Raw genomic sequence first — 72,089 nt, 5'->3', positions numbered from 1 at the left:
GCAATACAATCCCACCTTAAGAAACAGGAAACATCTCGAATAAACAACCTAACCTTGCACCTAAAGCAATTAGAGAAAGAAGAACAAAAACATCCCAAAGTTAGCAGAAGGAAAGAAATCATAAAAATCAGATCAGAAATAAATGAAAAAGAAATGAAGGAAACGATAGCAAAGATCAATAAAACTAAAAGCTGGTTCTTTGAGAAGATAAACAAAATTGATAAACCATTAGCCAGACTCATCAAGAAAAAAAGGGAGAAGACTCAAATCAATAGAATTAGAAATGAAAAAGGAGAAGTAACAACTGACACTACAGAAATAAAAAAGATCATGAGAGATTACTATAAGCAACTCTATGCCAATAAAATGGACAACCTGGAAGAAATGGACAAATTCTTAGAAATGCACAACCTGCCGAGACTGAATCAGGAAGAAATAGAAAATATGAACAGACCAATCACAAGCACTGAAATTGAAACTGTGATAAAAAATCTTCCAACAAACAAAAGCCCAGGACCAGATGGCTTCACAGGCGAATTCTATCAAGCATTTAGAGAAGAGCTAACACCTATCCTTCTGAAACTCTTCCAAAATATAGCAGAGGGAGGAACACTCCCAAACTCATTCTACGAGGCCACCATCACCTTGATACCAAAACCAGGCAAGGATGTCACAAAGAAAGAAAAACAGGCCAATATCACTGATGAACATAGATGCAAAAATCCTCAACAAAATCCTAGCAAACAGAATCCAACAGCACATTAAAAGGATCATATACCATGATCAAGTGGGGTTTATTCCAGGAATGCAAGGATTCTTCAATATACGCAAATCAATCAACGTGATACACCATATTAACAAACTGAAGGAGAAAAACCATATGATCATCTCAATAGATGCAGAGAAAGCTTTCGACAAAATTCAACACCCATTTATGATAAAAACCCTGCAGAAAGTAGGCATAGAGGGAACTTTCCTCAACATAATAAAGGCCATATATGACAAACCCACAGCCAGCATCGTCCTCAATGGTGAAAAACTGAAACCATTTCCACTAAGATCAGGAACTAGACAAGGTTGCCCACTTTCACCACTCTTATTCAACCTAGTTTTGGAAGTTTTAGCCACAGCAATCAGAGAAGAAAAGGAAATAAAAGGAATCCAAATTGGAAAAGAAGAAGTAAAGCTGTCACTGTTTGCAGATGACATGATACTATACATAGAGAATCCTAAAGATGCTACCAGAAAACTACTAGAGTTAATCAATGAATTTGGTAAAGTTGCAGGATACAAAATTAATGCACAGAAATCTCTGGCATTCCTATATACTGATGATGAAAAATCTGAAAGAGAAATCAAGGAAACACTCCCATTTACCATTGCAACAAAAAGAATAAAATATCTAGGAATAAACCTACCTAAGGAGACAAAAGACCTGTATGCAGAAAATTATAAGACACTGATGAAAGAAATTAAAGATGATACAAATAGATGGAGAGATGTACCATGTTCTTGGATTGGAAGAATCAACATTGTGAAAATGACTCTACTACCCAAAGCAATCTACAGATTCAATGCAATCCCTATCAAACTACCACTGGCATTTTTCACAGAACTAGAACAAAAAATTTCACAATTTGTATGGAAACACAAAAGACCCCGAATAGCCAAAGCAATCTTGAGAACGAAAAATGGAGCTGGAGGAATCAGGCTCCCTGACTTCAGACTATACTACAAAGCTACAGTAATCAAGACAGTATGGTACTGGCACAAAAACAGAAAGATAGATCAATGGAACAGGATAGAAAGCCCAGAGTTAAACCCACGGACATATGGTCACCTTATCTTTGATAAAGGAGGCAGGAATGTACAGTGGAGAAAGGACAGTCTCTTCAATAAGTGGTGCTGGGAAAACTGGATAGGGACATGTAAAAGTATGAGATTAGATCATTCCCTAACACCATACACAAAAATAAGCTCAAAATGGATTAAAGACCTAAATGTAAGGTCAGACACTATCAAACTCTTAGAGGAAAACATAGGCAGAACACTCTATGACATAAATCACAGCAAGATCCTTTTTGACCCACTTCCTAGAGAAATGGAAATAAAGACAAAAATAAACACATGGGACCTAATGAAACTTAAAAGCTTTTGAACAGCAAAGGAAACCATAAACAAGACCAAAAGACAACCCTCAGAATGGGAGAAAATATTTGCAAATGAAGCAACTGACAAAGGATTAATCTCCAAAATTTATAAGCAGCTCATGCAGCTCAATAACAAAAAAAACAAACAACCCAATCCAAAAATGGGCAGAAGACCTAAATAGACATTTCTCCACAGAAGATATACAGACTTCCAACAAACACATGAAAGGATGCTCAACATCTTTACTCATTAGAGAAATGCAAATCAAAACTACAATGAGATATCATCTCACACCAGTCAGAATGGCCATCATCAAAAAATCTAGAAACAATAAATGCTGGAGAGGGTGTGGAAAAAAGGGAACACTCTTGCACTGCTGGTGGGAATGTGAATTGGTACAGCCGCTATGGAGAACGGTATGGAGGTTCCTTAAAAAACTACAAATAGAACTACCATATGACCCAGCAATCCCACTACTGGGCATATACCCTGAGAAAACCATAATTCAAAAAGAGACATGTACCAAAATGTTCATAGCAGCCCTATTTACAATAGCCCGGAGATGGAAACAACCTAAGTGTCCATCATCGGATGAATGGATAAAGAAGATGTGGCACATATATACAATGGAATATTACTCAGCCATAAAAAGAAATGAAATTGAGCTATTTGTAATGAGGTGGATAGACCTAGAGTCTGTCATACAGAGTGAAGTAAGTCAGAAAGAGAAAGACAAATACTGTATGCTAACACATATATATGGAATTTAATTAAAAAAAATGTCATGAAGAACATAGGGGTAAGACAGGAATAAAGACACAGACCTACTAGAGAATGGACTTGAGGATATGGGGAGGGGGAAGGGTAAGCTGTGACAAAGTGAAAGAGCGGCATGGACATATATACACTACCAAACGTGAGGTAAATAGCTAGTGTAAAGCAGCCGCATAGCACAGGGAGATCAGCTTGGTACTTTGTGACCGCCTGGAGGGGTGGGATAGGGAGGGTGGGAGGGAGACGCAAAAGGGAGGGGATATGGAAACATATGTATATGTATAACTGATTAAATTTGTTATAAAGCAAAAAAAAAAAAAAATATTTACATCATAGATGCAAAGACAGAAGTTACTTGTGTAATAAAATAAATGGTGAGACAAAAGGTTTCTGGTCAAGTAGATTTGTTTAAATAGGAACACTAATCTGAGTTCTACCCCTGTGCCAAAACCCAGTGACAGGTTGCATACAGCTTCTAAAGGGATAGTTCAGTGCATTGGGTCAAATTCATGCCCTAAAATGTGGTATTATTAGTAGTACTAGAAGACACAGTGTGACTGTCTTCTTTGGGACATAGATGAAGACCCCAAGATAGACAATATCAAGGACAAGTTATGTAGAATAAGATATTATCTCAGTCCTTGGGACATGTCATCCAGGATAGAACAAGAAGTAGATTTATTATCAAGTACATGAAGCCAGAGACAGTAAGCAGTGAGTGGTAGTTGGTTCAAATAGACAGGTTTTAGAAGTAGAGGCACGGATGTAGAAAACAAACTTAGGGTTACCAGGGGATTGTGGAGGGGAGGTTAAAATGGGAGATTGGGACTGAAATATACACACTACTCTACATAAAATAGATAACTAATAAGAACCTGCTCTTCTTATTAGCACAGGGAACTCCACTCAATACTCTGTAATGGGCTATTTGGAAACGACTCTAAAAAAAAATACAAGTGGGGCTTCCGTGGTGGCGCAGTGGTTGAGAGTCCGCCTGCCGATGCAGGGGACACGGGTTTGTGCCCCAGTCCGGGAAGATCTCACATGCCGTGGAGCGGCTGGGCCCGTGAGCCATGGCCACCGAGCCTGCGCATCCGGAGCCTGTGCTCCACAACAGGAGAGGCCACAACAGTGAGAGGCCTGCGTGCCGCAAAAAAAAAAAAAAAAAAAAAAGTGGGTATATGTATATGTATAACTGTTTCACTTTTCTGTACACCTGAAACTAACACAACACTGTAAATCAACTACACTCCAATAAAATTGTTTTCAAAAATAGGTTTTAAGAACCATAGTCAGGGAGCAGTGTGGATTGGAAAGATCTGACAAGAAATACTTCTGCATCCTCAGACAGTGCTCCCCAAGCTGGCTATTGCAAGGGTGAGCATTTAAGAGATCTTTGACATAAGGAGGACATGAGATTAACAATCTATCCCAATGTGCATGAATTATTCTCCTCGGGGCTATCAGAAATCAGATGGCATCCTAGAGCAAGGGTCAGCAGATATTTTCTGTAAAGGGTCAGAGAGTAAATATTTTGGATTTTGGGTACCATACGTATCCGTTGCAATTGCCTATCTGCTGCTGTAGCACAGAAACAGCCATGCACAATACCTTAAGGAATGGGTGTGGCTGTGTTCAAGCAAAACCAGGAGTCAAGCGAGATCTGATCAGTGGGCCAGAGTTTGCGGACCCCGGTTCTGGGTCAGTGTTCACAGCTGAATGAGTCATGAGGCCTTAAGTTCCAGTTCTCATTGTACTACTTTCTACCTGGGTGAACTTGGGTTCATCCTTTTATTTATATGGGCCACTATGTTAGTCAAGTTTCTCCAGAAAAACAGAACCAACAGCAGGTGTATACAATGTGCCCATATATATTGATAGATATAGATCTAGATATCAATATTGATACCTAGATCCATATCCATATCTATATAAAGATAGAGAAAGAGAGAGAGAGATTTTAAACAATTGGTTCACACAATAATAGAGGCTTGGTAAATTCATAATCTGCAGGTTAGGCTGTCTAGAGACTCTAGGAAGAGTTGCAGTTCAATTTCTGTAAGTCTTCTGGCAGAATTCCTTTTTGCCACAGGGAAGTCAGTCTTTGTTTTATTAGAACTTTAACTGATTGGATGAGGCCCACCCATATTATGGAGGATAATCTGCTTTACTCAAAGTCCACCACCAATTTAAATATGAATTTCATCCAAAAACACCATCACAGGGACTACCCTGGTGGCACAGTGGTTAAGGATCTGCCTGCAAATGCAGGGGACATGGGTTTGAGCCCTGGTCTGGGAAGATCCCACATGCCGTGGACCAACTAAGCCCATGCACCACAGCTACTGAGCACGTGCACCTAGAGCCCATGCTCTGCAACAAGAGAAGGCACTGCAATGAGAAGACCGTGCACCACAACGAAGAGTAGCCCTCGCTTGCTGCAAATAGAGAAAGCCCACGGGCAGCAACGAAGACCCAACGCAGCCAAAAATAAAAAGAAAGAAAGAAGGAAAGAAAGAAAGAATTTAAAAAACACAAAAACGCCATCACAGAAATATCCAGAATAATATTTGACCAAATAACTGGGCATGGTGGCCCAGACAAATTGACATGGAAAATTTACCACCTAAGCCATAGTTTTGTCATCTTTTACTGAGAAATTTGACTTATCTGAACTATTATCATACCTAGAAGATACCTTCTACAGGTAACATGATTTGGCGCCCAAAGCCATAAGCTAGAGTATTTCATTCCAGGTCCCTCCTCAAATATCCATGATAGGTAGAAATTGGACATCAGTAGTTCTTGAAATCTCCCCAGTGAATATAATATGCAACCAGGGCTGAGAATCTGGAGATGTAGAGAGAATTTAAATTGAACTTTAGTTAAACAGGAAAACAAGCTCTGATTCTACTGGCTGGAGCTAGACAAGGGATATGCATTTAGTGGGATGAGAAGATAAAGAACACTAGGGAGTAAATCAAATGCTTTACACCTGTGCTTAGCTAATTGTTACTCAGATAATTCAGACAATCTTACAGCATCTGAACCCTGAAATTCCTTAGTTCTGTTTACAAAAAAGTAACTCTTCAAGTAACTGAACTCTGAGAATCATGTAAATCATAAAGAAAAAGAAGAAATCTTATTTTCTGAATTTGTTGATTTCATATATACTGTTTCACTTTCATGATATTAACTAGTTATCTTTCTTTCCATTTTATGTTTGAGGAAAGTAAGGCTTTAAAAATCTCAGTCATTTTCTCAAGGTCACTTGTTAAGGGTGTGGTAGGCAGCATAATGGCTCCTAAAAATGCCCTCACCCTAATCCCTGGAACCTATTAATATGTTACCTTACATGGTGAAGAGGACTTTGCAGATATGACTGAAGTTATAGACCTTGAGATAGAAAGATTATCCTGGATTACCTCATGGAACAAATCTAATTGCACGAGTCCTTAAAAGCAGAAAACCATTCCCAACTGTAGAAAGAGAAAGATAGAGATGACTTAATAGAAGCAGAATCACAGCGATGCAACATTTTGAGTTTTGTAGGTGGAGAAAGGGGACTCTGAGTCAAAGACTATAAGTGACTGCTGGCAGCAGATAAAGTCCAGGGAACAGAAACACCCCTAAGAGCCTCCAGAAAACAATGTAGCTCTGCCAACACTTTTTTTTCTTTTTTAACCATCTATATTGGAGTATAATTGCTTTACAATGGTGTGTTAGTTTCTGCTTCATAACAAAGTCAATCAGCTATACATATACATATATCTCCACATCCTCTCCCTCTTGCCTCTCCCTACCACCCTCCCTTCCCTATCCCACCCCTCTAGGTGGACACAAAGCATAGAGCTGATCTCCCTGTGCTTTGTGGCTGCTTCCCACTAGCTATCTATTTTACATTTGGTAGTGTATATATGTCCATGCCACTCTCTCACTTCATCCCAGATAACCCTTCCCCCTCCCTGTGTCCTCAAGTCCACTCTCTATGGCTGCATCTTTATTCCTGCCCTGCCCCTAGGTTCTTCATAACCATTTTTTCTTTTTTTTTATATTCCATATATATGTGTTAGCATATGGTATTTGTTTTTCCCTTTCTGACTTACTTCACTCTATATGACAGACTCTAGGTCAATCCACCTCACTACAAAAAACTCAATTTCATTTCTTTTTATGGCTGAGTAATATTCCATTGTATATATGGGCCACTTTTTTTTTTTTTTTTTTTTGTGGTACGTGGGCTTCTCACTGTTGCGGCCTCTCCCGTTGCGGAGCACAGGCTCTGGACGCGCCGGCTCAGCAGCCGTGGATTATGGGCTCAGCCACTCCGCAGCATGTGGTATCTTCCTGGAGCGGGGCATGACCCGTGTCCCCCGCATCAGCAGGCGGACTCCCAACCACTGAGCCACCAGGGAATCCCTGTGCCACATCTTTATCCATTCGTCTGTCGATCCTGCCAACACTTTTACTTGACTCAATTGAGACCAATGTCAGACTTGTAAGGTAATAAATTTACCTTGTTTTGAGTCACTAAGTTTTTGGTAATTTGTATGAAAGCAATAAAAAACAAATACAGAGGTTCTACAAGAGCCAGGCTATATATTTATACTTCAGTATTTCTGAAATGAATTTAACATTGTGACTGAGAGCAACAGCAGCAGCTTCCATGGGATCCCATCACACACCTGAGGAAAAGCAGCCTAATACAAAGCAGTGACAGCAGCAGGTCACTGCCCCACACTTGGAGTAGAGGGGCACTTGCTCTACTGTAGCAGCAGCATAGCCTGAATGGGAACCCATCCTCCTGTGGCACTAGTCCCATCAACATTAGTGTAATCTGCTAGCATCTGCTGAGCCAACAGGCCCCACATATACAAACCCTCCAACTCAGCAGCATTAAGTGAGCCAGGCTCAGGGTTTCCTGAAACTCATATCCAATGGCACTGGAAAGACAAGATATCACCTACACTTATGAAAACATAAAAAAACAAAAACAGAACACTGGGAACTTCAGAAAGAAAAGGGGAACAATGGAATGGGTGAAAACAAATCGGGTAAATAGAAGAGACTATCATTAGTCTCATGAGTTTCTTAAATACTATATGATGGTCAAAGCAAAAATTAGGACACCATCTGATGTGGTTCTCCATGTAGAGAAAGGAAATACTACAGAAAATCATACTTTAAAACTGGGGAATATTAAGAGACCTAAATGGAAGTAAAATTTTGAAACTTCACTTGAAGTCATAAAACACTGATTCCAGTAGACTATGATAAGTTACATATGTATACTGTAATGCCAAAAGCAACCACTAAGAAAACTATACACACAGTATACACACATGATTATAAATAAATAAATTAAAATGGGCTTATTAAAAAATGTTTAAGTAACCCACAAGAAGGCAAAATAAGAGAAACACAAGATTGAGAAACTAAGGTAAAAGACAAAACAAAAAATAAAATGGTAGACCTAATCTTTAACATAGCAATAATTACATTCACTGTAAATGATCTAAGTAACCAAGTCAAAGGCAGAGATTGGAAGAGTAGATTAAAAAATCACAAGCATGATCCAAGTATATACTGTCTATAAGAAGCTTACTTTAAACATCCTGATATACGTAGTTCAGAGTAAAAGGATGAAAATGATATATCATGTGAACATTAATCAGAAAAAGCAGGAATGGATAAATTAATATCAGATAAAGGAGATTTCAGAGCAAAGGAAATTATTAGGGGCAAACAGGGTCATTACATAAAGATAACAGGAATAATCCACCTAGATGACCTAGTGATACGAAATGTGTGTGCACCAAACAACAGAACTTCAAAATACATGAAGCAAACACTGAAAAAGGTAGTAAAAGGAGAAAATTTTAAATCCACAATTATTATTGGAGACGTCAACACAGCAATTTATAGAACTACCAGACAGAAAAATCAGCAAGGAGATGGAAGAGCTGAAAACATCATCAATCAACAGGACATAACTGACATTTAAAGAACACACTCAATAAGAGCAGAATACATATTCAAGTGTCCGTGGAACATTCACTCATACACCATATACTGGGTGATAAAAAAACATTAGCAGATTTAACAGAATTAAAATCATAGAGAGTATGTTCTCTAGCCATAATGGAATCAGACTAGAAATCAATAACAGAAAGACAACAGGAGAATCTTCAATCACATGAAAACTAAACATCACAATTCCAAAGAACTCATGGGTAAAAAAGACAGCGTCAAGGAAAAAATTTGTAATGCATAGAATAAAAGAAAATGGAGATATAACAGATCAAAGTTTGTGGAATGAAGTGAAAGTAATGCTAAAAGGGAAGTTTATAGAACTAAATTGGGAAATAAAATATTTCAAAGCAATAATCTCATTTTCTATATTACAATAGTAAAAAAGGAAGAGGAAAAAACACTAAACAAGCAGAAAGAAGGAAATAATAAAGATGAAACAGAAATCCATGAAACTGAAAACAGGAAAATGGGGGGGGGAAATCAATGAAACAAAAGGCTGGTTCTTGGAAATAAACAATTTAATCAATAAAGATCTAGCAAGACTGATAAAGGTAAAAACTGAGATGGCACAAATCACAGATATCAGATATGCAACCAGGGATACCATGACATATCCTGCAGGTTAATAAGGGACAAGTTATTATGAACAAGTCTACACTCTAAATTCAAAAATGTAGATGAAATGGGCCAATTCTTCTACACCCAAAACTACCCAAACTCAGCCAAGATGAAATAGATAATCTCAATTTTCCTGTAACCATTAGAAACACTGATTTTTCATATAAAAACTCCCAAAAGAAATATGCAGGCTTAGATGTTTCACTTTTACCCAAGACTTAAAGAATGAAAACCAATTTTACATGATTTGATAAGAAATAGAAGTAGAGGGAACCATTCCTAATTAATTTTATGAAGCCAGTATTACCTTGATACCAAAACCAGACAGGAATAGTATAAAAAGAAGAAGACTATAGACCAATATGTTTTATGAAATTGCCTGTAAAAATCTTCAGCCAGATATTATCAAATTAAATCCAGAAATATATAACAAGAATAATATATCATGACCAAGTGGTATTTATTCCAGTTATGCAAAGTTGGTTAAATATTTGAAAATCAAACAATGTAATCCACCATATCCAATAGATTAAGGGGGAAAAGTCATGTGATCCTATCCATTAATGCAGAGAAAGCATTTGACAAAATCCAATCCCATTCATGATTTGGCACATATATACAATGACATATTACTCAGCCATAAAAAGAAACAAAATTGAGCTATTTGTAATGAGGTGGATAGACCTAGAGTCTGTCATACAGAGTGAAGTAAGTCAGAAAGAGAAAGACAAATACCGTATGCTAACACATATATATGGAATCTAAGAAAAAATAGGTCATGAAGAACCTAGGGGTAAAACAGGAATAAAGACACAGACCTACTTGAGAATGGACTTGAGAATATGGGGAGGGGAAAGGGTAAGCTGTGACAAAGCGCGAGAGAGGCATGGACATATATACACTACCAAAGGTAAGGTAGATAGCTAGTGGGAAGCAGCCTCATAGCACAGGGAGATCAGCTCGGTGCTTTGTGACTGCCTGGAGGGGTGGGATAGGGAGGGTGGGAGGGAGGGAGACGCAAGAGGGAAGAGATATGGGAACATATGTATATGTATAACTGATTCACTTTGTTATAAAACAGAAACTAACACACCATTGTGAAGCAATTATACTCCAATAAGGTTGTAAAAAATAATAATAAAATTAAAAAATTATAAAAAAGAAGAAAAAAAACCCCAAGCAAACTAGGAATTGAAAAGGAACATACTGAAACTCATCAAGAGGATCTACAACCTATACCGACATTATATTTAACTGTGAAAGACTGAATGCTTTCTCTGTAAGATCAGAAACAAGGCACCGATATCTGCCCTCACCACTTTTATTAAATATATTAATGGAGGTTCTAGTAAGAAAATAAAGCAAAAATAAATAAATACATAAATTTAAAAGGTAAATTTTTAAAACATTTATTTAAAAGATAAAAGGACTATTCCTACTACGTTGAATAGGAAGGAATATATCCTACTGAATGTTGAATAGTAATATATACTATTATATTAAATAAGGAAAAGTAAAACGGTATCTGAAGAGGAGATGATAATCTAAATGGAGAAAATACCAAGGAATCCACAAAAAGCTTGAGAAATAATATTAGTTTGTAAATGTTGTTTTTTTTTTTTGCGGTACGTGGGCCTCTCACTTTTGTGGCCTCTCCCGTTGCTGAGCACAGGCTCCGGACACGCAGGCTCAGCGGCCATGGCTCACGGGCCTAGCCGCCCCGCGGCATGTGGGATCCTCCCGGATCGGGGCACGAACCTGCGTCCCCTGCATCGGCAGACAGACCCTCAACCACTGCGCCACCAGGGAAGCCCTTGTAAATGTTTTAGAGTACAAATCAACACAGTTTTATCAAATTATATATTAATAACAAATGTGTAGAAGCTTAAATAAAAATATGTGATGCCATTTACAACTGACCTAAATAAATACTTAAATATAAGCCCAATAAGACATTTATAGGTCCTCTATACTGAAAATTACAAAATGCTGATGAAGAAAAATGTAAAAGTCCCAAACAAATAGTGAGACATACCTTGTTCATGGATTAGAAAACACAACATAATAAAGATGTCAATTCTCCCCAAGTTAAGAGGCTTAACAGAGTTACTCTTAAAAGGCCCTCAAGGTTTTTGTGGATATAGACAAGCTTATTCTAAGATTTATATGGTAAGAAGAGGCTGAAGAATAGCTAAAACAATTTGTAAAGGAAGATTAAAATGGGAGGAATTCATCTACCCAATTTCAAGATTTTGCAGTAATGATGGAGGTTAGATACACAGATCAATGGAATGGAATAGAGAACCCAGAAATAGACTGACATAAATACATTTAACTTGTTTTTGACAGCAGTGTGAAAGCTACCAAGGAAGAATAGACTTTTCAAAAAATGGTACTGAAACAGTTGGACATCCCTCGACAAAAACAAACAAACAAAAAATGAACCTTAACCTAAACCTCCACACCTTACACAAAAATTAAATCAAAGTGGATCATAATCTTCAATGTAAAAGCAGGACATTTGTAGAAAAAAAAAATAGGAGAAAATCTTTGGCATCAAGAACTACGTGAATAATTCTTAGACTTGACACCGAAAGTATGATCAATAAAAGCAAACATTGATAAATTGGATCTCATCAAAATGAGTTAAAAATGCTTCATAGAAGATCATTTTAAGTGGATGAAAACTCAAATTACACAGTGGGAAAACATATTTGAAAATCCCACATGAGACAAATGACTTGTATCTATAATATACAAAGAACTCTCCAAACAACTTAAAAAAACCCAACTAGAAAATAGGCAGAAGACAGGAACAGACATTTCATGGAAGAGAATATACACATGGCAAAGAAGCACATGAAAAGATGCTCAACATCATTAGCCATTAGGGAAATGCAAATTAAGACCATAATGAGATATCAGAGAATAACGAAAATTAAAGGATAGTGACAACATCAAATGCTGGTGAGTACATAGAAAAATGATATCACATCACTGGTGGGAAAATAAAATGGTTTAGCCACTCTGAGAAACAGCTTGACAGTCTCTTTTAATCCTAAAAGTAGATTCACCCTACAACACAGTAATTGTACTCTTGAGCATTTATCCAAAAGAAACAAAAACTTCATTAAGTTCCCACAGAAACTTACACATAAATGTTCATAGCAGTTTTATTTATAACAGCCCAAAACTGGCCACTACCCAAATGTCTTTCAATGGATGAATGTTGAAACAAATTGTGATAAAATCTTATGATAGAATACTACTGAGCAACAAAAAGGAACAAATTATTAATATGTGCAAAAATTGAAATGAACTTCAAGGGAATGATGCCGATGGAAAAATTTTAAAAAGCCAATCTCCGAAGATGAAGTAATTCATGATGATATTTACATATTATTCTTAAAATAACAAAACTGTGGAGATGGAGAACAGATTAGAAGTTGCCAAGGGTTAGAGATGGGGGTAGAAAGTACAGCGGGGGATCTTTGTGAGGTTTTTGTGGTCCCAGTACAAATAATACAGCAATCTTGGTTTTAACCCCGAAAGATGTTTAAAAGCAATTCCTAATAAGAGGTGTCCAGATATTTAGCAATGGCAGCAGATTAGAGGTATAGCTACCCAACATGACAGCTTCAAAACAGATGGTACTAATTCAATGCATATGTTCATTTTAAAAAGGCCAATCACAATACTTAAATGGTATATATCTTAATGATATTATTCTAAGGATCCAGCTCTACCAGATGGACTAGCAGGATTTTCTGTACATTCAATCTTATTTAAGACAGTAAATCTTATAATAAGACAGTTAAAAAAAGAAAAAGAAAAAAAAAACAAACCAACGACAGTTGGATATTCTCATAGGAAGATGAGGTGAAAATATGTAGCAGCGGTTCAAAAGCTTAAGCAGTGGCACCTAAATTTGGCTGCACATTAGAATCATCTGAAGCACTTTTTAAAAACCCTCACACCAACAGTTGGTCATCCTAAACCAATAAAATCATTTTAAATCTCCTCAGACGATGCCATTGTCTAGCCAGAAGTGAGAACCAGCGGACTAAGCAGAAGGGGATGTTTCTACAAAGATTTCTTAACAATAAGTTCTTTCACCCAATCAGATTTACCTTCCTGCAAAGGGGTAAAGAAGGCTAGATGTTGCCCATACTTGCTTAGCTTTAATGAGCACTTGTGACTTGCCCAAAACCTAGATCATGTTTCCCCTAAATTTCATGTTATTTCCTAAGTTTTTCAAATCCAGGGCTAAGGGGTTTGCCAGCATGAGATTTTAAGTGCTCACACAGGGGAAGTCCCTGGCAAACCAGGACAGAGGTCACTCTACATTGAAATGTAAAGCATCCTAAATAACCCTGCCACTGCCCCCAGATACTCGTCTGTGCCAACCAGTGGAGAAAAGGCATTCTCCATTACCACCACGGCAAATGCTGCTCTACTTGCCTTGGCTACTCCCTATCTTTTCCAGGCGTCTCTCCCCTTCACCTGCTGGTGGACACTTTGGCAGCTGCCAATGCAGATATTTTCAAACTTTAAGGTGAATAAAAATCATCTGGAGGGCCAGTTATAACAGAGATCACTGAGCCCCACTAGAGTTGCTGATTCCATAGGGCTGGGACAGGGCCCTAAAACTTGAATATCTGACACATTATCAGGGGACGCTGGTAAAGCTGGTCAGGTTGTTACCAAATGCACGTTCGTGTGTCTGAAGCACAGTGGGGCCAAACAAACCGAAAGGTTGCAGTCTGGAGCAGAGAAAGGTTTATTGCAGGATCGAGCAAGGAGAGGGGTGGCTCGTGTTCCAAAAACCCTGAAATCTCCAAAGGATTTCAGCAAAGCATTTTTAAAGGCCACGTGAGGGAGGGACGTCCCAGGGAATGTGATCAGCTCGTGCACAATCATCTGACTGGCTGATGTTGAGGCCACAGGGCAGGTAACATTATCCATCCTTAGGTGCCAGAAGGTCTGGGGGCTGTGTGCTCATGATCATCAAAGAGTTAATTTCTTCCATTGGGTGGTGGTTTTTAGCATCTGAAAACTCAAGAAATATGCCTGAGATACTATTATCTGAGGACTTCAGAGAGGAACTACAGCAGAGGCTATGGGGGATGGGTCTGTCCTAGGAAGGCCCCATAGGGTACTGCTTGCTTACAAGGTGACCATACTTTGAGAACCACTGCTCTAGTGGCTTGGAATGTTAAAGTAATGGAAGAATCCCTTCCCAGATCTAGATTCTAGTATCACCAGCTATTTTGGTGGGGGGAAGGGTAAGTTCTGTCCTTGCTTGGACTTCTTGTTCATTTATATCAAAGCCTATTTGAGGCAGTGCACTCGGCAGTCCTGCAGATCTGTCTTTGGCTTCAACGGTGTTTGGAATGAACAGACCCAGGGACGCTCCTTGCTCCAGCCCCCGACCACCCTCCAACATTTCTTCCTGCCGCAACCTTTGGAATCAGCCACTCAGCTATCCTCAGCCTCCAGGACAGGCCAACACCGTTTTTGGAGCTTAGCTCCTTAACACTGATCAACCACGAGTTCCCAGGTTCGTCAGAATTATTCCATCGAGGTGGAGGCCGCCATCCACCGCCTGTTCAACATGCATCTGTGGACACTTACCTCTCTCTAAGCTTCTATTTCCACAGCAACAGTGGGACTCTGGACAATGGGGGCCACAGTTTTCGCCAACTGGCTGAAGAGAAGTGTGAGGGCGCCCAGCGACTCTTGAAAATGCAAAACAAGTGCTGCGGCCGCGCCCTCTTCCAGGATGCGCGGAAGCCTTCTCAAGATGAGTGGGGTAAAACCCAGGACACTGTGCAAGCCGCCATTCTTAGGGAGAAGAACCTGAACCAGGCACTATCGGATCTGCGTGCCCTGGGGCCTGCCCGCACAGACTCCCACCTCTGTGACTTCCTGGAGAGCCGCTTCCTGGACGAGCAGCTGAAACTCATCAAGAAGATGGGCAACCACCTGACCAACCTCCGCAGGCTGGCTGGTCCGCAGGCTGTGCTGGGCGAGTATCTTTTCGAAAGGCTCATGCTCGAGCACAAACAGGAGTCTCTGAAGTCCAGCGGCCTCTGAGGAGCCCCTCTGGCGTCAGAGCTTCTGCCTGAAGCCCAGCTCTGCAGCCACTAGGCAGCTTTGTAACCGCCCTGGAGCCTTCTCCCAAGCCTTGGACCAAATGGAAACAATAACGCTTTTTGCAGAAGGAAAAAAAAAATGCCTATTTGAAACACAAACAGAATAAAGAGAAAAAAAGAAATATATATATATATTCATGTTCTTTTAACATATGAATTGCCCCACTTTATCTGTGTGAAATACGTTTGTTCCCGTTATTGGGCTGGTTCTCAAGCTTTGCTGCTCGTATGAATTACCTAAAGAGCTTTTTTTTTTTTTAAGTATTAAATATATTTTTAAATTAGTTTCTGCTTTATAACAAACTGAATCAGTTATACATATACATCTGTTCCCATATCCCTTCCCCTAAAGAGCTTTTAAGAGAAACTTTGGTGTCTGGGTCCCAGCCCCAGAGATTTTGATTCAGTAGGTCTAGGGAGGAGCCTGGGCACGGGGAGGTCTCAGAGTTCCCCAGGTGATTCTAATATGCAGCAACTTTGTGAACCACCTCTTGGCTTCAATCCAGCTAGTGATCAGATATTAAATCTAAGACACATGGGCTAGTGCGTGAGCTCTGCTGCTAGGCGTGTTCCATTTTCTTCCTCCTGGAAGATTCGTGCCAGGGAAAATGATTGATAGTTGTGTTACTTCTCTGAAATGGATAGAAATTTCCAATTAGCGTGAACAGGGGAGGGTGAATGGGTGAATGCAATAAGGTGTATCATTTATGTATTTCCCTATGTGTATGGCTAGAAGCTTTTGCAACTGACGTCTGCCCTACTTTTCATGCGAATGGTAATGCTTGTCCTCCTAATGCAGCTGTAAACTTTATCAGCCCATAGGTAGACAGCATCACAAAATATTTACCCCTCTCCACTGGCCCACTCTCAAGCTTCACTCCCCTTCCGCAATACACAAATGTACATCAATGTGCTTGAGACCAGTATCAACATACTGACCTTCAATTCTTCCACTTTGCAGCTTCCCTCTTATCAGGAGATGTCAGCATGTAGTGCCCAGAGGAGGCATTTCCAGTCATCTCAGCTTAGAGGTCAAATATCCAAATATCCAAAGTAAAAAAGGTTAAAGAAAAGAAGAAGAAGAAGAAAGCAAGGAAGAAAAGAAGGAAACAATTTTCTTATCTCATAGTAATAAGGCAGTTTTCCTTAAAAAAAAATAAAGACTTAAGCCTTAAATTCTCTTTCCTAATCAAAATGTGCTTTTCCGTCTTTAGACTAGTCCTCTTATATCCTGTATTATTCATGATGTTTAATTCTTGAAATAGCACATGGCTGAAAACAGAAGCTAACCTCTTGTCCACTATGAATTAAATCTTCTTTTCCTAGGACCCTTCTACAATGTACAATTTGGGGTTTGCCAACATAATTATTTTCTCTGAAATAAGGTACAGCATTTTGCCTTTTCAATATATAGTTACACAATACATTGTTAACACAACATAGTTAATAGAGTCAATACAACTATAACACACATGATATGATGCCACTTTGGTGGTTTTCTTCATCCATGTCATTCTGAAATTTGACAGTATGGTTTTCATATTCTAATGAGCTGAGTATTACCTTTGCAAGGATAGAAAAATAAAATAACTTCATAATATTCTTGTGTGGTTTGCCCCTGGGGTGGATTACCATAATGGGGGCATATTTGAGCCTTTCTCCAAGTCATTAAAAAACCTCCAGCGAGTAGCCCCTTGTCCTCTCCAGGAAATTGCGGGAAAGTATCTTTAATCACAATAATCCAGGGGGGAGAAATCTCGGAAATAAGACATCTGCTTCTGTGCCTTGTTGTTTTGCACAATAGCAATGATTGCTTTAGCAGCTTCTATTGCCATATGTGTATAGTAAGTAAATGAACATAAAATTGAATGAACGCATAAAAGAAGGATAAACCCACCCAGTTTAACAAATCCACTCTCTCACCTGCTGTGTCCTGAAACGTGAAAGAAAGAATCACGGGATCATAAGGATTCATAAAATAACAGTCTCTGTTAACAATATTGACAGGAGGTATAAGGATGATTTGTCTGATGTGGGACCAACAGTTTAACTGCTTAATTCTTTTTTTTAAGGGCAAATCATTCATTTATTGTTTAAAGATCGCAAGACAACATCTGAATTTTTGTAGCACAATTTAAATGTTTTACTTTTTTGATAAAGCAGAGTATAACAGAAAAACAATTAGTTTCCAGTAATATCTCTATCTCTATTCAGAATTAAGTCTTCCACAGACATGTAACCTGGAAACAAAAGCCTGTTCCAATAAGCAAAGCTTCAACAGAGCGGCTACTTTTCGGGCCAGGGAAAGGTTCATCCCTATAGGATGATGACGTGCTGTGTAAAATGGCTGCAAGGTCACAGCCTTGAGGGCGTTGGAAGTCTGTTATCCTATTCCACATTAAGTAGTTTGGTGAACTTCAAACGACCATTCGTCTGCAACCAAGCTGCCAATCTTTAACTGATATTTCAAACAGGTAAAAAATAAATGAAAAGAAATCCCTACACTGATGTTCCTCGATTTACACTGTTTAATGGTTCATTAACATGTAATTCTGGCTAAGAATTACATTTGAGACTCCTTGCTCAGATTCTGGTTAACAGTACTAATCTTTAGAAATTCAAGTTCTCATTCATCAATAATTTGTCAGCTAGGATACCTTCAGGCATCAGCTGCAACTACAGAACAGGTGCCCTGCCTCAGCGCTTGGGAAAGACAGAATGTACACCACCACCAGCAGACACAATACCTGTCACTAGACGGCACGTGTGCAGGACAGCAAGACACAAACGTCTATTCCGATGTGCCGCGGAGCAGCCGGAGAAAGAGGACTTCACCGCCCAGGGTCAGAAGGGACGGGGTAAGGAACCGAAGTAGCACCGACGAATGCGGTCAGAAGGACCAAGACAACTGATGGTTGCAAGGCAAGTTTTATTATGCTACGGTTGCAGATTATAGAGACTAGAAATGGAAGGTTGCCAGACGGTGGTTTACATTATCTATAGACTGTCTCGGCTCAAGGTTTACTTCCCTGGGAGAAAACCCATAAGCCCAGAATCATCCAAAATAACCTGCATGTGCAGGGGGGAGACAGCTTTGCTTGTCTCATTTTACATTCTTTCTGATTTCTGGGCCCTGGTGATTTATCTCCCATGGAATGGAACAAGGAGGGGAACAAGTAGGGACAGTCCCTTCGAGCAGCGGCGGCATGCCTGGCATGTCCATACCCTGATCTCAAGGCTGACTGTTTCCCTCAGTTCCCCTTTTTTTATTTTTTAATTTTTGCTGCAAAATAATTCCATGAAGCGTAGTGCCGAGAGTAGTATATTGTTTCATGAGGATACGAAACAGACATGAGAAGATTATTATCAAAAATAGGCAAATTATGGCCAGGGTAATAAATCCTGACAACCCTCCAGTAATCCACGACTGAGGGTTTAACCACTTTAAATGGTCCAGTAAAGTTTTAATTACATCTTCTTGCCAAATATCATCAAGATGTGCATTTTGTATATCCTGAATTTCAGCATTTAATTTCTTAAGATCAAGACTAATATTATTATCTGACCAAACACTCAGCAGATGCATTTTTACTTTTTCCCATTCCCAAATACAGTCATTGTACTTGTAAGGAGTAACACAAATCCATGTATACTTTTCATGACAAGCTAAACGCATCCTCAATTTTAATGCTGCCATCTGATCTCCAATCCCCCAAATTGAGTTTTTAAATTCATCTAACTTGTTATTCATCTGTAAATCTATGTGACTTTGTAAAGATAAAGCAAGACTGGTATTTTGAGATAATTGATCAGCAAAGTGAGCATGATTAATACTCTGTGAAAGAGCAAGATGGGCAGTAGCCGCGGTAGCAGACAGAGCAGCCAAGGCAAGTCAACTTACTATTAGCCACCCAATAAAGCGTCTCCTTCTCTGCAAGGCTTTAGAGAGTTCCACCCATGCCTGTACTCCAGTATCTTCATACCAAGGTTCTCTCAGATGTACAGGCGCCATAACATATATGGGTTACTTTAGTATAAGCACAGATTGTGTCCCTGCAGAAGGGAACATACAACTGTAAAAATACAATGAACACAGCTAATAGTATATCCTCCTTTGGAAGAATTACCAATGTTAATAGAACCAATCAAAAGTGTATATGGGGCTTCCCTGGTGGCGCAGTGGTTGGGAGTCCACCTGCCGATGTAGGGGACATGGGTTCGTGCCCCGGTCTGGGAGGATCCCGCGTGCTGCGGAGCGGCTGGGCCCGTGAGCCATAGCCTCTGAGCCTGCGCGTCCGGAGCCTGTGCACCGCAGCGGGAGAGGCCGCGGCAGTGAGAGGCCCGCGTACCACAAAAAAAAAAAAAAAAAAAGTGTATATGGAGGAGCAACACAAGTTATAACAGGTGTATTGGAATAAGTTAGAGCTAGTTTCCATATATCCCAGTTCTTTTGAAATGCAATAAACCTATCTATGACGGGAATAGAAGAGATAAGAATTTACCCCTTGGTATAATCTATAGTACACCATATTTGGTTATTATTCCAAGATGCATTGCAACATTCAAAATTGGATCCAGGAAAGTTAATGGTCATAAAAGGAGGAAATTGATTTTTTGATTTTCTCTTTAGTAACCATATGTCCAGCCATAAGTATCCCTTGTCCTCCAAGTAAACGCTTCATACACAAATAATTTCCTGAATCCTCACCTGTAACCTTGGCTACAGTAATAGCAGAATCCCTAAGCGGTGAGGCGTATGAGATTCGACCTCTAATATTAATAGGTTGCCCATTTTTATAGCAAATGATGGTATCCTTAAGATCCTCTCGTTGGCTGGTAGCCGGGCATGTAAGAGTAATGTTGGTTCCTGTAAAACGAAGGATGCCTGGAGAGCCTGACAAACTAATTGATTGATCCGTTCCCTCATAAACATCTGTATGCTCATAACTAATAGCCTTTACACATCCAGTTTCCAGATTCAATGGGCTAAGACGGACAGGATAGGTACTAAACCAGTTAGTATAATTTACAGACATATTGATTTGTTTTATATTCCCAATAAGAGGCCCATAAACAGTATCATTGTAAAATACAGGAAACTCTGCTTCAGACCAAGATATGGGTTTTAATAGTGGAGGATCAGGTACATAGGCCCAGTAAGTTGCTGCATTAACAGAGGGAACACATGAAATGGTTGCCAACATAGCCAAAAATAAAGTCACAGGTGTAACAGGATTATTCTGTTGTTTCACTAACTCTTGAGCTCGTGAAACCAATTGTTTAATTTGTCCCCAAGTTGGAACATCACTCCTTTGAGTCGTCCTGGCAAGTGGTCTCCTCTTCTTCTTTTGCTGAATCAACACTGTCAAATTTTCAGGAGAGATGCAGAGCTTCTTCATCTTCTGAACTAGTTGTGAGCTGTGGCGAGCCATCTATTTGCTTGACTAAGCAAGCGCTCAGGAAGCCAGAGAGGTCCAGGAGCTGATCTGGGAAATATACACACGTGACCACGTCCCCAAATCAACACAGGATCAGGACAACGCCAAGTGCTGGTTAGCGGATCTTTCCCGAGGACCTCCAGAGATTGAAAGGCCAATCTTGGCTCAGCCACCAACCTTTCCCCTGTCAACAGTGAGAAAATTTAAAATAAACAGAGCATGATTTATAAGGTTATGTAGCGTTGTTCTATATAATTCCCCCATTTTTATTTTTTCAATAGTTAGCTTTAAAGGTCTATTTGCGCGTTGTATAATACCTTGTCCTTGAGGGTTACATGGAATGCCTGTAATATTGGTAATTTGTAATGAATTACAAAATGTTGCAAAAGCAACACTAGTGTGAGTGGGCCCATTATCTGTTTTAATAATGTTGGGAAGGTTCATGAAAGCAAAACAGTGTAATAAATGAGTGATAACATGTTTAGTAGCTTCTCGGGTCTGTGCTGTAGCACAGAGGAAACCAGAATAAGTATCGATAGTGACATGAACAAACTGTAATTTTCCAAAAGACGGGATATGAGTAACATCCATTTGCCATAAATGACTAGGTAATAATCTACGAGGATTAACACCATAATGTGGAACAGGAAGGTGAGGTAAGCACTGTGGGCATTGCTTAACAATTTGTCGGGCGGCTCCACGAGGAAGGGAAAATTGTTTGCGTAATGTAGCCGCCGATTGATGGTGTAAAGCATGCGATTGCTGTGCTGCTTGTGAAGCAGTTTGATCATAACTTACCATAATATGAGGGTGTCCAGGACGTGGACCATGAGTACCAACAGTATGAAGATAATGAATGCAATACCTTAGCCATTCTTGACAGCATGACGAACGGAAAGGAGGAGGACGGTAAATTGGGATATGTCCTGCTTTAGGGAAAAGAGATTGAGGAGGAAGAGTAACTTTAACTTTATTTTTGGGAGGAAAATGCACAGGATAAAGATCACGTTTAGATCGAGTTAAAACATCTGCAGTCGCATTCATTTTAGACAATGGACCAGACAAGTTAGAATGAGCACGATATGCAGAGCTGCAACAGGACCATCGTGGGAACGAATAAGCTGTTGAAGTAAACGAAAAGAGGATGATAATTCAGGGTTATTAGTATATCCTCTGGTTGCAGTCTCCAGAAGAAATAATAAGCTAATAAGATATTTACTATCAGAAAACAAATGAAAAGATATAGAAGGCAAGTGTTTAAAAGCCATAATGACAGCATACAGTTCAACACGTTGAGCTGAAGTCAAGGAAGTTTGTTTAATGAGTTTTGTTCCGTCGTCAACGATTACAGTAGCCACTCCTGAAGAAGAACCGTCTGTAAAAACCAAAGGTACATGAGGAATAGGCTGTTGCCTAATTATAGAAGGAAAGATATAAGAGTTAAGTTTGCTGAATTGGATCAATTTATCAGCAGGCTAATGGCATTCCAAGGTACCTGAAAATCCTGCAAGAACAAGACCCCATTCATTACTATGTTGAAAAAGCCAATTTTGTTGACTAACTGAATAAGGGATAATAATTTGAGAAGGTTCTATACCTATAAGTTGTAAGCATCTAGTTCTACCTTGCATTATTAACTTAATAATAAGTTCATAATAAGGGTTAATAACTTTAGAGGATGGAGTTTTCATAGGAATCCATTCAATAATTCCAACAGTTTGCCATAAGATGGCAGTAGGCACATGAGGTGTTGGACAAACAACTAAAGACATGGGCAGGTGAGTATGTATTCGAGTTAACTGTGCAGAGCTGATAGCTCTATTAACTATTTGGAAAGCTTGAAATCCTCTGGAGTCATAGATCGTGAAGTAGAAGGATCTGAGTCACCTTTAAGAATATCAAATAAAGGCTCTAACTGAGCAGTAGTAAGTTCTAAGGAAGGCCTTAGCCAATTAATATCTCCAAGTAATTTTTGAAAATCATTTAATGTTTTTCAATTATCAACTCGAATTTGCAGTTTTTGAGGCCTAATGGTAGAGTTATCAATATATTTTCCCAAATAGAAAAATGGAGATTGTCTTTGAATTTCTTCTGAGGCAATGACCAGGCCAAATGATTGTAAGGATTGTTGTAAAAATTGAGAAGCAGTCTCTAATCAAGAAATATTATCAGTGGCTAAAAGTATATCATCCATATAATGTATGAGATATAACGTTGGAAACCTTTTTCTCACAGGAGTTAAGGCCTGAGCCACATATATTTGGCATAATGTAGGACTATTTGCCATGCCCTGAGGCAATACTTTCCATTGAAATCTCCTCATGGGTTCCTTAAAATTTAAGGAAGGCAAGCTAAAAGCAAAATGTTTTCTATCTTCAGGAAACAAAAGGAATAGTGAAAAAACACTCTTTAAATCTATAACTAAAAGATGATAATTGTGTGGTATGGCTGTTGGAGAGGGTAGGCCTAGTTGAAGAGCTCCCATTATTAGCATAGTTTTATTAACAGCTCTTAGACCCTGTAATAACCTCTATTTTCCAGACTTTTTCTTGATAATAAAAATAGGAGTATTCCAAGGACTATTGCAAATTTCTAAATGCCCTAATTGTTCCAGTACTAATTGTTCTGCAGCTTCTAATTTCTCCTTTGTGAGGGGCCATTGGTCCACCCATACAGGGTCATCATTCAGCCAAGTAATTGGACCAGCAGTGAGTGGAGGAGAATCCAAGGCCCCTAAGAAAAACCCAAACCTTGTCTATCACTTTTTATTTTCACATCAATAGGATAGACAGTTCCTTTTTGATTTGTTCCCAGCCCTTTTGTGGGAAGAAATCCTTGATCCAACACCATATTAGAGACATGAGAATTTGGACTATAAAGTAATACTCCCATTTCCTTTAATATATCTTGGCCCAAGAGGTTTAAAGGCAGCCCAGGCAAAACATAAGGCTGGAAGTATCCTGAATGGCCTTCACTATCTTGCCATAATAACTGACTACTTTGCATAGGAGAACTCTGTCCTATTCCTTGAAGTTCTGTAATAATAGGACTAACGGGCCAATGTTTAGGCCAGTGCATCTGCGTCATAACAGAGACATCAGCTCCAGTGTCTAACAACCTGAAAAAACCTTTCCATTCATGGCTCATTTCATTTCTGGACATTCTTTCCCTATCTTCTGAATCCAGTAGGCAGCACTAGATGATCCAAAAGCCTTTGTTTCTCTCTTTTGATGTTGTAAAATTTGTCCATGAGGTACAAAGGGCAAAAGTAGCAATTGTGCAATTTTATCACCAGGAGAAATCGTTATTATATTTTTAATAGTTGGTGCCATGATTTTTATTTCTCCTTCGTAGTCAGAGTCTATGAGTCCTGGCATAATAGTTAAATCCTTCATGGCGACACTACTTCTTCCCAATAACAGTCCAATCAAACCCTTGGGTAAAGGTCCATAGATGCCCATAGAGAGGGCCTGAGGACCCATTGCAGGAGTTAATACATATCGGGCGGAGGTACTGAGGTCCAGTCCTGTGCTTCCTGCTGTTGCTCTGGAGAGCGAAGATATTGTATGTTTTTGTTTTTGGTTAATGTCTGATTGATAGTTTGAGGAGGATACACAGACGTTGCCCCTACTATTTGTTGGGGCCGGGGAAGGCCCCGGGAGGAGTTTCCCGACAGTGGTGTCCCATCCCTGTGGGCCACTGAGCGACAATCTCGTGCCCAACGTTTTCCCCTATTGCATTTAGGGCATAAACCAGGGATTTTCGGACCATCTGGAGGTTTTTGAGTAGGGAAGGAAGGAGCAGGGTTACAATGAAAAGATCCACATTCTCCAGCAAAATGACCTGCCTTTCCGCATTGAAAACTAGTCTTTGTTCTCTTTTGATTGTTTTTAAACCCCACTTTAGTTAATGCTGCAGCCCTAGCAGCACCCTGTATATAAGCAGGCCCAAGGTCTGCACAAAGGCGAATATAACCCTCCAGTGTTCCCCGTTTTCTCCAAGGTCGAATCGCAGCCTGACATGCATTATTAGCATTTTCAAAAGCAAGTTGCTTAACTACAATTGTACCAGAGAGTCCATCCACAATGAGTCTCCCCACCGTCTGTAACAATCTATCTCCACAATGAGTCTCCCCACCGCCTGTAACAATCTATCTACAAAATCAGCATATGGTTCATCAGGTCCCTGTCTCATTTTTGAAAGATCCTCAGTTTTGTGTGTAGAAGGTAATTTCTTCCAGGCTTGTAATGCCAAATGATTTATTTGAGGATAAGCAACAAAGGTATAAGTTAATTGATCTTGTAAAGAAATATATGGTCCTTCCCCAATCAGCATATGATAATCCACTGGAATATCATGGGTAGCATTCTTTTCTGCTTGTTCAGCAGCCCGTTCATAAAAATCAAACTTCCATATTAAATAATCTCCACCATTTAAACAAGCTCGTGCAATAGACTTCCAATCAGCGGGGGAAAGAGCTTCTCCTGCAATAGTGTCAACCATAGCAGTAGTAAAAGGAGCAGTGGGCCCATACTGAGCACAAGCAGATTTTAAATCTTTCAAAACTTTAAGGAAGAGCCTGATGATCCCTAATAGCCTGTTGAGGATTATTAGGATCAGGTCTTTCTATGACAGGACAACAGAAAATAGGATCTTCTCCTCGTTTTATTGCTGCTTATACAGCACGTTGCAAGAGACTGAGCATTTTTACAGATTTAGATTTTTGAGGAAGACAGTCCTTACTAATTTGCAGCTTTTTCACTGACTTATCTATCATAGCCATTAGAAAATCATCCTCAGGGTGATTCTCTCTTTTATGTTTTTTTTCTCTCTCTCTTTTATGTTTAAAAGCCTCATCGGTTAAGTCAAAATGTTCCTCTTCATCTGAAATATTTAAATTAATTAGCTCTTTTGGTTTAGGAAGTGGTGACACAGTAGCTGATAATACAGTCTTGTCTTCTGTCAGAGGCTTATGTTTTTCTGACTTTACATTCAAATCAACACTATCATGAGAAGAACCTAAACATATTTTTATCAGATTCCACAAACTAAATGTAACAACAGCAGTATGAGTAGGCCCTCGAGACTCATAATAATTTTTTAAATCTTCTCCAACTTTCTGCCAGATTTCTGTGTCACAGAGCCGCCATCAGGAAACCAGGGAGATACATCATGGATATGCTGCCAAAATTCAGTCAACTGTGAGGTAGAAACTTTATTACCCCGAGCTATAAGCATGGAAAGTAAAACCTGAGCAAATAATTCACGCTCCTTGGAGCCCTTTTGCCCCATCTTCTTTTACTTCTGACTGTTGCCTTATGCCTCTATTAGTTTCACCTTTACTCGTGGCCACACATATTTTGCATAAGGGTTCTCTTACCTGCACTTTCTTTTCCTTTTAATTGCCTTCACGCTTCAGGTCCCTGTTCGGGCGCCACTTGCCATGGACCAGCCTCAGAAAGAGGATTTCACCGCCCAGGGTCAGAAGGGACGGGGTAAGGAACTGAAGTAGCACCAACGAATGGGGTCAGAAGGACCAAGACAACTGATGGTTGCAAGGTAAGTTTTATTATGCTACAGGTACAGATTATATAGACTAGAAAAGGGAAGGTTGCCAGACGGTGGTTTACATTATCTAATGACTGTCTCGGCTCAAGGTTAACTTCCCTGGGAGAAAACCCATAAACCCAGAATCATCCAAAATAACCTGCATGTGCAGGGGGAGACAGCTTTGCTTGTCTCATTTTACTTTCTTTCTGATTTCTGGGCCCTGGTGATTTATCTCCCATGGAATGGAACAAGGAGGGGAACAAGTAGGGACAGTCCCTTCGAGCAGCAGCGGCATGCCTGGCATGTCCGAAGGTGCTCTCAAGGCTGACTGCTTCCCACACATATGTTGGCTTGTTTAAGCCTCAAGCCCTCGATCCTTTGTTGAAATACAATAATTTCATTCCTATGGTTTTCAATACCAAAAACTCTACCTCCAGGAGGGTTAAAGTCTAATTTGTACTCCAAACCAAGTAGCAGTGCAGTTCGCTACTACTGAGGCTGAATCCATAAAGACTTCAAGACCACGACCAGAAGACAAGTTATTATATATAATACCCTAGAAGGCCTGAAACATAATTATCATATACATAGCTGGTCCTTCAGAGCTTTTTACCTATAACATGTTTTTTGATGAAAGTTATTTAATGTACTGGAGATAACTGTGAACTACTGATCAAATATTTGAATACTTATACTTACCTGGAATTTCATTTCTGCTGAAAGAAAAAGGAAGAACAGGACTCACCTAAAACAAAACAAACTTTAGAAATGAAAGTAAACATCTTATCACACACTATCACTTTTGGAAGCAGCATAGAGGGGCAGTCAACAGTAAAACACTGGTGAAATAGGACAAAACTCTAGGCCAAAAATCCATTATTATTATCATCAGTGACAGTACCACAACTGTGCCCTTCATAATTAATAAGCACTCCTAAGAATCTTCATTTGGCACCAGATGATGTGTTTAAGAGAAACACTCTGGGAGGTTTTGAATCAGACTTGGTTTTTGTTAGCCAAGTTACAGGAGAATTTTTAAAGTGGGGGGAAGGGAAGAAGGAAACGGACCAGAAAAAGAATTGAAGCCATCATCTACAAACCAACAAAGCACTGAGAGTTCCAAACGTTATGTCAGACACTAAAATGACTGACACAGGCTCAAGCGGTTTATAAAACCTAGAAAAAGACTACACCAGCAAAGTCCCCATTTATCTGTAGAGTTCAGAAACTAAAACAAGGAATATTTCAGCTTAACACCTGATCTCAAGAGAATCATATACACTTCACATGAATAAAAATACCTGAAACCAAACATTTTTAAAAGCTCCAATACCCAAAATAGAAAGAAAAAAATTAATTCAGAAGACTCAATCCATCCATGATAATCACAAAACGGCTGGGCAATCTCTATCTCCCTTCCACACTAACCATCCATCCCCTGGAAGACCAAGGGAGATCAGACCTTCCAGACTTACCTTCCAGACCTTCCAGACACCTGGCTGTGGCAAAATTCGATGGAATCTCCTTGTGGAACAGCAGTTTCCCATCTCTTGTGTCTCTCCCTGTCATGATCATGCAGGAAGCAAGTCTGGCTGTGCTATTTCTTATCATTGTGTGTCACCCATCTGCAACATGATATTGAAAAAGTAGTTCCCTTTCCCCCAGAAGGCTGAGGCTCAGCTACAGGGGTAATTCTCCTGGGCACACAGTCATTATTTAGGCCGACTCAGTGACTTCAACAGGCTTAATCATGTGATCAGGCTTGTTGCCAGCTGCATAATGCTCCCACATCTGTAGATAGAGCCACTCTAGTTCCATCGTGTATTGTTTGGTGTTGAACAGAGGGCTAGATGTTCTCTGCTTCCAGACTTTGCCACGAATTTTCTTCAGGTATTCTACATCAGTTCCCAGTTTCACAGCTATCTCTTCATATTCTTGTCTATTTTTAGCAATCAGCTCAAGACAGCCTAAACAAGTGAGCTGGGAAGCTGCAACTCGGGAAGCAAGAGTCTCTCCTGGCATAGTCACCATGGGGGTCCCTGCCCAAAGGACGTCCATCCCTGTGGTGTGTCCATTACAGAGTGGAGTGTCCAAGCAGACATCAGCCAGCTGGCCTCTCCGAACATGTTCCTCTTTAGGAGCAACAGGGGAAAAAATGAGACGGTTCGGGCGAAGGCCCATATTTTGTGCGTACTGTTGAATATTAGCTTCTCCTGCTGCTGGAAAACGCAACAGCCACAGTACACTATTGGGAACACGCTTCAGAATATTTGCCCACACCTGCAAGGTAGATGGGTCAATTTTGTATAACTGATTAAAGTTACAGTACACAATGGCATCTTCCGGTAACCCGTACTGAGAACGTGTGGTTACAATAATGGTACGGGGAACCTCCTCTCCAGTGGCAGCCTTAGTGTTGATCAGGGTAGTTGCCAGTCCATTGCTAATATTGAATCCATTAATTGTAATCTGAATTTGTCCTCTGTTAATCATTTCAATAACTGCTTCTGCAACAGTATTCATAGGAATGACAGGCATATTAAGAGTTGTATTACTGCTGTCTGCGTTGTCTTCTCCATCAGGACATTTCATCTTGACTATTTGCACATCTGATAGACTATCAAGAAATGCTTGGAGGTCGATGCCATTCAGCACAATCCGATTGTCATAAATGTGCCCATTGGACTTAAAATCGATGACGGCTTTTTTCTTCAGGTGAGGGAACATATTAGCATGGTCACCAATAAAGAAAGTATGGGGCATATAAGCCAGTTTCTCAGAATACTGCTCAGCAACTTCAGCAGGTGAAGTTTCCTGATCAGTGATGATATAATCCATGAAAAGCGCGCCACTAGTCCCAGGGTACCCCAGCCACATTGCCTGAATAGGAGCTGGCCTGAGAGCAAAGAGTTCATTTCGAGCACCCCTGGTATAACCATTCAGATTTACAAGGATGTGTATACCATCTTGATGGATGCAATCAGCTGCTTTCCCATTGCATGGAATCTGAGAAAGATCAATGAAATGATTGGCTTCTGCCATCACCTTCGCTCGGAAGTTTGTGCCATCATGTGGGCTCAGGGCATAACAGAATATCTCAAATGTATCAGGATTGTGCATGCCTGGAATAGACTGCATAAGATGAGAAGTAGGATGATTCCCAAAGTCAGAACTCACGTATCCTACACGCAGTCGACCATCACTGAGCTTCAAGTCTTTTGGATGTTCATACGGTGGTTTATGAAGGACACTTATATTAGCCAAGCAGAGGTTCCCATGCCTCTCAGCAATAGCCTTCCTGAAGCCATGAGAAAGAGGATAGAGCATACTATGATGAGGCTGCACAGAAGGCAACCTATTCTTCTCCAACTGGTCAGCCACAATGCTGACCAACTTCTTCATTCGCTCATCATAGTCTGTCCAATCACAGACAACCTGCAGGCAATGAGCCAAATTACAATAAGCGTCAGGAAAGTCAGGTTGAAGCTTCAGAACAGTGCGATAAGAAGCAATTGCTTCTGGAATATTCCCTGAATCGTGGTGAATGGAAGCCAGATTGCTGTGGGCATCCGCAAATGCAGGGCTGATCTGAATGGCATGAGTATAACACTGCAAGGCTCCCTGAACATCCTGCATCTCCCGTAGGGTGTTTCCCATATTGCAGTAGGCATCAGCAAAGGTAGGACTGATTCGAATAGCCTCCTTATAATGCATCAGAGCTTCATGCAGTTTTCCCTGCTGCTTCAATACACTTGCTAAATTTGAATGGGCATCAGCAAAGTCTGGGCAGAGCTCTAATGCTTTACGATACAAGCGAACTGCCTCTTCACTGTTTCCCTGTTCTCCTTTGATATTGGCTAGGTTATTCAGAGAGTCTGCATGGGTGGGACACAGCCGGAGAGCTGTATGATAACAATCTTCTGCTTCAGCAACACTGCCCTTCTCTTTGAGAGCGTTTCCTAGGTTGCAGTAAGCATCAGGGAAATGTGGTTGCAAGTCAATAGCTCGCCTGTAGGTGTCTATTGCCAGATCCATCAGGCCTTGCTCATGGTATACACAAGCCAGGTTGCCATGTACCACTGCATGATTTGGACTCAAGCTTAGGGCACGAAGGTAAGCTGCCACAGCTCTGTCAAAAATCCGTGCCTCATTGAAGACATTTCCTAAATTGATATAAGCATCCAGAAAATTGGGGTCAAGGGTGACAGCCTTTTCAAAGTGATGAATTGCAAGCCAAATCTCCCCTTGCGCATTGAAAACACAGCCAAGATTACTCCAAGCTACTGCAAAGTTCGGTTGCGTCTCAATTGCTTTCAAATAACATGCCTTGGCTTCTTCTAAGCCACCCAGGGCTTTGAGCAGGTTCCCCAGGTCACTGCGAACACAGTACAAATAAGGATTGTACTGAAGAGCAGACACGTAAGCTTGTACTGCCCCTTCCATGTCGCCTGCTGCTACCAATGCGGCTGCCAGGTTAATATAACCATCGATGAAATCTGGTTTGAGATGCAATGCATGCCGGTAATGCTCAGTTGCTTCCTGCAACTGCCCTCTTTCCTTGTACACATTCCCCAAATTCGAATAGGCTTCTGCCAGAAGAGGGTTCTGTTTAATTGCCAGAGTACTAAAGTGGGCAGATCTGTCCAGCCTTCGACACTGGAAGTGTATAGATGAAAGTAATAAAAGTACACCAGTATTGCCTGGCTCTTGTCTCCAGAGCTGCATGCAGTGTCTCTCAGCTGTCTCAAAATCTCCTGCCTGATATTCTCGATGTGCCAACTCAGCTAACCCTTGGAAGGAAAGCATACGTTTCGTTGGTTCTGTGCTGTCGGCCACGTTGCCCATGGAAGACGCCATCTGGAGCTTCTGGAGAGAGTGAAAAAAGGGGGTAATTGAGTCCCGCTGCCGCCACTACTGGCAAGAACGTTTCTAGAGGGAGCAAGCACGAGCGCAGCAGCCGTACCACTGCTTTGGCAGGCTTAAGTGGCGGCAACAGTTACAGGCACCGAACCTTAGGAACTCTGGTTGGCCATCTACCTCTCATGCTCTTGAAATCTTAATTCTTAACCCTGCCCTCTTCCACCATTTTTCTCCTAATCAGGGAATAAAAATTACCTATCCATTTGCCTTACAAGAAATCAAAAGTCAGTAGTCCAAACACTTTTTAAAATATTGTTTTCTGTCCAGTTGGAAATGAAATACATGATTGACTTTTCTTCATCATTCATATAGTCAACGTGGAAAACATTAGGGCCATGAATTTCAATACAGTAAGATGAGAAAATTTTAAATTGGCCTTCCCAAACCACTAATAAGTAACCGATGTTGTATATAATGCTAAGATCTTAGAGACTGAGTTTGATATTTTAAAAGTTCTGAAAACATTAGCTAATTTCTCCTCATCAAATTTCTCATGACTCAAACCTGAGTATTACTTTTTAAAAGATAAATCTATTTATTTTTATTTATTTATTTTTATTTTGGCTGCATTGGGTCTTCAGTGCTGCGTGCAGCCTTTCTCTAGTTGCGGCGAGTGGGGGCTACTCTTTGTTGTGGTGCCGGGGCTTCTCATCACAGTAGCTTCTATTGTTGTTCCACAACTCTATGGGTTCCTTTTTAGGTCCTACGAAGAACCCTAGAAATTAGTTCATGTAATTATAGGTTTTTGCAAAATTGTCAAAAGTGAGATATTTTAACTTCCATCAGGTAAGACCAGCGTCTATTTCTTTGCCAATTTTCCTTCTATCATAGTCCGCTATGTTGGATCATATTGGATTGGTCACAGGCTTTTTTGAAATCTGGCTAAGGACATGTTTTAAGTGAGGCTATTATGTGATTTTCAGACACCACCATATGTAACTGACTGTATAATATCCCATTACAGGAATAACTTCCAGTACTCTTACTGACTACTCTACTGACTTAACTAGCACAAGACACAGAAGCGTAAGGACAAAAACCACCTTACAGTATAGCCATGTCTTGCACTTCACAGCTCTCAAAGCATGTGCATTTGAAGAAGAAAAAAAGAACTGAAAAATATAAAACCAGAAGTTATTCTGTGGAAAATTATTTCAATCACCAGGCATGTGAAAGATAAGTCAAAGATTCAGTTTTCTTCAATGCTTAGTCAAAACGGAAATTTCCTGCTGTCAAGAATATACTCCAGGGCTTCCCTGGTGGTGCAGTGGTTGAGAGTCCACCTGCCGATGCAGGGGACACGGGTTTGTGCCTTGGTCCGGGAAGATCCCAAATGCCGCGTAGCGGCTACGCCCGTGAGCCATGGCCACTGATCCTGCATGTCCGGAGCCTGTGCCCCGCAACGGGGAGAGGCCACAACAGTGAGAGGCCAGCATACCGCAAAAACAAAAAAACAAAAAAAAATATACTCCAGGGGCTTCCCTGATGGCACAGTGGTTAGGAAGCCACCTGCCAATGCAGGGGACACGGGTTCGAGCCCTGGTCCGGGAAGATCCCACATGCTGCGGAGCAACTAAGACCGTGTGCCACAACTCTGGAGCCTGCGCTCTAGAGCCCGTGAGCCACAACCACTGAGCCTGCGAGCCACAACTACTGAAGCTCGCGTGCCTAGAGCCCGTGCTTTGCAACAAGAGAAGCCACCGCAATAAGAAGCCTGCACACCACAACAAAGAGTATCCCCCAGTCGCTGCAACTAGAGAAAGCCTGCGCACAGCGACGAAGACACAACACAGTCAAAAATAAATAAATAAATAAATAAATAAATAAATAAATAAATAAATAAATAAATTAAAGGATATACCCCATCAATAATGTGTGTAATGGAATGGTGTGAATGAGTATTTTATCAGAATTCCTGTAATGCACAATCCTATAGCAGTACTGAAATCAGTAATGCATTTATAATAGTAAATATTTATGAGGAAGTAATCCATAGAGGTTTTCTCAAAGTTAACAATGAAAATTAATGTGACATTATCAATAATAAATTGTGACGCTGAAATAAACTTTTCTAAACTATTAATAACTAAAAGCAAACTCTAATCAACCATGTTAAAAGAAATCTATGTCTATAAACTACAAAGTTTATTTCTGAAAATTTTATTTCTAAAACACATAAACTGTCATATGAGGAGGCAGTTAAAGAATATATAGCTACAAGAGTGGGGAAAAAGTTTTATAGAGACACATCTGGCAGTAGTTAATTTTCAAATGTCATTTTTCTAGATTTTGTGACACCTATAGTATTGATATTTGAAAGCATTTAAAAAAATTGTAATTTGAAGATTTGCTACTTCCAGGTAGAGTAACATATTTTGAAGCAAAACAACATTTCCACTGAGAAAAATTTAAAAAGCCAAATAAAATAGTCAGCATTCAATCAAAGAGTTCTAGACATACCAAGAGATAGAATCATATGACTAAAATTCTAAGAAAGGAACAGATAATACAAAAATAGTTATATAAGATATTGTGTATCTTTATCAGGCAAAGTCTTTATCAAGAAAAGACTTTAAAATCATCAGAATTAATATTATATTTTATTTATTTGTATATTTTATTTCTATATCTATATAAAGGACTTAAAGATAAAGCCCTAGTTAAGGCAGTGACAAAAGCAGTAGCAGTGAGAGTGAAAAGAAATGGTTATATTCAAGGAGATTTTGTCAGTAAAAGTCCAAGATCAAATGTCTGACTGCATACATGGGATGGATAGACGGAGTGGGAAAAATCAAAGTTAACTATAGAGGTTCTAGTGAAGATGGGGTTGCAAACACCCAACCCAAGGGGTTGCGATCATCCCCAAGGTCTAGGAGACTCAAAGGGAAGGTCATGGTCGAGGAAAAGTTAATTGCTGGGAAAATAAGACTCCCAGTCTCTCCATCTCCTTGTACTAGTTTTTTTTTTAAACATCTTTATTGGAGTATAATTGCTTTACAATGGTGTGTTAGTTTCTGCTTTATAACAAAGTAAATCAGTGATACATATACATATGTCCCCATATCTCTTCCCTCTTGCATCTCCCTCCCTCCCACCCTCCCTATCTCACCCCTCTAGGTGGTCACAAAGCACAGAGCTGATCTCCATGTGCTATGCGGCCGCTTCCCACTAGCTATCTATTCCTTACACCAGTTTTGTTTTTCTGCTCATATACGTAGCAGCATTTCATTCAAGGGGAAAGTCATTGATCTGACTGGTCAAATTAAACACCATAGTTCAAGGCACATTTACAGTGGTTAGTTCCTCCACAATTTAGAAAGGAACGTTCACAATTTCCCTCTTCCTACACCGCAGAACACATTGGCCATTCCTCCAAAGTTTCCACTCCATAGAGTGGACCAGAGATGACGTTAGCCCAGAACTGAGAGCTTGGCATGAGATGGTGTCAACCCCACCTAGAGCTCTGGCATAAGTTATGACCCAACCCAGTTCTACAGAGAGCTCTGCGTGGAATCTTGTCTCAGCCATAATAATGTGATTCTGCTTTTCATTTGGTTGTCTTCTTTGCTTAACTTTCCCTGGCCACTCTGACAAACAAAATTTCAGGCAATCCTGGGCCACTCACTAACTTTATTCCATCTAATGTTATCCAGATTCCCAAGAAAATTACTAACAATAAAGGGGGAAATTTGGAACATGGTGAGTTTTAGGTGCCTGAAATATACAGGTAACTGAATCCAGTTAAGTAGCAAATTATTTGGATCTCAAATATGCCAGTAGAAGAGCAGACTAAGCTCAATTTAATGTACTCTTACTGGAGACACATGTAAATTCTGGGTCAATTTTGAAAAAGTTAAAAGCACATAGCTGAGATTAAAAGAAAGAAAGGAACACCTGCATGTTTCAGAAAGTAACAGAGAAATTAAATCCAGAGAAATAAGAGCAGACTGATGTCTATGGGTTCCGTTCCTTAGTATAGGCCTTATGTAAATAGGGGCTGGAGCTAGAAATCTAACATTACCTTGAGGCCAGGAATTTAGACTCAGGATGGAACAATATTGAGAAGTTAGTACAGATATCCTACAGAAATTTCATGAGGAACTGCTTAGTCCATTAAGAGGGCCAAGGGAGGTGGTGAGGAAGACTGATATCTCTTGAAAACCTTCAGGTACAGAAAAGATCAACACCTCTGAAAAGTAGGCCTGTCCTTCCCAGAGTTGTGATGGCCAGCTTGTCACTAACCTGGAAGGCCCTGTAGGAATCAGAAACTGCAAGGAGAGTAATTCAAAGAAAAACAGATGCAGGATGGGTGTGGCAATAAATCCTAGGACCCTACCAGAAACAAAATTAAAACCACTCTAGAGGGAAATTTTAACAAACCAGGGCAGAGAGTATCCTAACCAGAATAGAATAATAATTCTGAGGAAGTTACTTTACTTATTTAAGTAATATTCAATGCATTTCCATGGCCAGGCCCTTTTGAAGAATTCTAAAACATATACAAACAATTCATTTACATCTTATATATCCCACCATCCAGAGCAAAATTCACTTAAGAACTGTACTGGTGGAAATTGGGCAGCACTATGGAGAAAATAAAATGTGTTTACCATCAAAAAACATGAAGGTAAGAAAGATAATGTCTAATTTTTTAATTATCCTGTGGTTTCTTGAAATCTTTTGAAACCCAAATTAGAGAAACCTAGGAGGAAATGAAGATTTAAATATTTAGAGATTTATCAACTCATCTCTAAAAGCTTTATTAATCTCTTCTTTTAATAACATTCCTGAGAGGTATAAATGTGTCCAGTGATAGGGTTGAATAAGCCTGAGAGAATTTCAATTGTTTACCATTCTTGGTCAGCTCTTAAGACCTTTCAGGAGCATCTTGATTTTCATGGCCTCATCCAACAAAAGCAGGATATTTTACAGAAAGTCCTGGGCCACTTTTTGGCTTGCTTTTGTGTCTATGTTTTTGGTTTTTTCACATCGGGTGGTACATTAGGCTACCTACTGCATACTCCCTCATTCATGCATGCATTCATTCAAACAATATTTACTGAGTTGAGACATTTAATTAACACTCAATAAATGATGTTTAGATGAATGAATGCGCTTTCTATCAAAGTAAGTGTAAGTACTGAGAAAAATTACAGAATGTATGATCCCAGCCCCACAAAAGCTTATAACTGTGTTGAGGATATAACAGATGCTGATGAAATAACTAATATATCATATTGGACAGTTTCTAAGTTCAAAAATGAGTTTTTATAAATAATCAGAGCCTAAGGAGGACAAAGAAGGGACAGTTCATTATGGGTTGAATCTATCAATAAATGTACATTTCAGATGAGATTTGAGATTGACCTCAAAGAAGAGGACTTAGATATATGAACAGAGAACAAAAAAGGCATGGTGATAGCATGTGCATAGATAGTGTGGCCGATATTTATGTTCTTCATTAAAGATAGTCAGAGATAACCCAAATGTAACTGTTTCCATGGGTCCATTCTCAGTATCCAAACAAAACGGCCAATCCTATCTTAGTCAAACTAATGAAAAACACAGTCTTTAACAAAGAGATTGTGAAGGAAAGGGGGAGAGAAAGGCTTGCATCCCACACCACACAACAAAACTTATTGAATTATTTGTTTAATTTTCTCCCTCTGAAAATTTCCTCTCCCCCCTCTGTACGTGTCTCTTCTCCCACATCTGGCCACACTCTACCAGCCATCTTTCCAGATCTTTCCAGAACTCTCCATCCTAGTTTCATTAGGCCACAATTTAAACATCTCACAGGTCTCCAGGATGCATCCCCATCACTTATTCCACAAAGACAAACAAAGGACACTTCTCAGGATCACGTTTCTTTGAAGGAAGAGGTCATGAGGGTGATTATAAATAATATAAGGTGGAGAGCAGTGACTTAAAATACCATTTTTCAGCTTAGAATGTGAATACAGGGAACTTTGGGAAACTAGAAAATCTAGAAAGGATTCACTGATAATTATTTATGTTCAATGAATCAAATAAAATGTAATAATATGGCTAAACTCTGACAGATAAACTTTTTCAAAAGTTGCTTTCACACACCGTCACTATTGGGATGTTTGATAAACACACCTTTCCTTCTTTACTTTCTTCTTTCTTTGCAGATACTGGCACCAAACTTTCAAACAATAAGAACCTTCCCATAAGTCCCTTGCCAGGCAAGATTAAGGTATAACAATCCAAACAAATTTTTGAAGAAGATAACTGGTTGAAAGCATAAGAAAAGAGCTGGGTTTCTCTTATTCAACAGTCACATAATGAGTAATGTGGGAATTGGTTTAAAAAGTCTCTCTGCATGAAGGGCTAAGGTTAAGATTAGAACTTCTGAGGCCAGAAGAGCAAAATGACTACAACAATCCACATAGTTTCAAGAGCCGCCCTTTGGATGTGAGGGATTGATTTTTCCCACTACTTTTTCAGCAACCCAACTGGTGTCTTTATTAAACGACATAAGAGAATACAGTGTGGCCAAGAAGGCTTAGATTTCCTTAGCCCCAAGTCAGATATTCTCCAATGACTGTCCACTCTAATTAAAAAGAGAGATTTACAGAAGGAAACTGGATACAACTGAGTGTACCTTAATTTCAACCCTTTACCTGAGTTATTTGTTTTGCTTTCAATTCTCCGCTGAAGTGCCTACATTAATATATTTTTAAGAACATTTCCTTAAGTTGAAGTATTCATTCAGTATATTCATTTACTATAATTTAGAAAAGCCAAATGATTTAGGCAAATTCATTTCTATATTGCCACAGCAGTGTACTGTGAACTAAATGACACCTGGCAGTTCTTTACTCAGATACTAACTCAATTAGAAGGCAGAACAAGGATACCTACCCATTCAGGGAGGGAAAGGTCACTTAGCCTCTGTAGCTGTCTTAGGTCTCTTATCATCACAGTAACAAATTGAAGACTAAAAACCATATGATCATCTCAATAGATGAAGAAAAAGCTTTTGAAAAAAATTCAATATCCATTCATGGTAAAAACTCTCCAGAAAGTGGGCATAGAGGGAACATACCTCAACATAATAAAGGCCATATATGACAAGCTCATAGCTAACATACTCAATGGTGAAAAGCTGAAAGCATTTCCCCTAAGATCAGGAACAAGAAAAGGATGCCCACTCTCACCACTTTTATTGAAGGTAGTTTTGGAAGTCCTAGCCACAGCAATCAGACAAGAAAAGTAAATAAATAAAAGGACTCCAAGATGGAAAGGAAAAAGTAAAACTGTCACTGTTTGCAGATGGTATGATACATAGAAAATCTGAAAGACACCATCAAAAAATTATTAGAGCTCAAAAATGAACTTGGTAAATTTGCAGGATACAAAATTTATATATAGAAATCTATTGTATTTCTATACACTAACAGTGAACTATCAGAAGGAGAAATTAAGGAAACAATCCCGTTTACAATCATGTAAAAAAGAATAAAATACATAAGAATAAATCTGCCTAAGGAGGTAAAAGACCTGTACCCAGGGAACTATACGACACTGATACAAGAAATTAAAGATGACACAAACAGCTGGAAAGATATACCATAGTCACGGATTGGAAGAATTAATATTGTTAAAATGACCATCATACCCAAGGAAATCTACGGATTCAATGCAGTCTGTATCAACATATCAAGGGCATTTTCCACAGACCTAGAACAAATAATTTTAAACTTTGTATGGAAACACAAAAGATCCTGAATAGTTAAAACAGTCTTGAGAAAGAAGAACACAACTGGAGGAATCATGCTCCCTGGCTTCAGACTGTGCTACAAACCTACAGTAATCAAAACAGTATGGTACTGGCACAAAAACATCGATCACTGGAACAGAATAGAGAGCCCAGAAAGAAACCCATGCACTTATGGTCAATGAATCTATGACAAAGGAGCCAAGAATATGCAATGGAGAAATGTCTGGGCTTCCTTAGGGATGGTTTCATCAATTAATTTGTTTTCTTAAATGGACCATACTTTTCCATGTCTTTGTATACCTTGTGATTTTTTTGGTTGAAAATTTGTCTTTCAAATATTATAATGTGGTGTCTATGGAAATCAGATTCTCCCACTTTCCCAGGGTTTCCTGGGCTTTTGATTGTTGAAGGCTGTAGTAGTCTGTTTAGGGACCTTTCCAAACTATTTTTGCAATGACTGTTTTCCTTATCGTATGTACGCACTGAAGTCTCTGTTCCTTTAGTTCATGTTTAGCTAATGTTTTGACAGAGATTTCCTTGAATTCCTGCACCTAAAACAAACAAAAACAAATATACACAAGCACATCCACATGCACACTCAAAACCACACACCTCTGCCCATTGTGCAGATTGCTGGATCACTCCTTCAACATTTAGCTGACCCGCATTGAGTTCAGGGCTCAGCCCATGGTCAAAGCTTAGAGACTCCTCTGGTGTTTTCAGAACATGCATCTTATCTTGAGTATGCATGTGGCTTTCTTAATTTCTCTGGACACGTGTGTACTTTTTGTAGGTTCTAATTTCCCAAAGACTCTCCCCCAACTTTGGCTCCTGCATCTTCTGTGGTCTATTGTATTTCAATGCACAGTCTTCTGCCCCAGCCATCTGTGCTTTGTTAGTTCACCTTGCACTTTCTTTGAGCAATGACCGCTGCTTTTCCAGACTGTGTTCCAAGTTAGCTAAGACAGAGATAAGCATCTTGTGTCAGTCCTTCAGGTAGCTCCCAGACAGGTTAGAACAGATACACATGATAATCTGACAGTACGGTCTCTTCTGCTCCCTCCTGAAGCAGGATTGAGGGTCCCATACTAGGAATGGTCTGCTGCTACTTTAAGACTATCACTGCATTAAGACTCCACCACTTTAAGACCATCACTACACTAACAGTGGATGGGGCAAGGGCAAGTAAAAATGCCACAAAGCTTTCCTGCCATTTTCAAATTGCCTCTTCCCTGGTTCAGTATGTGTTTGCTTGCTATAAATCTTTGGCTGATTTCAGGACTAAGAGAAACTCAAAGAACTCCACAGCAAAAAACAGTATAATCAAACTCTCAGAAGCCAAAGGACACAGAAAGAATCTTTTCTTCCAAAGGAGAAAGAAAAAAGAAATTTGTTACAAAGCAGGGATCCTCAAAAAGATTAGAGCTGGGCTTCCCTGGTGGCACAGTGGTTGAGAGTCCGCCTGCTGATGCAGGGGACACGGGTTCGTGCCCCGGTCCCGGAAGATCCCACATGCTGCGGAGCGGCTAGGCCTGTGAGCCATGGTCGCTGAGCCTGTGTGTCCAGAGCCTGTGCTCTGCAATGGGAGAGGCCACAACAGTGAGAGCCCCGCGTACCACAAAAAAAAAAAAAAAAAAAAAAGATTAGAGCTAATTTCCTATATGAAACCACGGAAGCAAGAGGCCAGACATATTTAAAGTGCTGAAAGAAAAAAAATTGTCCACCAAGAATTCTATATTTGGCCAAACTGGTTTCAAAACATAGGGAGAAATTAACGCATTCCCAGATGAACAAAGGCTGAGGGCATTTATTTTACAACTTCCTACCACTGCCCTATGAGAAATGCTAAATTGAACCTTCAGGTTGAAATGAAAGGACACTAGACAGCAACTCGAAGCTGTAGAAAGAAATAGAAATCTCCAGTAAAGATAAATACATGGGCAAATACTAAAGCTAGTATTGTGTTATTGGCTTGTAACTCTACTTTTTATTTCTTACATGATTGAAAAAACAAATGCATAAAATAATCATAAATCCATGTTATTGGGCTCACAAAGTATCAAGGTGTAATTTGTGACAACAATAATGCAAAGAGGAGGAATGGAACTGTAGAGGAACAGAGTTTCTGTGTGCTACTGAAGTTGGTTTCAATTGAAATTATATTGTTTTAACTTTAGAATGGTAAATGGAATCTTCTTGAGAACCACAAAGAAAATATCAATACACTATATGCAAAAAGAAATGAAAAGGGAATCAAGAGTTCACCACAAGAAAATCGGCTAAGCACAGAAGTCAGTAATGGAGTAAATCAGGGGCAAAAAATGCATAAGACATACAGAAAACAAGCAGGAAACAGACAGAATTAAGTTCTTCCTCATCAGTAAGTTTTGAAAAAGTAAGTGGATTAAGCTCTCCAATAAAAAGATAAACATTGGCAGAATGGACTTTAAAAACAACCATAATCCAAGTATATGCTGTCCGCAAAAAACTCACTTGATTTCAAAAGACACAAGTTGCTTGAAAGTTAAAGCATAGAATAAAATATCCCATGAAAATAGTAACAAAAAAGAAGGAAAGAGAGACAGAAAAAGAAAGGAAGGAAGGAAGGAAGATAGATCTGGGATGGCTATGTTACTATCACACAAAATAAACTTTAAATCAAAAACTATCACAAGAGGAAAAGGAGGCCACTATATGTTGATAACAAGTTCAATCTATCAAGAAGATATAACAACTATAAACATATATGTACCAAACAACCCCCAAATATGTGAAGCAAACATTGACAGAATTGAAGGAAGAAATAGATAGTTCTAAAATAATAGTTGGAGATCAATACCTTGCTTTCAATAATGGAAAACACATCTAGACAGAAGATCAGTAGAGAAGTAGGGGGACTGAATGACACATTTAACCAACTAAACCTAACAGCCGTATATAGATCACTCCACTCAACAACAGCAGAATACACATTTTTCTCAAGTACACATGGAACACTCTCCGGGAAAGACCATATTTTAGGCCACAATACAAGTACCAATACATTTTTAAGAAATTGAAATCATACAAAGTATCTTCTTTAGCCACAGTGAAATGAAGGTAGAAATCAATAACAGAACCATTGATAGCCATTTCCCATCATGCCTGCCACACGATATAAAGCAATGAAGGGAAAAACATAATTTACCACTTAGAAAAGTGGGAAAGAGGACATACCATTGACCCAGAGTGTGTGCTGTTTCCCGTTGTCAGGGATAGAAATAAATTAGCATCATTTATTCATTAGTGTGTAAATTTCTCGGTCAATCATTGGGCAGCCAGTGTTTCTGCCTGATGGGAAGATTTCCTATACTCAGTGTTGAGTGGAGCCAACCTTGAAAGGGACATTTTAAAGGATTATACTGTGATGGGCTTCGCAGTACCCTTCCTCCTATGCCAGTATTTAGGCTGGGGTATTTCCATGGAGTGTGTACAATCGTAGGCCCCAGTTCACCAGAATTTAGTTTGACTCGTTTTGTTAATACATTCCCTCAGTACTTTGTCTTTTGTAACCTTTTGCATTTACTTCATTCTTTATTATCACTGCAAAACAACTTTGTTTCCTGTTCAGAGGCCAAAAAGTGGATATCAATACCTCCTGAGTTTTACACATCACAGATCAGTTTTGGATATCAGGGACAGAGACAACAGCTATTTCCAATAACTTTGAGACATACTTTGAACATGTGATTAACATGTTGAGTGTTGAAATGTGTGTCAAGCTCATTATACGTGCTCTAAAAGGTTTCAAACTGCAAATATTTAAAACTCTCTATCTTTGAATAGTTTTCCTGTGCTGTCCCTTTGTGTCAGACTGTTAATGTGCAGTCTGGCACCTTCAAATAATGTGGCTTTGTAACCAATTACTTACATGTTGTTTTATCCACAGAGAATCTTTTTTTAAAAAATAAATTTATTTATTATTTATTTTTGGCCATGTTGGGTCTTTGTTGCTGCACAAAGGCTGTCTCTAGTTGGGGCGAGCGGGGGCTACTCTTCGTTGTGGTGTGCGGGCTCCTCATTGCTGTGGCTTCTCTTGTTGCGGAGCACGGGCTCTAGGCGCTGGGGCTTCAGTAGTTGTGGCACGCGGGCTTCAGTAGTTGTGGCTCATGGGCCCTAGAGCACAGGCTCAGTAGTTGTGGCACATGGGCTTAGTTGCTCTGCGGCATGTGGGATCTTCCCGGACTAGAGCTCGAACCCATGTCCCCTGCAGTGGCAGGCGGATTCCCAACCACTGTGCCACCAGGGAAGTCCCCACACAGAGAATCTTAAGGTCAAAACATACAACTCGATTAACTACACTTCCTCCTGTTCACATTTCCCTCATCTTTTCTTCATCTTCTGTCTATGTTTCCTTGGCCCTGTTTATATTAAGTGCTTTTGCCATTATATTTGATTGTCTGTATTCCGGTGAGTTACCACAATGCTTTATGAGACACGCTAGGATATAAATGCATTTAAGTAATATGTATATATATATATAAATATATATATATATATATATATATATACACACACATATATATGTAGTTTGCTTGAGTGCAGTGTTTTTTGTTTTCTGTACTGAATTCATTAGCATGGGTCAGTATAATATTTAGCATAGGTCGATATGTAATTTGTAAACTAATAAAGTCTTAAAAGTGAGGAAATAAGTCTTTCAAATTTAATTATTTATTTTAAAGAGCAGAATAGCATACATAAACAGGTGCCTAATGAAAACTTGTATTCTAATTTGGAACTCTCATGAACACCTATTTTTTTGTTCTCCTAATGGTATGATAGTAGGCCATTTGATTATTTTTATTTTTATGGCTTTAACTTTAGAACAATGAAATATTCGTAAATTTTAGAAAGTATTTTTCTTTATTTGATGGGGTTGGGATACTGGAGAAATGAAAGGTCAAACACCTATTGAGGAATCCATACTTGTCTATATAGTGTGTACTTTTATTTCAATAACTGATTTAAAATTCCTAAAAGGATGCTATAATAAGTTATTATGCCATTTTACAGACTGAATTAAGTGAATTTCAGGGAGGTATGAAACTTGCCTAAGGCTATCCAGCTGCCAAGTGGTAGAAGTGAGAATTAAATCCAGGTATACCTATCGCCAAAGTTTCTGCTCATCTCTTTACGTCATCCACTTTTAATAGCCAATGCTTTTCTGCTTACAAATATGACTGAGGTTTCCAGACAGTCAACATTGCTTTTTAATCAGATAGAAAAATTACTGTTGCTTCTCTAAAGACATATTCCTTTTCCATTAAGTGACTTTAGTTGTTCAGATAATATTTCCAGACAGTAGTCATCATACAGTTGGAGACTAAGAACAGAACTCAGGGATGTGTCTAGCAGTCAGTAAAGACCAACTGGGCTCACTGATGGTACCTACAGTCATTTCCTCTAGACTAATATAATCTTATTAATAAGACCCTAATAATTCACAGTACTGCCCTTGCCTGATTGTTTGTTCTTCTCCCTCTATCACTCTCTCCTTCCCCATATTATTATTATTTTTGACAATTTTTGGTGAATTAAATTCAGGGATTAGTATTCAGGAGCGCTAGTCACAAAAGCAGAGAATCTTAGCTCACACCAAAGGAAGAAAATAGAGAAAAAGTATAAATTATATGAATACACACATATCACACATGTACCAAATATATGTTGCACTTCTCCAAAATCTATTCGGTATCTGCACATTTATTGTATATTAGCAGTAAGACAAGAAATGAGCGTAACGCTCTGTTTACAAGATACAGAAAACAGACCCAAATATGGAAATTACTAGCAATGAGAATGGGGAAGAAAGACTACAACAAGGAATGTAGATGATATTTTTGTTTCTTAGCAATGATGCCAAATATTGAACTTTCAACTTGAGACAAGGAGGCCATAAAAAGTTGTATTCGTTTCCTAGAGCTGCCATGACAAAGTACCAGAGACTGAGGAGGTTAAACAACAGAAATTTACTCACTCACGGGTGTAGAGGCTAGAAATCTGAGATAAGGTGTCAACAGGATTGATTTCTTCTGAGGTACCTCTTCTTGGTTTGTAGATGCCATGTTTTCCTTTTGTCTTCACATGGTCTTCTCTCTGTGCATGTCTGTGTCCTAATATTTTCTTTTTATAAGGACACCAGTCATATTGAATTAGAGCCCACCCATTTGACCTCATTTGACCTCAGTTACCTATTTAAGGGCCTTATCTCCAAATACAGTCAGATTACGAGGTATTGGGGGTTAAGACTTCCACATATTAACTTGAGCAGGACACAGTTCAGGTGATAATAGAAGATAAGAGTAATTTAAGCAAGTAAGTAACTATTGTTTACAGTGAGTTGCTTAAGGATATGAATTTACTCAAGAAAAACAAGAAGAAATTACATAACACTGCGTGTTATACAAAGATATTAAATTAATCATCATAACATCCTGTGAGATGGGCATTAAATTAGACTAAGCAAGAGTAAGCAACTTATCCAGAATTGTATAGTTGGTACTTTCCAGAATTTAACCCAGGTATTTTCCCAGTTCCATTCTACGTTATATATTCATTTCATTATTTGAAATGAATTTTGAGTCTTCATTTTGCTTAGTTCCTGAAGTTATATGGGGATAGAATGGAGTTGGATATTTTCAGTGACATTCACACATGGGGAAGGAAATTGAGTCCAGAAGCTTCAGCAATGTTTCCATGGAGAACACTAACAACAGAACCAGAAACACCATTATCCTTTTGGTTCAGTGATCTTTCCTAAAGCACTACAAGAATCAATTTTAAGAAGCCCAATGTTTTCCAAACTTTCACCAATGGGCTCTGTAGGGTCCTCTAACAATATCTAAGAGACGAACTAGTTTCACATTCCAAGCCACTTAAGACAAGGAGTTCTGATTGTTCTCTGTGAGGAAATCAAGTGACAATCATAGCTGGTAATTTAGGAGAGTTTCTTCAGGGCCCAGGTAAAACCTAATACACAAGTAATAATCATTGTTAAGTGCATCTTTGACAAGGATTCATCAAGTATCAAAGAGGTCTATAAATTGGGAGAAATTATGATCAAAGACAAACATAGGCCACAGATATTTAATTAATGCTCAATTATTTATGAGTTTAACTTTGGTTAACCTCATTTTCCTTCTTCTAGACAATTTCCAATTCATCTCCACAAAGAGACCAGAATACTTACCTTCCAAAACAAGATTTATTGTGTTCCTTTAATTCAAAGCATACAGTGACTTCTACTTTCACTCCACCAAGTTTTGCTAGGAGAGAAAAGGAGACATTATATTTTGTCTTGAACTACATATGCCACCATACTTGACTTAGCCCATCCTACTGGAAGCACTTTGACGCAGATTCTACAGTGTTGTCTTACATCCTCTACGGAATCAAGCCAAGGGAATCACACATAGTTACAGCTGGAAAAACGTTTGTTCTGGGTTGATACTTTTAGCCTTTACCACCAAGACTTTATCACCAGGATCTATCTTTACAGTCTCTGAACAGGAGACCTTCTTGCCTTCCATTTTCATATTGACAAGGAAGGTAAAGGGAAGAACTGAGAAGTACCCAAAGTCAGCTAGCAGCCAGCACAGATAAATCATCTGTGGAGATATTGTTTCTTTCAAAAGATATAAACATGAGAGGAAGTCCTAGTGTTTGAAACAATTGTGCATCATAAAATTCCATGAAAACCTAGAAATCCAGATGCAGATCAGTAACATATTGGCTAAATAAGCTGTTATGTTCATGCAATGGACAAGTGTACAGACATTAAGAAGAACGAGATACTCATTTCTATGAGATTCTCTTTTCACTGAACTCATCAGTGCTGCAAAAACAATGTTACATAATACTTTTTCTTTAACATTATATCAGGCATCCTCATCTTGTCCTGCGTTTATTGCCAGTGTTACTAAAGTTTATCATTTACCTCTTTCTCTTTTAGACATATAATTTCTTCTTATTTTGGAAGCATTCATCAATCCCTATTTTACTCTTTCTTTTAAATTACAAATGAATATTGAATTTTATAAACTATCTTTTGGGGGATATTTCAAGTGATTGTATAGTATTGCTCTCCTTGGACCTTGTTATATGGTAAATTATATTTTGTTATTTTATATATGCTATTTATTATATTTCATATTATGTTTACTAATTACATTTATTATATTATAATTACATTATAATTAAGGTAGCATTTTGTTTTAGATAGACAAAACAACCAGTGGAATAGGAAGCATCTTAAAACTAGATGCAAGAGCATAAGGGAATTGAGATTAAACTAAAATTCACATTTTGGATCAGTAGGAAAAATTATTCAACAAATGTGGGAAAATATGGCTATCATTACTAAATTCTAGATACAGCAAGTAGTTAAAAGTTAAAAAATAAAGAAACTGTAAAAGTATCAGAAACCTGGGAGACATGAAATAAAGTATTCATGAGGAATACCTTTCTAAGATACAAAGAAAAAAGGATACATTTAATTATATAAAAAATAAAATTTGCCTCATGGCAAAATGCACTACAAAGGTCAGAAAACAAGCAAAAGAAATTGGGAAATATATTAAGAAATGGGTATGCTTTCTTTACAACTTTTGAGAGAAGCACATGTTTCTTTTTCCTTTAACCTGTTATGGGGGTATTAATCTATAATGTAAGTGCATGGTTCCTTTCCTTTAACCTGTAATGTGAGATTTAATCCATATGGTAAGTGCATGGTTCCTTTCCTTTCATCTGTAACGTGAGTGTCAACATGGGGCACTGTTTCCAAGCACAGACTTTGGATGTTCCTATACTGGTCCCATCACTGACCATCCACAAAACTTACAAATGTTGCTTCACTTTCCTGGGGGTTAGAGTCTTAGCTAAGAAATGGAAGCAAAATAGAATTTTCCCACAGGGATGATAGAAGGTTTAAAGGAGTAAATATGTAAGTGACTTAGCACAGTGCCTAGTACAAGAGAGATCAATATAAGTACTTATCAATTTTTTGAAGAGACAGATGAAAGAAATAAAATGTGGTGTTTTCAATCTATTGATATATATTCTTGACATTAAACCTTTTAAACCTTTTCATTCATTGGATGACCTAACTTGCTCATGCTTTTTCTTACTCTAGTGAACTTGGGTAGCTAATATCATAGTTTAAAATTTTTGCTTTTATATTTACAAGTAAATTTGACCTGTAAATTTCTTTTTCCTTACAGTCCTAATCTATTTTCAGTATTAGGATTATATAGACTTCATAAGATGAATAAAGAAGCATTCTTCCTTCGCTATCTCTAGAAGTTTTTCGTTGTTAATATTGATGTTATCTGCTTAATAGAAGTTCGATAGAATTCACCTCCCAAATGATCTGGCTGGGTCTGGTATTTTCTTGGTGAAAGATTGTAAACTATTGACTTCATTCCTTTACTGGTGAAAGAACTCCAGCTATAGATTTCCTCTTGTGTCAGTTTTGGTAAACTTTAGGAGCTAGGAAATTGTCCACTTTACAGAAATGTTCAAATTTACTGGCATTTTATATATTCTCTGTTTGTACTCTCTGCTATAACATTGTCCTGATTCTTTCTGTATATTATTTACTTATGTTTTTGTTTTGCTTAATCAAAGTGTGTTTTTTAAATCTTTTCAAAGAATATTCTTTTGACTTACTAAATCACCTCAATTTATACTTTTTTCTGTTTTATTAAGTTCTGCTCATATCTTTATTTTCTATTTTTTCTATGTTCTCAGGGTTTATTGTTTTACTCTTCGGATGTCAATTAAAACACTTGGTTATTAATTTTAAGAAATCTTTTTAGTTATAAATAGTTGAACTTTTTGAAGATTCCAGCTTAGTTGTAAGTATCTAAGGGTCAGCTCGTCCACATTGTTGCTAGCCTAAGGCTAAGTTCACCCTACCGCAATGTATATATTGACATTTTTTCCCCTCGACTTTCTGTGTTTTGCTACTTCTCACTTTTCTTTGGAGAGAAGCCTTTTGAAATACCCTTAACTTATTTTACAGCCAATAAGTCTTTAAAATAATGTGTATTTTTAAAAGATAAATCTACTTATATAATTAGGCAGGGCTTCCCTGGTGGCGCAGTGGTTGAGAGTCCGCCTGCCGATGCAGGGGACACGGGTTCGTGCCCCGGTCCGGGAAGATCCCACATGCCGCGGAGCGGCTGGGCCCGTGAACCATGGCTGCTGAGCCTGCGTGTCCTGAGCCTGTGCTCCGCAACGGGAGAGGCCACAACAGTGAGAGGCCCACACACCACAAAAAAAAAAAAAAAAGAAAAAAAAGGCAGAAAATCTGACCTGCCATATTTTTAAAAACAGCATAAATTCACTCTTCTCCATGATTAATCTGCTGTATTACACAACCTTCGAGTTTTTAGCTTTATCAATGACATGTACTTGAAAAATGTTTTAGAGATCCTACCCAGTCTTTTAAAACATCCTTGTTCCTTGTTTCAGTTCTAGTTTTATGTATATTTTCTGCCTTGCACCTGATTATTCCAACATCTGATGGATGGCCTTGGGAAATCTAATTCTGCTATTGATTGGTTTTTGCTGATTCTCTCCACTTCTAGCTGATTTCTTCATTATTGTGTAAATTTAGATCATGAGCTCATGTTTACCTAAACTTTATCTGTGGGAATGCTATAGGCCTGTGTTGAAGGTCTACCACTCCAGAAAGGGTTTAGTTTTGTGTTTGGAATACCACCGATTTGGGAGCATTTTAAGTTAATTTCTTAGCTTCTGTTTGCAAGACCGCACAAAAATTTGCAACCCAAACACTGGGAACACGGATTTGGGGTTCAGAATTCTCAAGATTTCCTACCTGTTTCCTACCCAGAGCAGAGGCCAAGAGAATTTGGTCTTAGTCTCCCTTTGCCAGCAGATATGTTTTCTCCTGGCACACCCTTTCATTGAAGGTGAAGCTAGGGATAGATAGGTTTAGTTCTAACTTCCCATCTAGTAGGGATGGAGTTTTACCTCCTGCCTCTCACGTGGTTATGGCCATTTAAAAACAAGTCTCTATGTCAGGTGTGTCATTAAACCATGGCCTGTATTACCAATCCAGACAGATGCCTATTTTTATGGCCTATGAGCTATGAATAATTTTCACATTTTAACTGGTAACGTTTTAAATGGTTACATAAGTACCTAAATAATATCCTCAATTTTGCTCTTTGGTCTACAAAGCCTAAAATATTTGCCACTTGGCTCCATAAAAACAGGATTTCCAGCTTCTGTTCTAAGCTATCAAGATCTTCAATCCACTCCTAATATAGCTATAACTCTCACACATGTACCACCCTTCTTTCATGGGTCCTGGAAATTTCTACTGCATACTTCAAAAATCAACCACACACTTAAAAATAAGTTGTGTACATTTAACCTAGCATACCTAACCCTTTTCCTTTAGGAGAGTTTTTCAAGTAATCTTGCCCACCGTATTCTTTAGAGCTTCATTAATAATGGCAAAAAAACTAAAACAACTTAACATTCAACAAATGGGAATTGTTCATAACAATTATAGAAGCACATACAGTAGAAAACTATACACTGTTATTGAAACAGTGAGACATAACTAGTTTTATTCTTAGAGAACTATGTTTATTTAGGTCCCTTTTGTTTAAATAAGTATATTTCTGTGTATGTATGTATATAGTCATGTATTTATATACACATACATTATTTGTATGATATAGTTATATAAACGTATGAAATACCTACCTATACACATACCTTGGATTTATATTTGTATACATACACAGGAATATAATTACATATATTATATAGTTATATACATTGAACTAAAAAATGGTAGTATACATATATATCGTGTATAAATGTGTGTCATCTATGTGCATGTGTAGAAAAGCAGGTTGAGAGATATGGAAGCATGAGTTAGACAGGGTTCACGATTATAAAAGTACTTATGTGTAGATAGTGAGGTTAAGGCCCATTTGATTGAAAATATTGCATATTTTTAATCAATTGTTATGATGAACAGATTCCTATGCAAATAAAATTATAAATAGCTATACATACTTGTATGTGTAATGTTTAATTAAAATATATATAGTATTATAGATGTATTATATTTATATTACATAATATAATTGTCTTATACTCATACATTATGTATTGTGTTATATAGAATATATTAACTATAGTGTATTATATCAGATAATAATAATTATATATTTATAATATATATAAATATATATTTATAATTTATATATTATGATATAGTTGTTTTATAATCAATATTACAGGACATATCATATTAATATTATGAACATACTAACCATATAAATATACTTCATTACCCATATATTTTGTATATAATATATGCTAGGCAAAAATATATATTAATATAATACATAATTGTTATACATTAATATAAATATTAGTATATTAAATTTATATATCCATATAATATTTAATATTGGTATATTTATATTATATTTAATATATACATAGCTAATGCTCTTTAAAGCCATCTGCTACAAGTAGAATAAGACCAGGAGTATGGCCAAAGCAAATTCTAAAAATATTAGATTACTTATATTCATTTATATGTCATTTTCCTGGAATCTGCATCTGGCTATTAGAGAGGACACACAGCAAAATCAACAAAAAGTGCCCAGGAGGACATAGGATCCTTTATTTATCGGAACCTCAAAGGAAACACAGTGCTATCCAGTCCCCCATCAAAGAGCCAAGAGCAAACCTTGAAGCACCCAGTAAAAGCCCATTCAAACAAAAAAGCTTTCCCACTTAAACTGGAAAAAGTTAAGTTCCCAAGAGACCCCCTACATCAACCACCGAAGCTCATTTGGTAGTAAAAACAATAACGTTCACCGAACAACAAGAAACCCAAAACATTAGTTGTTTTAGCACAAACACAAAAAAGCAGCTAATTAGTGTCTCCTGTTTGAAAGAAGGGGGTGGGAAGTGGGCAGAAGACCTGATAGGAAAGATAAAAAGAAAAGGAAAAGGAAAATAAGTTTCCAGTTTGACACTCAAGCTGTCTTCTGCATCCATTTCGTCAAGACCACCAAGTCAATGTGGAGGCTTTTTCCTCCTTCCCTTTCTTTTCATGAGACTGATCACAACCAGCACTGCAGATTCCATCCAATTAAGGAATGCTGTTGCCTACATGTGTGAATGAGCTGTGAGTAAAGTACTGAAGTAGAGGACACCTAAAGTGAAACGTCTTCATGAATGTCCACGTGGCTGAGCAGGAAGTTAACCTTTCATAGATGTGCTAAAGAAGAAGAGTTGGCTTTTATTTTATTTACTTTTCCCTGGACTGTGTTGAATGAGTATCATCTACAAGTTTAGGCTACTTTTTGCTGAGGATTAATGCACTGGGAGAGCTGAGAGAAAACTGAACAGTAGAGCTGTCTTTTTCTTGACCAGTTCACCTTACTTTCCCAAACTCTAAGTCTTTCCCTAATTCTTTCTCCTTTTTAGTGTAGTAAAATGAACAGAACACAAAATTCACCATTTTGATCATTTTACAATTCACTGTACCATTCAGTGGAATTTAGTACTGTCACAATGTTGTGCAACTATCACCACTGTCCAGCTGCAAAACATTTTCATCACCCCAAGAGGAAACCTACACCCATTTTAAGGACTCATTCCCTATTTCCCTCTGTTCCAAACCCCTGGCAACCACTAATGTATAATATTTGCCGTGTGTATGGATCTGCAACTGCTGGACATTTCGCATAAATGGAACCATACCATATGTAGCCTTTCGTGCCTGATGATAAGTTGTGCAGTGGTGGGAAAAACTAAAATGCGATGTACTGTATGATGTATGTTTTACTGAAGTGGCTTGGTCAGATTATAATGATTTATGATAAAATCACGTAAAGCAAGCATCACAATTCTCCAGGAATGTTCTGAAGAATGCTAATGTTAATTATGAATATGTGAATCCCAAATCTTTCATTTGTATTGACCTTATCTCATTAATTCTTCTCCCAACACTGCTATAACTAGAGTTGAGTTCTAAAATATACCTTCCTCTTTTCCCATAGAAATTGTCCCACAATTTCAAAAAGTTCTCAAAGGTGAAAAAGTGCACATGACACTTATCACGTTTGCAAATGCCAACGGAAATGCTAAGCTAACGCTGTCCAAAATGCAATATTCTTCTGTGAGAGCACCCAACTTTAAACAAATACACATATTCTAAATACAGCTTAGATCTGTGACATGTTTTGGTCACTGAAGTATGAGCAGACATGATGGCCTTAAATGAGCAGAAGAGGCCTTAAATGGGCTTGTGCGGTTGGGCTCACCTCTTATGTTTCAGTGAACTTTTTGAGAAGACAGGGCCTGGGAGCTGAGGCCTCACAGTTGGGCTCCAGAGGAAGATGTGTGTGAGAGACCTCAAACTGACCCAGGACACGGAGCAAAACTAGCCATCTAGAGGTCTAAAAGAGAGCCACTGCAGCTAGCCCATAGGTCCAAGAAAAATAAATTCTTGTTTATGTAACTGAGTTTGGGGTGATTTGTTCCAAAGCATTATCACAGCAAGAGCTGACTAACACAACATCCTCCAAATCATTGCTATGTAAATGGATGCCACCATGCCTACATTTAAGGCAACTGTGTCCTCAAATTGTGAGAAATCTTGAACTCTTGGTGCCTCTCCAACACAATGTACATGGCTAAATTTCCACAAATAAGTTCACTAATATGCCACAAAGATCTCCCTAAACTTGTATTAAATGTAATGCAAAGTTCTTTCTTTTCATTTTCTGCTTCTACATAGTTAAAATGCTGTTTATCAATGGAAAACGGTTCTTGCCGTTTGGCTTCTGTCGTTAGAGTCTTTTGAAGTCTTTGGCTTTTCAGCTCCTAGGCTGTAACATTTGAATCAGCAAATGCCCCAAGGAGAAAAGCTGCACCAAATGTGAAGCTTGCGTCGGTGTTTCCCTTCTCTCCAGAACTTGGCCCACATGTCTTGGTGTCTCTCTAACATTCAGACGCCAGCGAACAGAAGTTCTCCTACTCTATCCAGCTTTTCTAAAATTTCTTTAGACTTCGCCTGATCTTATGTTATTATTCAACTATCATCTCAATTACCCCTAGGAAGAAAATTTACAATTTTTAGAGAAAACGGAATCCTGGTACACTCTTGGTAGGAATGTAAACTGGTGCAGCCTCTGTGGACAAAAGTATGGAGAGTTCTCAAAAACTAAAAATAGAACTACCATATGACCTAACAACTCCACTCCTGGGTATAAATCCAAAAAGAACAAAAACACGTGTTTTCAAAAACATGTATTTGAAAAGATACATGCACCCCAATGTTCGGAGCATCAGTGTTTACAATTACCAAGATATGGAAGCAACCTAAGTGTCATCAAGTGATGAATGGATAAAGAAGATGCGGTACATATAACCAATGGCATACTACTCAGCCTTAAAAAAGAAAGAAATGTTGCCATTTGCAGCAACATAGATGGACTTGGAGGACATTGTGGTAAGTGAAATAAGTCAAACAAAAACAAACACCGTAGGATATCACCTATATATGGAATCTAAAAAATACAGCAATCTACCGAATATAACAAAAAGAAGGGGAGTCACAGATATAGAGAACAAACTAATGGTTGCCAGTGCGGAGGGGGAGGAGGGGGCAATACGGGGTGGAGAAGTGAGAGATGTAAACTAGTGGGTGTACGATAGGCTCAAACATGTATTGTACAACACAGGGAATAGAGCCAATATTTTGTAATAACTGTAAATGTAAAGTAACCTTTAAAAAGTATATAAAAAATTTTTAAAACAGAAATCATACTGAAAATTGGAAACAATTTAAATGTCCATCAACAGGAAAATGCACATATAAATTATTGTATTTCCCTACATGGGAATCCTACATAGTGAGGAAAGTACATGAACTAGACAGATCTTTACGTGTCAGCATGGATGAACCTAGCAAAGATAACACTAAAAAAAGCAAGTAAGAAGAGAAAACATAGCAGAATACTCTATGAGGTTTAAGAACACTTAAAAATGTAGCCTAAGTAGAAAGACATCCATGCAGTGATGGAGACCAAGTTCAGAAGAGTGGTCACCCAGGGTCAGCTGGGGAGTGGCTGTGTTTGGGAAAGTGGTCACAGCAGGCTCTTCAACAGGAATGGTCATGTTTCAGTTCACACGCTGGCTGGAGGACGGAGGAGTGTCTGCAATGCTATAATGTGAGCACGCTGCATGTGAAAGCCATTGCTGACCACATCTAGGGGATCTGATACGCGGGAGCTGGTAGTGGGTGGAGGCATCCAGAAGGTGGTGGTAGAAGAGGAACGTTGTATGCATAACGCCTAAGGCCTGACCAGAGGACGACCACTGTTCTAGAAACTGGACACAAATCCAACTTCTACGGCCAATGTTAAAAGACAAACTGAGGCATGTTTAAAAGAAGACTTTACGTGAGCAAAACTAGATTCAATTCAGGCACCGCCAAAGCGGAAGTGGTGAGGAGCACTCCAGCCACAGGAGCTGCAGAGATTTTTAGTTTCAAAGGGCAGAAGCAAAGCAAGGAAGTGACTGACTTGCTATCGCTTTAAAGCCTAGTTGGTGGTTTGTGACTGGTTGTCCTCAGCGGTGTGCGTCACCCTGAGGCGTTGACAGGCTTAGGTTTTGGTTGCTTTACGTAGGCGGCCGCATCACTAGAGCCACCGCAGGCTAACGGCCTCCTTGCAGGGTTCATTTACTAACACCAGTTGTCTGAGCCCTTACTCTTACTCGGTCACTTCACTTCCTACGCCTCACTTTCTCTTCTGTAAAGTGGATATTCAGTAGTAAATCCTCTGTGGAGTTGTCAGTACAAAACAAAGTGATTATTAGTAACCACGATCATGTCCTGAATGCATGGAACACGTCACCATTTGCCAACTACCGTGTCAAGTTAGCAGAAACGACAGAAGTTAAGAGCTCTCCGCATAAATTCACACACCCGTGCACCAGGTAAGGGACCACAGGCAGACGTTCACTCAGCCTTTCGTGTGTCCCTCACGGAATACACGCTCTCTCCTGGGCGAGGGGAGCACAGACACTTACGGGAGTTTACTTTTCAAATGCGTTGATACAACCAGGTCTCACTTTTGTTTGGATGAGTCAGCAAACGCTTTTTGGAAACCCCAAAGTCTCCACACTTCCAACGTTTCGCGCTGCCTTAGTCTCAGAGCTCAAGCCCCTGCTCTTCAGGCCGCGTCACCATGGGAGACAGGCTGCATGCGGACGCGACGCACGGCGAGCGTGCTGACGTCCTCGAGCCCCGCCCCCACGGTCCCGCCCGCTGACTTAAACGGCAGCCCCGCGGCGTGGAGGGCGTAGATGCGTGCGCCAACACCAGGCCCTGCGGGGTGTCCGGAGCGCGGCATGGCGGGGGGGGGGTTGGCGTAGCTGAGGCCCGTGGCCCTATGTCTTCTGGCTGTGACGCCGGTCCTGCGCACGCTGCGGGGCCGCAGCCGCCGGGCGGTGGGCGCCCGAGGGGCCAGGAGGCGAGCCGGGGCCCCCAGGCGGGTGTGGGCATCGTGTCCGCAGCCAGCGTCCCCGAGGCCGCGCTCGGGCCATGATCCCTTGGTGAAGCTGCGCCGGGACAGCGTGGCCGATATCTTTCCGCGCTCTGAGGACCTGTGCGCGCTGCAGGACTTGGTGCCTCTGCCCTCCGTGCGCGCTTCCCTACAGGAGGGCCTGCTGGACTTAAGGCCGACCGCCTCCGCGGGGTGCACTGGGCGCCGCTCCTGAGCACCCGCTGCCCCTGATCTGTATCCAGAGCTTCTTCCAGCCACGGCTTGTTGAGACAGGTTTGTACTTCCCGCTTCCAGGGCCCCTCGTGTGGGCACTGAGAAGCGGGGTTTTAAATGGTGCAAGGTGGAGGGTGGGCACTAGATCTAGCGCTCAGTGACCGGGTGTGCGTGCACTAGACGGGGCGTGCGGCCTAGGACTCCTGCCAGCTCGGTGACCCCGGCCGAGTGCCTTAAGTCTTCAAGGTCTCAGTGTTCTCATGTGTAGCGTGGGCTTAACAGGACCCAGTCTCTGTGGCGGTTACAAGGATGCACTGTGTTAATGCTTCTAGACTGTACAAAGTAGAACACTTAGCACAGTTTGGAGCATCGTTAATTGTTGCACAGATGTTACCTGGTCTGTTGAATGACTTTGCCTGGTACACACCAAAGCGATTAGGAAATGGATATATCCCAGCTTCATTTCCTTTCCATTAAAACAGGGCTCAGGAAAGAAAAAATCTGTTTTTCAGTAGTCGTATCATATAGTGGAAAGAGCACTGGTGTGAAGGCAGCCTAGGGTTTGAATTCCAGGGCTTATGCTGTCTGTGGCCTGGGCAGGTTTCTTTTGCACTACAATCCCCACACTTGTAAAATGACATTAATAACCACTCTTTCTGTGGGTTCTTAGAATTAATTAAGCAGGTTATGTGTGTAAAGTAGCCTGGCACTTGAATGAGTTGTCAGAACCAAGGGCTGCTGGAGACGATGCTTCTGCCCTAGGTAATCTTCCCTTCTACTGGGCAGCAAGTAAACACAAGCACAGTAGTCAGTGCTCTGGAAGAAGTGAGTTCTGGTGCTATAGAGCACAGAATCTTGGAAGGGAAAGTTCAGGGTAGGATTTTTGGAGGAGGTGCCATCCTTTCTAAGGATATGTAGAAGCTCCTGGGGTGGCAGGAGAGAGCAGTGTGTGTTGAAGTTTGAGAAATATAAGAAAATATGGCAAAACTACTGTACAGGACTGGAACTCAGGGTTTGGGAAAGAAATGAGAGTTGATACTGGAAACTTAGTGGGGCCCAAGAGAAGGGGGCCTTGTTTGTCCTGTCAGAAGTTTGGATGTTTATCCTGAAGGCTGTGGGAAACACCAAAGAACAGTGAGATGGACTTGTGGTTTAGAGGCTCACTCGGACCTCCATGTTGGGAGGCAGTTGATTTGGTGCAGGGTGAATTGTAATCTGAGGGTCCCACTGAAGTTATGAAAGGTGGGACTGGGTTTTGCAGATCTGAGAGAGAATGGGTAGGGCCTGGTGACCAGTTAGAAAAGAGAGGGCAGCAAGCGTGGGTGACAGTTTACAGCTGCATCTTTTTGAGAGATACAGAGCCCAGTAGGAAGGGATTGGGGGTGGCGAGAGGATCTTACTTCATCTTCAGTGCTTTAGAGGGGCCTGGTAGATGGGTCTGGACCCAAGGTACAGATCTGGGCTTTTGGGGAGGACAGGTGTTTGAAGGCATGGTAGAGACTTAGGTTATCCACAAGAAGATCCAAAGAATCATAGGTCTGAGAGATTTTTAAGTGGGTGTATTTGAGGATGTTTATAAGCTGTGAGAAAGTAGCCAGCAGAGGAAGGGTGTAAAGATCTAGGACAGGAAATGATTGTTCATTTGATTTTGAAAAGCTGAATACTTATCGTGTGCCTGGCCCTTTTCTAGGATCTGGGGTTCACACCATCTGTTATCTCTTCTGCAAGGATAGTTCAACTCCTCCCCTGGTGAAGAGAAGTCAGATTATTCTTTGCGTCCCATTCAGGTATAAGAACTGTTCTGTACCTCTGAAGGGACTTGACTTAACCAGAGTAATAAGTTAGAAATCAAAAGAAATTAGAGCTGGAAGGGACCTTAAAGGCCACTGTACTTAATTTTGCCTGATATTTGACATTGAATGTAAGAAAAATTTATTGTAGAGCCCATTCTCTTCAGAGTTCCTTCACTGAACTTTCTTTATGTCTTGCATCCAGTGGGTCTAGCTTGTAAATTTTGGCCTCCTCCTAAATTTGCTTCTTCATCCATATTACATTTTGCCCAGGCTATGGCAGAAACTCCTGGGTGGTTTCACGGCCCCTGGGTTCAGTTCCTCTAAGTTCATCTGCCTCCTCGGGTTAAGTGATCTTCTAACAGAAAAAGATGTGCTTAAAATAATGCTGCTAATGGCTTGCCCACACAGAGTTAGTGCATACTAGCCGCCCAGCATGTGCTCTGCACGGAGGCGTGTAGTATGAACTGTGCTCGGCCAAGCCTTATAGGGCTCTTTGCCCTGAGGAAGGGGAGCTTTTTGTGATCACTCCCTTTATCTAGTCGGTCCTTCAGCAGCGGGGAGCCTTTTTCTAATCAGCAGAGAGCCTTTTTCTTACTCAGCTAGTGGTAGCCCCAGGTCTCACCACCTGTGGGATACAAGCCATGCTCTCTCCCAGGCTTGCTTGGACCAACATCTCTATTTTCATTTCTGTCTCTTCTCACACTTGGACCCCTGGCCTTTAGTCATCCCCACCTGCAGCATTTACAGTGCCCAGCAGGAGTCAGGCTTGAGTGTCTTTTCACACATGTTCCCTCTGCAGCTAATGCACCTCCTACTCCACCTCTGCATAGCCTCATCTTTCCAGACTGTACTTCAGGGTTATCATGAAGCCGTCACTTAGATACAACTTTTTGCCTCCATAGGAAGCTCTGTGCATAAAGGTTACGTTTATTTATCTCATGTGATTGAAATTTTGAGTTTATACATCTTCCTCCTTAATGAAGGCTTTAAGGGCAGGAGTCGTTTCTAATCCTTAGCCCAGAGCAGATGCTTTTGTTTTTATTTAGATACTTTTTAATGATGATAAAAAGATGTATGGTTTAAATCACTCATTTTACAATAATTTTGCTTTAGGTTGTGACAGAAAAAGAGGTTACAGAAGTCGTGTTCCTGCGATAAGAAATAAAAATGTGACCTTTCAGTTGTGTAAAGCTCATAAATGCTGTGTATGTGCGTCGGGTGCTCTAAGGAACATGGAGCTAAGTGGGCTAGTTGTGTGAGAGAGAGACTTCAGTATGTTAACAAACGTGAGCCTTCATTGTGTCCTGCCAACATTTGATAGTTGCTTTTGGGGCTAACTAAACCAGTAAAAGTTTAAACTGTTCCTCCCCATTAAAGGGATTGAATAATTGGCTTCTTTGGTGCACCTGTGTCTTGTGAATTGTCCAGTTGGGGATGGAGATTTAGAAAGTGGGTTTCAGTCTTGTTTAAGTGTCTTCCCATCAGACTGGTCTCGTGATTTCCTACACACCATGTCTGTCTACCTTTTCCTGTCTACCTTTTGTTGGTAGTGTTCATGCCTGGATTGTCTCCTGTACCTGCTCAAACCTTGGTCCATTCTCATTTGTACCATGGAAGTTTGTCATGCTGGATACTGTCAGAATTAATCTTACTTAAGTTTGTGTTAAGCCACAAACTACATGTTTTGTATATTTTCTGTTTTCTCTGTTTGTTTATATTTTTATGGTTTCTCTTCAAGAAGTATTATGGGAAGGGAAATAGCAAGATGAAGAGCAAAAAAGTCATCATTCTCTTTCAATTGTTAGAACATCTATCTGCAATCATAATTATGATGCACCGTGGTATGTGTTAAAATAAGAAATATATGTAACGTCCCGTAGGAGCAGCAAACTCAGTGGTGTTGGTGAGGGTGTGTCATGGAAGTAATCACAAAGCAGGTGACTCTTGATTAGGGTCCTGAAAGATTAGTGTGCCTTCCCTGTGTCCAGTAGTGGTCTGGAGGGGTCAGGAAGCCTGCCTTTCAATCTGAGGGAACAGAGAGTTTGAGGTCCTCTCTCTTCTATTGCTCTAGTATACTGCATAGCAGCTAATAAAATACTGGGTTTATAGTTGACATTTAAATCGCTGATTGATCATCAAGATTGGCATGTATCATTGGAAATGAAAATCGGAGGAGTCTTATGCTTTTTAGGTTTTTCTTTTTTTTTCCTTTGTCTCAAAAGTATGTAGTACTTTACTGAGTGGTTGGGAATAAAGTTTGCAGTATTCAGTGTATTCAGTTTTCGTACCTAAATAGAATTAAACTGTTGCTGTAAACTGGAATAACACTTTGTTACTGATGAGTTTTAGGATGCATCAGTTCATCAATTACCTGTTTGGGAAGATTGTAGTTAATGATTTTAAGAATGTGGCTATAAACCTCCAATTGACTCAAGAAAAGCAAATAAGTCAAGATTGACAAATGTATAGGCTCTTCATCTTATTGTGTGTGTGTGTGTGTTTTCCTTTTAGTTACTTGTCAAGGTATAAAGAACTCTATCACTGTTAAGACAGTAAACTTCACAGGGTATAATCTGACATGGCAGGGAACAGATCACATGGTCAAGATCTTAAAGGTGATTTGATGTTTAAACTTTCATGAAAACATATGTGATTGAAGCACATTAACATATTGATACAGATGGCAGTTAATTTTTGTCTTTTCATACATGTGAGTGCAGCTTTTGTTTTGTAGAAAGAATATGACCAAATGGTGATGTGAATTGCTGTTGCCTAAACTATAGTGTTGAATCCCCAGTGTTTGCACTTGAGTTTAACAACTCTGTGGTTTCCTATCTTCTTCCTGAGACACTTAATCTCAGGTCCATCCTCGTTACACAGCGTGGTAAATTAGAGAACAATTAATATCACCATTTAAAGAAGTGAGACTGAAATCTCAACCATCCTGAACATAGGAACTGAAGGGGGCTCTCAGCCGTTCAGAGAGTTATTACCAAGCCAGTCGGCTTAATGCTGTTCAGTTTTCTCCATAGCAGAGCCTTCCAGGTCCTTCTTTTGAGCTTATTTATTTTTATACACAATTCTGTATGGATACTGTACATAATACTAAATAGTTGTATTAACTGGGTTTAACTGGTGATGTATTTACATGAAGATCTAACTTCATCTTGTTGATATCTTTTTAGGGGCTTTCCATTCATCAAAGCTTGTGATGTATGTAATCAGTTGCTGGTGTGTAGCTATCATATTTATGATATATAGGGCTTGAATTGGGAATGGTGGATGGTCATTCTTCTTGCTTTTTAAACTGACAGAGCCTTACATGAAGCATTTCCCTCTCTGAAATAAATCCATGTAAAACATGTTTGGTCGCTCTCCCAATGCAACTGTGTAGTTGTGTGGATTTGGCACACAACGGGCAGCCTTGTGGCTATGTCTGTAAACAAGGAAGCCTGTTTTCCAGTCCGCAAATCAGCTGTTACCCAGTGAGACGAGCTTGACTGCCATTTCTGACCCCTCACATGGAGCTGTCATACTCAAGAATGTTCACATGTTTTCAAGAAACGTTGTTTGAGGGCTGTATGTACAAATTCCTGATCTGAAAGCCAATATAAAGCAACATCTCCCAAACCTCTGCTCTCTCGCCAAGGCCACACACATTCCCTCACTTATGGCCTCGTGGCAAGTGAATACTGTCAGTATCAGATTCTCCTTCCCAGTGGTCTTGGGAGACTGCATAGTTGCTCTGTGAAAGGCACCACTGCTGAGGTTGAGAGAAGAGCATCTTGGGTGTCAGTCCTGGCCTTGCGTTCCCGGAGAGAGGGGTGTGCACCTCGTTCTCCTGTTAGGGTTTTCCTAGGCTGTAGGGTTTGCTGCTTGTTGTCAACATGATGTCCTAGTGACTTGTCTTCTGCGTGGTTATATAATCCCAGCACAGCTCTTTATGATGTGTAGACTGTTATGGGGTTGTGGCCAGGTCAGTTTTAAATGTTTGGAAATGTCCTCTTGAACAACACTGCAGTGGCAGTGAAGCTTGCTGGGAGAATTGTTGCCCTGGTTTTGGCTTAAGGGTGGTGAGAAGATGAAGTTTTTGATGGGTCAGTTTTAGTTGTGTGTGTGTATGTGATTTATCTTTTAAAATTCTAATGTCTATTATTCACAGCTTAGATATGTTGACTTCCTGATTATTCATCAGTCCCTTTACTGATGTATTTTCCTCTGAAAAACTACATTTTCTTCCAGACTGTTTTTGTCTGATGGTGAAGAATAAATTTTTCATTTGCAGTATAAAGTTGATCTGAGAAGAAATGTTTACCTTGGATCTTCACTTGGCTTCTGTGAAAGAAACTTAATAAAATAATATGGGCAATTCCCATTACTAATCCTAACCACGTACAACAGAGGTCTGTACAGTAACATAGCAAAAATAAGTTCCTGTACTTTTACTTAGTCATTGCCTGTTTTACACTAAAGAGCAGTGAGAGACATTTATAAATAATGATACCTCAGATCACTTTTGTTAAATGTCCTCTAATATTTGGATATTTGGTATCTGGCTTGTGTTGTCTTTTATACAATCTTGTCTTCTTTCTTTGCACTTTAGTGTAACAACTCTGTGGTTTCCTATCTTCTTCTTGTGACACTCAGGTCCATCAGAATTTCCTGTGACTGTGGCAGTAGAGAGTCCTTCCTCCTCAGAAATCGAAGAGGTCGATGATTCCTCAGAACGTGTTCAGGAGGAGCCAGAGAAAATCCGTTTGAAACAAGAAGCATTGCAGGTACAAAGTTATCACTTTAAAGCTATAGAGAAGATTATTTTTCAAACGGAAGGCTGATCGCAACACAGCACAGCTTGTGTGAGGGTTCTGTTTTCTCCTCCCACCTGCATTGTATCCCCTTGAATGGTTCCTTAAGCTTAGACCAAGGTGAATGGTGGACATTTGAACTCTAAGAAACGAAAATCAAAACATGTCGTTAGTAATATATTTTCCTTTCCTTAGAACCTTAGTATATTAGATTTAGGGAGAAGCTTAGTGGTCATAAGATAAGGAAATTGAGTTCTGAATGACTACAGTCAGCTGATTCAGTGCTCTTGTTTTACAGATGAGAAAATTGACAGTTCTAGTTGAACTCTCTTTTTGTAAGAGGAAAATATGGCCTCATTTTAAATAAAAGTAAAGTTGAAAAACGTTTTGATGTTGATACTCTCCTTTCCTAAAATCAAAAATATCAAGAAGCTACATTCTTTTTTTTTTTTTTTTATAAAGGTGTCACATTTTATTTATTATCTTCGGCTGTGTTGGGTCTTTGTTTCTGTGTGAGGGCTTTCTCTAGTTGTGGCGAGTGGGGTCCACTCTTCATCGCAGTGTGCAGGCCTCTCAGTGTTGTGGCCTCTCCTGTTGCGGAGCACAGGCTCCAGATGCACAGGCTCAGCAGTTGTGGCTCACGGGTCCAGTCGCTCCGTGGCATGTGGGATCTTCCCAGACCAGGGCTCGAACCCACGTCCCCTGCATTAGCAGGCAGACTCTCAACCGCTGCACCACCAGGGAAGCCCCAAGAAGCTACATTCTATTACCAAATAAACCTGACCTCTAACGTCATTCCATACTTTTGTTTGTATAGACAGAAAAGAAAAATTGATTTTCATAAGAAATTTTTGCACCTCAAAATTAATATATTTATTTTATTTCAACTTCAATGCAGAGCTGAACACTTCTAGTAAATAAAGCAATACCATTTGGGGGGACCTTGTCTTTGTGCTACAAAGTCCATGTTTAATTTTTAAAAATTATTTAAATTTAATTATTTAAATTTAAAAATTATTTAATGTGATTTTCTTTTCATATGAAACATGAAACTTGACAGGTTTCAGAACTAATTATCCCATTATTGTAGGACTATGGGAATTTACTCTTTGATTTTCAAAAGAGAAAGTTAGATTTTTATTTTTTTATTTTATTTAATTTTTTTTTGCAGTACACGGGCCTCTCATTGTTGTGGCCTCTCCCGTTGTGGAGCACAGGCTCCGGACACACAGGCTCAGCAGCCATGGCTCATGGGCCCAGCCGCTCAACCGCATGTGGGATCCTCCTGGACCAGGGCACGAACCCGTGTCCCGTGCATTGGCAGGCAGACTCTCAACCACTGTGCCACCAGGGAAGCCTGATTTTTATTTTTTTAATGAAAATTAATGATAATATAGAGAAATTTTAAGAAAAGAACTTAGAAAATTATGATTTAGAGCAGGAGAAATCTTTAGTTCATGTAGAGTTACCCCCTTTCGTTTTATAAATGAGCACCTACAATTTGTAGCACGTAAGTGGTTTATTAGTAAATGGCAGAGTACGACAAGACCCTAGAGCATGTAACCCGCATTCCTTGTCATTTTAGATGTGGTGTATTCATTTCCTTCACGAGTAGACCAGGAGATTGTATTTCTAAAAGCAATGATAGACACTGGGGAAGACCAAGAAGTTTAAACACTGGGACCACAGAATAGCAGATTCAGAATGCACTGAGAACCCTTTTAGCTCTTCTCCATTTTGACAAGACACAAAAATGATGGTATCAAAGTGTTTAAGTATATAAGCCCACAACAATCAAGAGATTTCAACATAGTTTGGAAAGACGGAAGACAGGTGGAAGAGTGTGAAACTGAAGCAGTAGAACAGAGGAAAAGCATCACCTAGAATATGCACAGGGACCACGTGCAACTGAGGAGGATTCTGACCCCACCTGCAGAAGTAGCTCCGTGCTTTGATGCGCATGTATGAGAGAGGGTGGAGTTAGTTAAAAGTGTGACTGAAATAGGGGAGCTCATTGAAGGGTTGTGTTTGGAGGAGTGGACTCCCAGCCCCGCCCTCACCCTCCTGAAATGAGATGATTTCATTTTGAAAACAGTGAAACTGGCGAGATCTAGGGCAGCTAGTATGAGTTTTTACAGCCGAGAAAATTGTGTTTGGGGGGGATCCTGTTACAGTTACTCCCCGCTTCTTCCTGCATAAGAAGCCAATCAATCGTTGACTTCAGGGAGCTTTCTGCACTCATTCTTTTTTTTTTTTTTTTGCTGTACGGGGGCTTCTCACTGCTGTGGCCTCTCCCTTCGCGGAGCACAGGCTCCGGATGCGCAGGCTCAGCGGCCATGGCGCACGGACCCAGCCGCTCCGCGGCATGTGGGATCCTCCCAGACTGGGGAACGAACCCGTGTCCCCTGCATCGGCAGGCGGACTCTCAACCACTGCGCCACCAGGGAAGCTCTCTGCACTCATTCTTAAATAGAAAATAACTGTCATTTGCCTGATAGCTGAGTAAAGCTTACAACATCAGAGAGGGGGAAAAAGAGTGAAAACATATCCTAGTAGGACCAGGGACAATTTAGGGAACAAAATAATTTAAGGAAAAACCTTAATTAATATCCTGAGAGAGGTTTAAAAACAGCTAGAAACTATAAAATAAGACTAGGGAGTTAATTAAAAAGAGAATGGTCAGAAATCAAGAGAGGTCTCCTGGAAATGAAAATATGGTTGCTGAAATAAATTCAGTAGGAATTTTAAAAATTTCTCAGTGTATAAAAAAGAAAGACACAATGGAAAATGTGATAGAAATATGTTAGAGAGGCTGCATCTGGGAGATCCCACATGTTACTATTAGAAACTCCAGACCCAGAAAAAAAATGGAGGGAAGCTATCAAAGGGCAACAACATTCCCCACAGCTGAAAGTAGACATCAGGCCTCAGACTGAAAATAGTTATACAAGACGAGCAAGAATAGCCTCATACCTAGGCACCCTTCCTTGTGAAACTTTAAAATACTGAAAAAATAAATTAAAATAGAATAAAATACTGAGAGGATACATCCATTCCAGAGAGAAAAATACTGGCTACCTAAAAAGAAAATTTAAAATCTGACTTTATCATACTTGTCATGAGCACCATGGATCCTGGAAGGCATTAGAAAGATACCTCCAAAGTTTTTCAGGCACATACTTTTCACCCTAGGGGTTTGTATCCAGCCAAACTATGAGTCATAAGTGGAGGCTGAAGAAGATATTTTGTACAGAAAGAAATTTGAAAAATTGACCTCCTGTGCTACACCTTAAGCTATTTATAGAAATAATTCAGCAAAATGAGGCAATAAACCAAGAAGGAAGGTAATAGGGCATTCAGTGCAGATTGCAGCTAGTCTAGAGTGGAGAGGCTTCTATTGATTGTGTGATTGAGAGCATAGAAACACCTTGAGGCATATTGTACTTACTAGGTATTAGGCACTGTTGGAAGGGAGGAGGGAGAGGAAGAGGAGAAGGAACTTGAACTCCAGAGGAGAAAAGGCTATACGGACATAAACATAAAGCCAACTAAACTATGGTTGATTTTTAACCTAGTATTGGTGAGGAAAGGAAGAATCCACTTCAACGTGACACTATAGATGTCCCCCTTTTCAGTGACACACAGGGGTAATGACCACGTATCTAATTTGTTGTCCAAACCAGAACTTGTCCAAACTCCTTACACTTCAATAGTGTAAGGAGGCACTCGAATGCTGTAACATCAGGACAACAGGTATAAACTGGAACAGCCCAAGGCGGCTTGGGGTATGTGGTCACCCTGCACAAGGGCAGTGACACTGGCACAGTATGGAACGAGGTGTAGTCTATACACAGAGACACAGTACATCTGCAGTGGGCAATATTAATTTCATTGTAATAATGGCAATACTGTCTTGGTTTGCAGCTTTTATTGTCAATTTGCATGTAAACACAAATAACTAAAGTAAACTGTACTTAGTATGTATGAGTATTAACTTGGTATGTACTGAAATGTATTGTATACTGGTATGTACTTAGTATATATTAGGCTCTAAGTGTTTTTGCATATATTAACTCATTTAATTCTCTGAATTGCCTTATGAGGTTGGTGCTAATATCATTCCCACTTTTGAGAACAGGAAGCTAAGTCAGGGAAGGGACTTTCCCAGGCTGTACCTAATTTAAGGTTGGATCGAGGCTTTGAGTTTAGGCTCTCCGCCTGTTCTCTTAAACCTTACTCCGTACTGACTCTCAAATAACAGAAGACTTAACTGCACATAGAACAGAATATAAATTTCAACTTTGACAACTAGGTTTGGAAGGTAGACAGGAGGTAGAAAAAAGGGAAGATGGTATGAATGTCCTCATTTTACAAAGTGTGACGTTGAGAGAGTTTCTAGTTGATCAACAATGTAGGTTTTTAAGTATATGACTACAAGTCAAAGAGATCATGAGCAGTGGAATAACTCATGATGACATAACTTTACTGAGCAGTGTGGACATAGGAAAGAGTGTAAAGGAACTAAACCCTTACTTATTAGTAAGTTAGAAAATGAAGAGATAATGCCTCCAATTTAGTGAGAAAATAGTCATGTAAGAGTATTACTTGGAAATGGAGAAGAATTCAAAATAACAATAGTTGGACTTCCCTGGTGACGCAGTGGTTAAGAAACTGCCTGCCAAGGCAGGGGACATGGGTTCGAGTCCTGGTCCAGAAAGATCCCTCATGCCGCGGAGCAGCGAAGCCCATGCTCCACAACTACGGACCCGGCGCTCTAGAGCCTGCGAACCACAACTACTGAGCGCACGTGCCACAAGTACTGAAGCCCGTGCGCCTAGATCCTGTGCTCCCTAACAAGAGAAGCAACCTCAATGAAGAGTAGCCCTCGCTCGCCACAACTAGAGAAAGCCTGCACGCAACAACGAAGACTCAACACAGCCACAAATAAATAAATAATAAAATAATAAAAATAATAAAAATAATAATAAAAAATAACAATAGTTGATGTAAACCTCATAAAAAAGGAAATCCAAACAGCCAGTAAACAGAGAAAAGCGTACGACTTCGTTAAGTAATAAGAGACAAGTGAGTCAAAACCAAGGAAACTACATGCCAATGAGATGGACAAATACATACAATCTGGTAGTATCAGGTATTGTAGACCTCGAGTACTATGGGAATCTTCTACCCTACTTATACTGGAGTATAAATCGACACAACTACTTTGGAAAGCATTTAGCCCTCTCCATCAACTGAAGTTATATAAATAGCCTGTGAGCCAGCAGCCCTCACCTCTGCCCTGTGTAAATGCACCAGAATAACCGGTACAGCAGGATTCCTGTCCATGATTTGCATTAGCACAAACTGAAAACAAACGAAATGTCCATTAAGAGTCAAAAATTAAAGATGATACAAATAGATGGAGAGATATACCATGTTCTTGGATTGGAAGAATCAACACTGTGGAAATGACTCTACTACCCAAAGCTATCTACAGATTCAGTGCAATCCCTATCAAACTACCACTGGCATTTTTCACAGAACTAGAACAAAAAATTTCACAATTTGTATGGAAACACAAAAGACCCCGAATAGCCGAATCAATCTTGAGAACGAAAAATGGAGCTGGAGCTGACTTTAGACTATACTACAAAGCTACAGTAATCAAGACAGTATTGTACTGGCACAAAAACAGAAAGATAGGTCAATGGAACAGAATAGAAAGCCCAGAGATAAACCAACACACATATGGTCACCTTTTCTTTGATAAAGGGGGCAGGAATGTACAGTGGAGAAAGGACAGTCTCTTCAGTAAGTGGTGCTGGGAAAACTGGACAGGTACATGCATGTAAAAGTATGAGATTAGATCACTCCCTAACACCATACACAAAACTAAGCTCAAAATGGATTAAAGACCTAAATGTAAGGCCAGGAACTATCAAACTCTTAGAGGAAAACATAGGCAGAACACTCTATGACATAAATCTCAGCAAGATCCTTTTGGACCCACCTCCTACAGAAATGGAAATCAAAACAAAAATGAACACATGGGACCTAATGAAACTTCAAAGCTTTCGCACAGCAAAGGAAACCATAAATAAGACCAAAAGACAACCCTCAGAATGGGAGAAAATATTTGCAAATGAAGCAACTGACAGAGGATTAATCTACAAAATTTACAAGCAGCTCATGGAGCTCAATACCAAAAAAACAAACAACCCAATCCAAAAATGGGCAGAAGACCTAAATAGACATTTCTCCACAGAAGATATACAGACTTCCAACAAACACATGAAAGAATGCTCCACATCTTTAATCATTAGAGAAATGCAAATCAAAACTACAATGAGATATCATCTGACACCAGTCAGAATGGCCATCATCAAAAAATCTAGAAACAATAAATGCTGGAGAGGGTGTGGAGAAAAGGGAACACTCTTGCACTGCTGGTGGGAATGTGAATTGGTACAGCCACTATGGAGAGCAGTATGGAGGTTCCTTAAAAAACTACAAATAGGGCCTCCCTGGTGGCGCAGTGGTTGAGAGTCCGCCTGCCGATGCAGGGGATACGGGTTCGTGCCCCGGTCTGGGAGGATCCCATATGCCGCGGAGCGGCTGGGCCCGTGAGCCATGGCCGCTGGGCCTGCGCATCCGGAGCCTGTGCTCCGCAACGGGAGAGGCCACAACAGTGAGAGGCCCGCATACCGCAAAAAGAAAAAAAAAAAAAAAAAAAAAACTACAAATAGAACTACCATATGACCCAGCAACCCCACTATTGGGCATATACCATAAACCATAATTCAAAAACCATAAATTCAAAAAGAGTCATGTACCTAAATGTTCATTGCAGCTCTATTTACAATAGCCAGGAGATGGAAACAACCTAAGTTTCCATCATCGGATGAATGGATAAAGAAGATGTGACACATATATACAATGGAATATTACTCAGCCATAAAGAGAAACGAAATTGAATTGTTTGTAGTGAGGCGGATGGACCTAGAGTCTGTCATGCAGAGTGAAGTAAGTCAGAAAGACAAATACCGTATGCTAACAGATATATATGGAATCTAAGAAAAAAAATGTCATGAAGAACCTAGGGGTAAGACAGGAATAAAGACACAGACCTACTAGAGAATGGACTTGAGGATATGGGGAGGGGGAAGGGTAAGCTGTGACAAGGTGAGAGAGTGGCATGGACATATATACATTACCAAACGTAAAATAGATAGCTAGTGGGAAGCAGCCGCATAGCACAGGGAGATCAGCTCGGTGCTTTGGGACCACCTAGAGGGGTGGGATAGGGAGGGTGGGAGGGAGGGAGACACAAGAGGGAAGAGATATTGGAACATATGTATATGTATAACTGATTCACTTTGTTATAAAGCAGAAACTAACACCAAATTGTAAAGCAATTATACTCCAATAAAGATGTAAAAATAAAAAGTGTAAGCTGTTTTTATTATTGGATGCAAGCTAGTGATGCTGTAAAAGCTTTCAGCAAGTATGTGTTTCTTTCTTATATAAAGAACTGCCATTAAGGCTGCCCTAATATTTTTTAGATTACATTTACCTATAGATTACTTACAGGTTCAAATCTACAGTGGAAATAACTTTTTTTTTTTTTTTTACTAGTTTTGGAATGATGTTTTTAAACCAGTTCCTTAGAAGACTCCTATGTGACCCACACTAGTAAAATATACCTTCAGGTGCCTCCTCTGTCTGTAGGGAACAGCAGTGTAAAATATGTAAACAAATGAGTGTCCTTGTTTGCTAAAATTTAGTCTGTTGATCATGTTGTATTATTGCTCTTCCCCAAATTCTCTCTCTCCATCAGGTAACATTCCTTATTATTAGGAAGAGGAAGTTCCTTAACATGTTATTTCGACAGCATAATTTACCCATGGTAAATGGTCATTATGATGATGCTTCATTTGTTTTTGATTTATTTTAGTTTTTTTTTTTTTACTTTTTTTGATGATGCTTTAGATTCATTTAGAGTCCACCATTCAGAGAGGAAGAATAGCTGGCCTACATTATTTCTCATACTTATTAAAAATTGCTGCATTCCCATTTGTGAGTTTGTTGAACGACTGGGTAGCATACCTCTTTATAAAGCTAAAATGGAGAGTAATAAATGAAAACACTCCCTAGCTATACTATTGATTTAATTGTTTATTAAAATAACCTCATATTGGACTTGTATTTTCCTCTTAGAAAATTGGCAAAGTGCTAATCTATTTAGTTTAACTGGACCAAGTACATGTCTTATTTAAC

At 39.5% G+C, this 72,089-nt stretch overlaps 1 protein-coding gene across 3 annotated transcripts; it reads right to left on the bottom strand.

Moving 5' to 3' along the window:
* Positions 1–26,519: 26,519 nt before the first annotated feature.
* LOC309797839 (UDP-N-acetylglucosamine--peptide N-acetylglucosaminyltransferase 110 kDa subunit-like) lies at positions 26,520–56,607 on the bottom strand. Of its 3 annotated transcripts, XR_014292818.1 has the most exons (3): positions 46,615–46,958; positions 28,195–31,585; positions 26,520–27,464 (listed from the first exon to the last, which is right to left on the bottom strand). XR_014292818.1 is itself a non-coding variant. In XM_082646230.1 (2 exons), exon 2 carries the CDS (start codon positions 31,574–31,576, stop codon positions 28,436–28,438), a length of 3,141 nt encoding a protein of 1,046 aa, XP_082502356.1. In that variant the 5' UTR covers positions 31,577–31,585; positions 56,526–56,607; the 3' UTR covers positions 27,841–28,435. The 3 variants fall into 3 exon arrangements, 2 of the variants coding, with proteins under 2 accessions (XP_082502356.1, XP_082502355.1); XM_082646230.1 differs by lacking the exons at positions 26,520–27,464; positions 46,615–46,958 and adding an exon at positions 56,526–56,607 and having other exon boundaries at positions 27,841–31,585; XM_082646229.1 differs by lacking the exon at positions 26,520–27,464 and having other exon boundaries at positions 27,841–31,585.
* Positions 56,608–72,089: the final 15,482 nt, after the last annotated feature.

The sequence above is a fragment of the Mesoplodon mirus genome (assembly GCF_964341445.2).
Source record: "Mesoplodon mirus genome assembly, contig: HAP1_SCAFFOLD_1072, whole genome shotgun sequence".
Taxonomy (NCBI): domain Eukaryota; kingdom Metazoa; phylum Chordata; class Mammalia; order Artiodactyla; family Ziphiidae; genus Mesoplodon; species Mesoplodon mirus.
This window is presented reverse-complemented; position numbering and strand designations above follow the sequence as displayed.

What these genes read in the sequence shown, in the direction of transcription:
- LOC309797839 (XM_082646230.1), bottom strand. Translation starts at nt 31,576, where the DNA reads ATGGCGTCTTCCATGGGCAACGTGGCCGACAGCACAGAACCAACGAAA.